Genomic DNA, 72,089 nt, shown 5'->3' with positions numbered 1-72,089 from the left:
TGAAATAAGGAAAATGTCTCTATGTCAGAATCCAGACAGGTCACATTTAATATAAAAAGCAGGGCAGAGTTAGATGATTATCAGTGTTATTAAAGGATGAGAAACATCTGGATCAGTTCATCTTAATGTATTTAGATTTAGATTGCATTTTCTTATACACTAATTCTTATTTTGGTAAAATATATTAATAATTGTACTGTTATTAAAATCTTTTCACACGGACAATAATTATTTTTAGAGAACTTAACATCCAACAGATTGCCGTGATACTTAAAGAATGTTCAAGGATATGCCATCAAAATATGGATAGATAGCAAAGTTATCGACACAGAAAATTTATTAAGCCCATGGTCTTTATGAGATCCTATAACATATAAGCTTTTCTTTTAATAGATTTGCATTTCTCATTATAATTTAGTTATTTTATTCTATCTCTATTATCTCTATTAAGAAAATGACACATTGTTTTAATTACTGGAGATTAATTTATTTCATTTTTAAAATGTGCTTTCTCACATGCATCAACTCTTCTTTAGTTTGATTGAGATTCAACTCATACATCATAAAATTTATCTATTGAAGTGTAAGATTCAATTTTTTTTTTAGTATATTCAGAAGATTTTTTAATCATTACCACTATCTGAGTGGTAAAACATATTAGAACAATTTTTTCACATTACAAAGAATCTTTCTACTCATTTATAGTCACTCTCCATGCTCCCTGACCAAAGAACCAGACAACAATTAATGTGCTTTCCTGTTATTGTAGATTTGCCAATTCTAGACATTCCATTCAGATGCAGTCATGCGATATGTAGTTTCTCACAACTGTCTTCTTTCACTCAGCATAATTTTGCAAGAGCCATTTATGCTATAGCATGTTTAAATACTTGATTAATTTTATTGCTGAATAATAATCTATCATGTATATATACTTAGGAGTGAAATTGATGGGTCATATTATAAATCTGTGTTTAACTCATTGAGAAAAATGACAAACTTTTTTCCCAAATAAGCTGTATCATTTTACATTCCCATCAACAATGTTTGAGGATTCCAATTTCTTCACTTCCTTTACAATACTTGTTTGTAATCTGGGTATTGTTATTTTGGCCAACTTAGTGGGTGTGAAGTAGTATTTCGTAATGGTTTTGATTTGCATTGCCCTAATGGATAAGGATGTTGAGGATTTTATTATATATCTATTGGGTATTTTTATATCTCCTTTGTACAAGTATCTATGCATAATTTTGTACATTGCTTGAGTTATGTGTTTTTATGTGTTTTTGCTATTTTAGGAATTCATTATATATTTTACATATAGTTCTATATCGGATTTATAATTTGCAAATATTTTCTCCAGTTCAGTGGTTGTTCTTTCACTTTATTGATACTATTATATGCAACATAAAAGTTTTTAATTGGATTGAAGTCAAATTTATCTTTTCCTCTTGAACACTTTTGCCTTTGCTGTGATTGCTAAAAAGCTATTGTCTCTATGTTCTTCTAAGGTATTGTAGATTTAGATCTTAAATTTTGATTTAAGATCTGTTTCACTTTCATTTCTGTGTAAGGTATGAGGTGGGGGAGTGCTTTTTTTTTTTTTTTTTTGCATGTGGATATACAGTTGTCCCAGTATCATTTGTTGGAAAGATTTTTAAATTTGTTTGGGTCCCTTTGTAGCGAAGCAACCACAAAAGGAATCATTTACTTCAGTGTTCTCAATCCTATTTCCATTGATCTATATATCTATCCTTATGCCAATAACACACTGTGTTGGTCCTAGACTGTTCTTTTTGAGTAGATTTTTGGATTAGCAATTCAATCTCCTTAATTAGGTCTATTTAGATTTCCTATTTCTTCCTGAGTTGGATTTTGTAGCTTGTGCTTTTCTAGGAACTGTCCATTTCATCTGATCATGTAATTTATTGTCATAAAATTGCTCATAGCATTCTCTTAATATCCTTATTATTTTAATTTCTTATGTTAATGGTTTGAATTTTTTTTCCCATTTTTGTCTTGATCAATTTAACTTGACTATGTTGGTGCTGTTACATTTTTGGTTTTGTTGAATTTCTGTTTATTAATTTTAATATTTTCCATTTCATAATTTTAGCATGAATCTTTTTTATTTTCTCCTTTGACATAAGTTCAGTTTGCTCTTCTTTTTCTAGTGTTTTAAGGTTGCAATGTAGGTTGAGATCATCTTTTTTTAACATAGTCATTTTCAGCTAAAAGTTACCTCTTAATGCATAATTCATGCAAGATGGCTCAGGGCCCTTTCTCATGCTTCAACCACAGTACTTCTGCTTTTATATGATTTATAAATTGATATAGAAGCAAGATTTTCTTTGAAAGTCAGGCTCTGTGTGTGTGTGTATGTGTGTGTGTGTGTGAGTGCGTGCATACGAATGTTTTAGAACCAAATACATAGAAAAATATCTAACAGAAGAAAATTTAGTTGGAGCAAAGACTGTAGAAAAATAATAAAGAATAAGCAAATCACAATTCAGCATAAGACGTGCAAAAAGTGCCAGGTACTACTTTATCTATTTTACAGTTTTGCCTCTGACACTTATAATGGTAAGTTTTTAATGCAACTTAAAATTTTTGGAAACCTGTAATTTCAAAACACACAGGAAAAACTATCAAGAACTGCTAAACTCATGTTTCAACAATATGTCAAGTACACACCTCCTATAGGGCATTACTTTATACATTTTTTCATTTGTAACTGTATTTTAATGTAATTGATATATAATAATATCCTAAACCAAGCTGTTTAGTGAAACATTCTACAGTGAGTTTTGTGGACATTTAGAGTGTGCTGGTAGAAAAAAAAAAGGAAATATGCAGATACACTATGATGACTATTTAGATGCCCGTCAATTATGAAACTCGATCAAAAGAAAATGCCAGAGAAAATCTATCTAGCTCATCTAAACATCATGCATTTTGTTCCTAGTTCTAGTGGAAAAACTTCCACCTGGAAATTTTGAAAAACCTCAAAAAATTATGAAAGTAAGAAAGACCATTTATAATGTTTTCAGTCAATAACAAAGGATAAATTTCTTAAATACCTCATTTTTAAATTGGTATCATACAACTCTAAGCTGCTTTTAAAATTTATGTATTCGTAGTACCATACATCATGAAGTAATCTGAGTTTTTCTAGTAATACAAAAACACTGAAGGAATTCATGATAGAGAAATTCCTCCTCATCCTATACAATTGTACTTGCCACAATAGAAATCAATATCCCTGGCACAGGGGGAGACTATTCTCTCTATACATCAGAGTATGTTTTCAAATGTATAAAACAGTAATCCTAATGATAGAAACAGGTCCTATAACATTAGAGTTAATGTGGACTAATGTGTACATATTTTGTTTTATTTAAGTGTCTTTATAGCAAGATTAATAGTTACTTGCATTTTATTTGGTACATATTATTCATTCTTGGCTTTGCTTTCAAGTTCTATATTGATAACATTTCCAAGCAAAGTTCTCAAACACCAATAAAATGGTTTTTGCTAATAATTTTTTGTTGGAATATTCATAGTACAAGCAAAAAAAAGTGCATGTAAATTAGGATGAATAATCCTATCTCCAGCATTACACACACACACACACACACACACACACACAGATTTAAGGGACCTGAGTTTAGAAGGCTTTTATGAAAAAGGCAGGATATAATCACCAATTATATTAGGAGGTATAATCCATGTAGGGAAGAAATCTGAAATATCCCTGAAGAATGATTTCTAGGGCTGTCATGTATGGGCTCATAGGTATCTATACAACCCTCAGACCAATTTTATAATTTAACCTTCTTTTCCTAGCTCATGGAGATTGAATTCCATTGCTATTCATTAATTTTTAATTCCATTGAAATAGTCATGCTTTTCATAGTTCAATTTTATTCCATTCTATATGATGGGGAAAGAATATTATTTTTGTCTTGGCATTTTATTTATGCCATCCAGAATCATAGTAGTGGGGTAATCTCATCATGTCACATGCTGATATTATTTGTCAGCTGTGCAAAGAGATGCAAGACTAATAATGTAAGAGCTTAAATAATGAAAAATTGATAGCACAATCATTAGATCAAATTTTAATGAAGCTATCACATAAATAACCCACAACTCACCCTTTTTTACAAAAGTAACCTAATCAATAAGTATTATGGGGCACCCGGAGAAAGAGACAAATATTCATCACTTATCTCAAAGTTAAAGGTTATTTATAAAAATAATCTTCTGTACCAACACTATACATGTAGCAATCCAAGTAGGAAAGTGTTTATTTATGTTTTGTATTATTTACATTTTCATAGGAATATTCTTAGATTTGGGGCTAATTATTGATGCCTAGGTCATGACCGATCTAGAGTTTTGTGCGGTGAGAACCTGTGTAATATTAACAGAAGAGTCTTGTGGGAAGAGAGAAATATTGGGAAACTACATTGCTTAATATTCTTCATTTCAACCTGGCAACATATCAGCTCTCTCCTTCCATTGGAACAATTTGATAGTAGTCAGGACTTTTTCTAGTCATTTAGACCCTGTAAGAAAGAGAAGTTCCTTGATGCCTTAGAGATATGCATCTAGCATATTCATATGCATAAAATCTGAATATGACTATTTTTTAGGCTACATATACTCTAGTTTGAATAAGATGTTTGGATGATAGTGTATAAATAAATGTAAGAGGATTTACTTAGAGGTCATGTCTAGAACAGGCTAAACTTAATTTTTTTTTTTTGTAGCAATACCAAATCAACACTAGAAAAATATCCTAAGCATCAAAGGCATTTTAACCCAATTATCTGTATGAATCTATCCAATATATTTTCAGACATCATAGCTGTTGTATTTGGCATTTCTATTCTTCAATGTCACTTCTCATTAATACACTGGTTCTGTTACTGTCATTTGATGACTTCTCCACTGTCATTTTACTTCATTAACTGATTATTTTCTAATTGCTATTTTATGCCACTCTTTGATTCATCAGCTTTTAATGTTCCACTTAATTGACTTCTTTGTCTAAATGATGTGAGAGAAAATGAGGCTGAATTAATCATTTAGCTTTTGAATTTTGATATAGTGAGACCTCATTTTGATTGTTCCATTTTCTAGATAGCAAAACTAAGTATACATATCCACAGTCTACTCAAACATCTTTCATTAAATGTATTTTTACTCCTAACATTTTGATTTTTAAAAAACTAAATAGCTTCAAAGACATCTAATATATACTACATTTTGTCCATTTTAAAAGTTATATTTTTATTTTATTCTATTAGATTTCACTTGGCAGGATTTTAAATCATAACTAAATTTATATTTTATGTAATTTAGTGAAATTTTTATATCTGAAAACTATGAATCAAAAAAAATTGGTAAATAGAGTTTTTCTGGGCCTTGTTGGGGCTGACTTAGGGTTACCAAATAGTGATTTTTAGGAAAATTGGAAAAATAAACATAAACATTCTAAAGTTCAATTTATATTCATGTTCAACATTTTTTTATTACAATTCTCACTAAGAAGGATCTGGGCCACAGAGTTTAACATGACCAATTTCATGCAGCAAATAAGAGTCAGAATTGACTCATGATATCAGGGTCAGGAGATCAAGACCTGCATCAAGTTTTGCACTAAACTTGGAGCCTGCTTAAGATGCTCTCTCACCAGCTCCCTCTGCTGCCCCTTCCCTCCCTGACCTCCACATTTGCACTCTCTCCCTCTCTATCTAAAACAAAACAAAACAAAACAAAAAACAAAAGTCAAAATTGAAATTCAAATCAAGCTAAGCCTTGCCAAACACAGAAGTCTGACTTCTATCTATACTGTTGGTAATGAATGGTGGGGAATCAAAGTCAGATGAGTCAGATGGTATATTTGTGCTGGGAAAAAGAAGAAAGGCTGTTACTCCTCAGTCCATTAGTCCATCATGCTCATCTCTTATAACCTCACAGTCAAATCCCTAAGAGATTCCAAAGCTTTCTACTCCTTTGCCAAGGCTGAGGCATGGAAATCTCAGTCAAAACTTGGAACTCGATGCCTAGGTTGCAAAGTCTTAGATATCAAGGGTATGTCTTGCATTGGATTCTCACCACTTTCTTGGAAGTTTACACAGCTCCCATTCTTACATGACTTACAAATGTCTCCCCAATTCAAAGCAGGAGAGTCTCCATACCTTACACCTTGATCTCCAAAGCTTCCTCATCCTCTTTTCCCCTTTCAGAGCATGTCTGTTATTAGATTAATCTTCTAAATGTGAGACCCAAAGCATCAGAAAAGGTAGATGATGGATGATTTGATTTTAACTCAGTTTGAACTGAAGAGAAGGAAAACTGTGAGAAATTCTAATTATTAAAAAATGATTATGTATTTAAGAAAACAGCTAATGGCCATATAGTGTTAAACATACTGTAGCGGGTAATTGAACAATAAGTACAAAAACCTTGAGATCTATTTCTTTAGGGAAGGGCATCATGACATTTAAGCTGACCTTTTTTTAAACTTTACTTTTTCTAGAGTAAAGTTCACAGAAAAGTTGAGGGAAGTTATAGAGATTATTTATATATCTTTATCCCCAAAGAAGCATAGCCTCTCCTAAGCTGGATTTTTGAAAGTGAGTGAGAATATGTCTAGGCAACAAAATGAGAGGTTGAGCTCTAGGATAAATGCTGTGAGGAACGTGGGAAACAGGTCCTGTGGCACATTGAAAAGGCTGGTTTTGTTAGCTATGGCAAAAGAAGTAATCTGAAGTGTAGGAGTGTAGCAGGCTGGGTGGGGGGTCAAGAGCAGCTACAGAAACTTTTCATATTGGCCTCGTTTTGTACTGAATATTTGGGTCTCCAAACCTCCAAATCATATGTTGAGACTATACTCACCAAATATGATGGTATTAGAAGGTGGGACCTTGAGAGGTAATTAGGATAAGATGAGGTCATGAGGATGGAGCCACTTACAAATGGGGTTAGTGTCCATAGAAAGTCAAGAGGGAGTTTCTTTGCCCTTTCTGCTCTCCACCATGTGAGGATAAAATGAGAAATCAGAAATCTGCAACCCAGGAGAAGGTCCTCACCAGAACTTAAGCATACTAGCACCCTGATCTCAGACTTTCATTCTCCAGAACTATCAGAAATAAATCTGTATGGTTTGTAGGCCACTCAGTTTATAGTACTTTGTTATAGCAGACCAAAGGGACTAGGAAAAGCATTAAGAGAGTTCAAAGTGTTTCAATTAGGGGAAATAATATGGTTGTAAAATGTAAGAGAAAAGAGATGTGGGGCATTAGGCAGGGGATCACTTAAAGAGTTCCAGCAAAGAGGAAAGGCTAATTCAGGTTAGAGATATGAATACTATCTGCCTTAGCTCATGAAAAGACTGTTTATCATAGAAGATTCACATGGATTGCACAGACCACAGATATGGTAAATACTCAAGTCACTATGGATTCTATGATTTCACATATGAAACTCATTGAATAAAAGTTGTTGTCTTTTTTTACCGTATTTTGGAATTTATCTACTTTTGATGTTTTGTCAGAACATACAAAGTACTATTACATGAGGAAAAGGACCATTGCTCAAAATCTCATTTTCTTGACCTTAATTTAAGTAGAAGGGGCTGAAGACCTTCATCCAAATTGTGCAATGACCACTGTAGGGTAAATCTTAGTCACCTCCTCTAATATAGAAAACTGCTTACCAGTTGAGTAGATGACAGATAACAGTATAATGGTAGCTGTCAAAATATACCCTTAGTTGCTCATGTGTTACAAAAGCCTTTAAGTCATTTTAAGTTTATCATGAGTCAATGCAAGAATTTGAAAGAATTTGCCAAACTAAGAAATATTACTTAATTTGATATATTATTTTAGTTTATCATCTTGTACTGTATCTGCTTTTTTCTAGTTGAGGTCAAATGTACACATTTAATAAAAAGAAAAAGAAAAGAAAAATTACTTTTTAGAGCTAACATACTGAATTTTTTTTTCCAAAGTTAGACATTTGTCGTTACTTCTTTTCTTAAATCCAATGAAGTTCTAACAGGTTTTTTAAAATGAATTTAAAATCCACTTATGGGATTTTAAACATTAAAGACAAATAAACATTTTGGAATCATATTTGAACATTATTTTTTTCAACATATCCAAATATATAGAATGATTTTGATAATCATGAATAATTTTTTTTCAATTTGAAAAATCTGAGATGGTTAATATTTAGGAAATATATGCTAGAAATGATACTATGCAAATTCAGGTATTCTGATATTGGATAACGTAGCTCTTAACCTAGGATACACAATCTAGTGGATAAGTAAATAAGAAGAGAAATCTCAATATAGTATAGATCAGAATATAATTTAATCATGATTCTCTGATTACTTTTTGGAAACAGGTGTTCTAGAATTTTTTTCCCCGAAGTTGATTATAGCCCTTAAGGCCTGAGATCTAAACAATTAGAGTATCAAGCAATTAGAACTTGATGCTAGATGGAGAGGATTTGGCTGAAGATAATAATTTTTTAGGCATTTCTCAGAGAACAGCTTAATACCTCTTCAAAAATATTTTACTGTTGCTTAGTTAGTGAAGGAAGTGCTTAAAGAGGCAAGTAGAAAATTGTCCTGAATATTCTCATATAGCAGAATGAAAATTTTGCATTATCCTTTTTTTTTTTTTCCCCAAGGAAATAAAGCTCATTCCCATCATAACAATAAGAAGTAGCAGCTTACTTAAGCATATGGTTTAATAACCTTCCTAATGAAGGCTATTGGTTATCTTCCCATTCTGGATTCTTTTCTGGACTGACTCAACAGGAAAACAGAACAATTTGTCCAGACAGTAAAGTTTTCATTAAAGAATTTCAAAACTGTGGTAGATGCCTTAGAAATACCTATTGAGTTCAAGCGGACTACTATCTGGCCCTCCACTGCCCAAAATATCTTGTCTTTTAAATTACTTCTGAACTAATATTCATTAAATATCCTACTGAATCTATACTCAGAAAACTATATGAAAGAAATTGAGGAAGACACAAAGAAATGGAAAAATGTTCCATGCTCCTGGATTGGAAGAATAAATATTGTGAAAATGTCTATGCTACCTAAAGCAATCTACACATTTAACGCAATTCCTATCAAAGTACCATCCATCTTTTTCAAAGAAATGGAACAAATAATGCTAAAATTTATATGGAACCAGAAAAGACCAAGAATAGCCAAAGGGATATTGAAAAAGAAAGCCAACGTTGGTGGCATCACAATTCCAGACTTCAAGCTCTATTACAAAGCTGTCATCATCAAGACAGCATGGTACTGGCACAAAAACAGACACATAGATCAATGGAACAGAATAGAGAGCCCAGAAATAGACCCTCAACTCTATGGTCAACTAATCTTCGACAAAGCAGGAAAGAATGTCCAATGGAAAAAAGACAGCCTCTTCAATAAATGGTGCTGGGAAATTGGACAGCCACATGCAGAAAAATGAAATTGGACCATTTCCTTACACCGCACACAAAAATAGACTCAAAATGGATGAAGGACCTCAATGTGCGAAAGGAATCCATCAAAATCCTTGAGGAGAACATGGGCAGCAACCTCTTCGACCTCTGCTGCAGTAACATCTTCCTAGGAACAACGCAAAAGGCAAGGGAAGCAAGGGCAAAAATGAACTATTGGGATTTCATCAAGATCAAAAGCTTTTGCACAGCAAAGGAAACAGTTAACAAAATCAAAAGACAACTGACAGAATGGGAGAAGATATTTGCAAACGATATATCAGATAAAGGACTAGTGTCCAGAATCTATAAAGAACTTAGCAAACTCAACACCCAAGGAACAAATAATCCAATCAAGAAATGGGCAGAAAACATGAACAGACATTTCTGCAAAGAAGACATCCAGATGGCCAACAGACACATGAAAAAGTGCTCCATATCACTCGGCATCAGGGAAATACAAATCAAAACCACAATGAGATATCACCTCACACCAGTCAGAATGGCTAAAATCAACAAGTCAGGAAATGACAGATGCTGGCGAGGATGCGGAGAAAGGGGAACCCTCCTACACTGTTGGTGGGAATGCAAGCTGGTGCAGCCACTCTGGAAAACAGCATGGAGGTTCCTCAAAATGTTGAAAATAGAACTGCCCTATGACCCAGCAATTGCACTATTGGGTATTTACCCTAAAGATACAAATGTAGTGATCCAAAGGGGCACATGCACCCGAATGTTTATAGCAGCAATGTCCACAATAGCCAAACTATGGAAAGAACCTAGATGTCCATCAACAGATGAATGGATCAAGAAGATGTGGTATATATACACAATGGAATACTAGGCAGCCATCAAAAGAAATGAAATCTTGCCATTTGCAACAACATGGATGGAACTAGAGCATATCATGCTTAGCGAAATAAGTCAAGCAGAGAAAGACAACTATCATATGATCTCCCTGATATGACGAAGTGGTGATGCAACATGGAGGCTTAAGTGGGTAGGAGAAGAATCAATGAAACAAGATGGGATTGGGAGGGAGACAAACCATAAGTGACTCTTAATCTCACAAAACAAACTGAGGGTTGCTGGGGGGAGGGGGTTTGGGAGAAGGGGGTGGGATTATGGACATTGGGGAGGGTATGTGCTTTGGTGAGTGCTGTGAAGTGTGTAAACCTGGTGATTCACAGACCTGTACCCCTGGGGATAAAAATATATGTTTATAAAAAATAAAAAATTTAAAAATTAAAAAAAAAATTAAAAAAAATATCCTACTGAAAATATCATTTCCTTATGTTTAAGAGTCAAACATATAAATATTGATTATTTAAAGGAAAATGTAGTGTCAAGTTTTAAAGACTTCCAAATTCAGTTTCTAGCCAAGTATGTTCTTTATTTTCCAAAGTAACTCCATGTTCATTTCATGTTTGCTATTGTTATATATAGAGAGAGTGAATGTTTGTATCCTTTCAAAATTCATATATTAAAATTCTGATCCTCCCTCAATATGATCGTAGTATGGGCCTTTGGGAGGTGACAGGGTCAAGAAGGCAGAGCTTTCATGAAGAGGATTAGTGCCCTATAAGAAGAGACCTAAGGGCTTGTTCTCTGCCTCTCTCTCTTCTTTCAGCCGTATGAAGATAAAGCATGAAGACGAACATCTGCAAACCAGGAAGTGGATCTCACCAGAAACTAGGTGGGCCAGTGCCCAGATGGTCTGGTTTCTCAACCTTAGACTTCCTAGTTTCCAGAACGGTAGGGCGTATTTTCTATTCTTAAGCCATCTAGTGTATAGTAATTTGTTATATCAGCCTACAATAAGAAACAATGCCATATGATTCATCTATTAAATGCATTTGCTTATAATCTTTCCTAGTAAAGAATGCCCATATTCTCCTATGACAGTATATCTACTTCTATGTCTGTAGTTTTATATTTTTTGAAAGATTTTATTTATTTATTTGATAGAGAAAGAGAGCACAAGCACGGAGAAGGCAAGGGAGAGGGAGAAGCAGATTCCCCTGAGCAAGGAGACTGATAGAGGGCTTGATCCCAGGACCCTGGGATCGTGACCTAAGCCAAAGGCAAACACTTAATCACTGAGCATCCAGATGCCCCGATTTGACATATATCTTATTTTGTTGGCACGTTTTATTACTTTAAAGGTACCATGTTCTTTTTTTTTTTTTTTAAAGATTTTATTTATTTATTTGACAGAGGGAGAGAGAGATCACAAGCAGGCAGAGAGGCAGGCAGAGGGAAGGAGATCTCTGCCGAGCAGAGAGCCTAATGTGGGGCTTGATCCCATGACCTTGAGATCATGACCTGAGCTGAAGGCAGAGGCTTAACCCACTGAGCCACCTAGGTGCCCCAAAGATACCATTTTTGACTTGGTGATAAGTTTTTGTCTGTTTATGAACCAACCTGTATTATAATTGATCCTTTTTTCTTCTTTTCAATTATGAGAACTAATAAGAATGCTCACAATAATCTCAGGTGTTTACTGGGAATTAATTAATTCATTGAGAAATAAATTTGAAATAAATAAATTAATTAATTATAATCCCAATACATGGTTTGCCCAATAAATATTGTGTATTTTAATTGTGTATTAGCATAGACCAACAAAAAGGTATATGTTCCCCTTTTTATCCATATGGAAGCACATTGATTTAAACCTTTGAGGCTTATTTGAAAATTAGACTCAATGAGTTTTGTTTTCCATAGCTAGAAGAAAAGGATAATGTTCATATGGACACTGAAAGAATTTAACTGGCACATTAAGCCTTTCACTTAATTCAGTGACACTATCCTTATATTTATATTCTATAAGAGAATATGTCCTATACTTATTTATGATAGAATATCATATAATATTTTCCATCTTAAAGCAACTTCCATCTGTTAAACCATTCAGCCTCTGGAAATCTTAAAGAATTGAATATCACATAAACATCATGAATGTGTATTTTTTATGCAGAAGTAAAATCATTTCTACTTGAAGCTAAAGAGATTGCTTTCAGGGCATTTGTTGCCAAAGACACAACTTTTTCTTTCCTCGTTGTTTTTTATTTTTTGTTTCTTTTAACATGGAAGTTTAATTGTATTAAATTTGTTTTTACTTAAGTCATGCTCTATCATAATATATGGCAACATAAGATTGACAAAAAACAAAATAATATTTTGCAGCCATTCCGAAAAAAAAAAGAATTTAATTTAATTTCTTTCAAAATAAAGCCATTCAAAGTGATAGTATGAATCATGATACCACTCTTTACAGAACAAAATAAAATACATATTCTAAAAATTATATGACAACTTTTTGTATCAAGTTCTGACCTGATAATTTCTTGCATCCTACATTGTTGAAAACCCCAACAGCCAACCAATTTAACCATATTGTGATTTAAAAATTAATATATTATTAAATATCATTATTTAATTTAATATTTAACATATGATTTTATGGCTAGAACATTTCCTAAAATTAAGTTTGCTAGGATATTAATAATATAATTTGAGAGATTAACTGCCCATTGAAGTTATTGAGAACTATGTGCTTAAGGAGTACATAGGAACATACGGACAATATGACTACCCTTTGAAACATTTTTAGACAACTTTTTAATGATATCAAACTCACTATTGTGGGTTGACTGATATCTTCCCAAGAAGATGTATTGAAGTTCTAAGTCCCAATACCTCAAAATATGACCTTATTTGGAAATAGCATTATTGCTGGTATAATTAGGGTGAAGGCCATACTGGAGAAGCGTGACACCCTAATCCATTGTGAATGTTGTGCTTATAAAGTGACCATGTGAAGACAAAGAGACACAGAGGTAATGTTATGTGAAGATAGAGGCAGATATTAAAGTAAGGCATCTACTAGGCAGGGAACACTGAGAAACGCTGACTGTCACCAGAAACTAAGAGAGAAGCATTGAAAACGGATTAGCCCTGAAAGCTCTCAGAAGGAACCAACTCTGCTAACACCTCATTGTTTTAAGTTACACAGCATGTAGTAGAAAAATTAATACACTAAATAAACTAGGCTAACAGCTGTATTTGTGTGCATGACATGCAAACACACACATATGTAAACACATATGCATATAATATATGTATATAGCGTGGTTGAGCCAGAGTTCTGTTGCTTTGTAGCCCTACTTTAAAGGTTGAAATTATTTTCTTAAGTAACAACTATATTATTGGGGTGTGTGAAAGCTGATCTAATCAAACTGAACATGCATAATTATTATTTTTTCTTTTTTTATGAACATGTAAAATCAACACTCATTGAAGTTAAGTGAGTCCTGTAGGTCTTCTCAGTCACAACCTCACTTCCACGCAGAAAAACAATGACCAGGAAACTTGTTCTGTTTGCTTAATATAATCTCACCTGTATCCCTTGTAGTCTCTGGTTACATTTTGAAAGAAAGTTTCACTCAAGGCAGTAAGATACATTATAGAGGTAAGACTACTTATCATTATAAGTTAACCAGAGGCAACCCAGAATTCTCCAAATCTGTAACTATACATTAGAGTATAATCTAATCAAGTTCCAAAGAGCTCTCTGAAAGAGTGAAAGATAAAGATCTTGCTAAGTGACTTATATCTTATTAATCCAATGTGTAGTGTATCTCTACAACATGATACACAATCCACATAGCGTGAACACTTTCACAATTAAAAATACAATAATTCTAACCATAATCTAATTAATCTGATCAATTTCAAAATGAAGATCCTTTCAAAATTCACTTACATAAATAATAAAACCTCTAAACCTTTCTCTGTAAGCCTTTATTAGTTAGAAGTAAAGATGACAGAAATGTTGACTAGCTATTTCTGGAGTGTGGTTTTTTATATAAATGATAGCGAATGAAACCTGGAGAGTGTTTTCCCAATTACAGACACTAACATAGAAATAAAACACACTTGACTTCTATTTCTAGCTATGATAGACTAGATCTCCACATCTCCCACTAAGAACAACAGGAAACACAACTATTTGAAGACATCAGAGTGCCAATAAAACAATGAGAATCGGAGGATATAAGATATTAGACAGGAGAAAAGTGCAAAGAAGAGGCGATAAGATTTAACTCTGCTGTTCCCCTGTGACATTTACCAGGGATTAAGAAGCAGTCTGGATTTTGATAAGATGAGAGAGCTTTCAACAGTCTCACTAGGCTAGGATCCTGCAGATGGAATTCAGGGTCCACTGAGGAGAAGGAGCCCTGGTAAACATATGTGTTTTTCTGTTTGGAACCATGAAACACTGGCTACTCCTTGGAACTAAGGTGAAATGTAAATGGATCAGCCTACACAAAGATTCAAATTCAAGCTATTCATTAGTGCAAACCCAGATTGGGTTAAATTGAAATGTCTATATTCTACATGTCCTAACAGCAAATTTTCTCTAGAGCGAGATAAAGTATTTTAGAGCCAAAAACTTTTCTAAAAATTTTCAAATACATTATTGGATTTCACTTTTTAAAAATATGGCAAAAAGAGAATATGAAATAGCTAAAAATGAAGAAATAAGTATAGATTGTCCTATCTATCATCTATCTGAGAAAAATAGATAAACAAAATAATTCAGATGTTTATGAATCAATGTTTCCAACTACATAGTGATGAATATCCATCTATCTTTCTATCTATAGATAGATATATGTATATATTATATATGCACACACACATATATATAAATTATATACACACACATGTATATATAAATATAAATAATTTCCAAGGAAACAGATGAGAATATAAATATATGTATATAAAAATATAAATATCAAGTGAAAAAATAAATCACTTTGAGGTATATATTCTATATAGTTTAAAATCATTGATCATGTAGTACATATGACTTAGATCATATTTTATCATGAGGTTGTATTGTCAACATGGCAGCCACATTTCACATTGAACATGTGAAATATGTCTAGTCTAATGCCATCCTGTAAGTATAATATACACACTGACTTGCAAAATTGATTATGAAGAAAATAATGTGAATTATCTTTTCAACATTTACTTTATCATTATAAATACAAGGAAAAAATGAGTGAGAATCTCTGTGGCCCCCTGCTTCCTTTTCAGTAAGAAATCTTAATTTAAAGCATTGTAGGGACAATACTTGGGGGTCATTCATCTGTACTTTTGCTCCACTAAAATAATAGTCCTTAGACATTTTTAATTAGTTTAATATAATAAATCTTCCCAACTCTCTATGGCATATTCATATTACTAAAAAAATTCAGTGTTTATTATTTACTTGCTTGTTTAATTTGTTAATGTCTATGATGATATGTATTGGCTAAATTAACTCAAAATTTAGAGACCTAGACTTCTAACTCAATATTCTTCACAGTAGCACAGATAATTTATGATTTACAACTGTGTGATGGAAGTTAATCTTAACACAGCACTGTTATCATCTCTAACATTATTACTCTCTAATTAGAGCACAACCTGCATTGTTACTGCTTTAACCAAAGATCAATTTCTCAATGATTGAATTATATAAAGTCCTGAAAGGGATAATACTTAATATCTCTGTCTTCAATTTGCTAGACTTTTCTGACCTGTCAGTACATCTAGATTTAGAATTAATATTAATGCAATAGCTTATCTTTAATCTGTAAAAATATCTGACAGCTGAGATTTTATAATGATAAGTATGGTTACTACCTCTGCCCATAAATCTTTGATAACACAGCATCATTCTGCAAATTCCCTTTTGTACATCCTCCCCAACTGCTAGGGTGAGAGATATTTCTGCATAGTTGTTAATGTTGCTCCATGCCTCTTACTTTCTTTAAATGTCATAAGCAAGGCATGATTTCTTTTTTCTATGTCTGTTATTTCAAAGTGTCTAGAATTCAATTAACTTGTATTTTGCCAATAGAAACAAACACATAAAGTCCCTACATCATCATCATAATGTCAGCTTATGAGCAGTTGAGTAAAAGGTCCAGTAAACTACCAATAAAAATGCTATGAACAAACCTTCTTCCCTATGAATATTATTAAAAAAATCTCATAAGATAACATTTTTAGGTGTTGGTTCATCTTATTAGACCTGTGGTTGCCATGAAGTTGTGTCCATGGATTTTCCTTCAGGAAATAATTTGCCATTTAGCTGAGAGTCAGATGCAACAAGTTATTCTTTGCCTTGTAGGGGATACCTCAACATGGACCCCTAGATGTTCTACTGTGGTATAAGTCCCCTGAATTCTTACCAAAATATTTCATACCCTTTGACATGTAATTGTCCATCCAATTAGTCTAAAAAAATTGCTACTTCTTTCTCACTAGCTCTAATCAGCATGATGTCGGTATGATATTTTATGGAAAGGTTTAAGATGGTCAAGATCCTTGGAAATTAAATTATGCCATATAACTGGAGAGTTGGCATATTCCTGAAGTAAGATGGTGAAGGTGGATTGCTAGCCTAATCAGCAGGAAGAAAACTGCATCTGCCAGTCTTAATTAGCAGAGTTTGAAAAGCTGTGTATAGGTACCAGGGGATGTTAGCTCCTCAAGCATGAAACCACATCTGGTGCAACAGCTAAAATTGGAGTCACTACCTGGTTAAGCTTAAGGTAATCCACTGTCATTTGCCAATATATGTCTGTCTTTTGCATAGGCCAAATAGGCAAGAAATGTGGATGCAGTGGGAATCACAGTCCCTGCATCTTTCAAGTCCTTAATGGTGGTACTGATCTGCCATCTCCCTAGAAATGCAATAATGTTTATAGCTTTATATTTTCTAGGTAAAGGCAGTTCTATTAGCTTCCATTTTAATAACATAATAGCCCTCACTGTACAGGTCGGGGAACTAATGTGAGGATTCTGACTATTGCTGAATATATCTATTCCAATTATGACTTCTAGAACTGGAGAAATAATCACAATATAGGTTTCGGGGTTCCTCTGGGTTCACTGTGAGATGGACCAGAGCTCAAACTCCGCTGGTCACCTGAGAGACGGGGAGGGATGGAGAAGGAGTAGGAGAGGGAGAGAGAAAAAAGGAGAGAGAGAGAGAGAGAGAGAGAGAGAGAAAGAGAGAGATTTTAAGGAAATTGCCCATGCAGTTGTGAGGTTTGGTGAATCCAAAATATGCAGGGTAGGCTGACAGGCTAGAGACCTTTGGGGAGGAGCTGCAGTTCCAGTCCAAAGGTAGCCAAATGGCAGAATTTCTTGCTTAAGACAGGTTTTGTCGTTTGTTTTGTTTTATTTTTAATTAAGATCCTCAACTGATTAAATGAGGACCACTCACATTATGGAGGATAGTCTTAACTCACAGTCTACAGATTTAATTGTTAATCTTTAAAAATACCTTCATAGAAATATCTTAAATCATATTTAACTGAATATCTATGCCTACCATGGCCCAGCCAAGCTGACACATAAAATTAATCATCACATCTGGTTTGTAGTTCATTCATGATCCTTTTTTCACTTATATCTTAAAAAAAAAAATATATATATATATATATATATATATATATATATATATATATTTGTCAAAGAGAAAGAGACCACAAACAGGGTAAGAAGCAGACAGAGGGAGAAGCAGACTCCCTGCTGAGCAAGGAGCCCGATGTGGGACTGAGTCTCAGGACCCTGAGATTGTGACCTTAGGTGAAGGCAGACACTTAACCAGTTGAGCTACCCAGATGTCCCTAGCCACTTCTCTTTTAATTGCAGTTTGGCTTTCACCCAAAATAGCATAGGGATTATTTTTCAAATGTCTACAGCAAGATCTAAATGACAAAGCAATGGCCATATTTGTTCTTCATCTGCATTTATTCCACTTAAAGAACTGTTACTGCTAACATTTTTCCATTTTTATTTAACCTTTTTTTCTTCTTTGCCTTCCATAACATGGCACTATCTCATTTTTCTCCACTTTCTCTGTATTAAACAGAAGAAGTTAGCTATTAGGTAGTAATAAGTAAACCTTGAAATATAAGAAATAATTTATTTCTTGCATAAAAAAATTTCCTTTCAGCATCCAAATTTATTTCATCTTTGTGATCTGTCATTTCAACACATGACCTCTATGGCTTACCCTCTAAGCAAAGAATGGAGTGAACACACTTCTCTGTAACAGACTTAGCCCATAAGTATCATATGACATTTCTGTTCACAATCTATTCACCAGGACTGGTCACATGAATGATTCTGCAAGGGTTGGTGGGAGACTGAGAAATATCAGGAAAACAATGAGAACATTCTGGTATCTACAATGTCACTTTGTTCATCTTCTTCAATATAAAAACAACATAGGTATATGAAATACAAATAAACCCAAAGAACTATGAATCAGTCATGTCCACTCATTGTATCAGTTGCAAGTTCAAGATCTTTGGGAATTAAATTCCTTCATCAAATCCACCTTAAAGAACCTTTTATTGATTTAGAGGTTTTTGTTCTAAATGAGTATCTCCCATCCCAATATTTTGTAGTGAAACAAGAATAAGGTGTTCACTATAAACATTACTATTCAAAGAAATAAAATGAAATATAGGAAGTAAACAATATTATTTGGTCTGTAGTATTTCAGAAATTCTGTGAGGCAGACATTGCCAAGCCTTTTTCCATAGAAGTGGGGTCGTTTCCTCAATGAGCATCTGATTCTCCTCCACTGGAGTACTCTTACCCAGTGGTCTCTAGAGCTCCCAGCTGCCCTCCAAAGAATCTTTCTTTATCTCATTGTTTTTGGCTACTTCTGAAATGAAAAATTAGGAAATAGGCCCCTCTTTTTGGTTGTCTATTGATGAATGATAAAAATCCTAAAATTTAGTGTATCCAAAAAAACCTCCACAATTTATTGGTACTATTTATAATAGGTAATAGGCCACATTCCAATTTAGCTTTTTGGCTAAGCCATTTTAATTAACTGAGAAATATTATAAGCATGTTTTTCCCAAAGCCTTTTGAGACCTCACCCCTTAGTATTTGGAGAATAGAATCAATTAATTTTGTCAACAAATAAAGGCCTTAATTCCTGATCTATCTCAGTTTCCTTTCAGTGCTCTTTGCGAAGAAGCATCATGGAGCCTGAATTTATAATCTCCTGATGATATTTTGCCACGTGAAGTTAAAATTATACAACAGAAAATACCAATAGCCAATTTTATACCCCCCCTCCTTGAGCTACAACCTTATTAGTCAGAGAGACTGCCTTTCTAGTTGTTTTAGATGATAGCCTATAAATAATTTACCACTATATAACATGGTTCTCCATCTGTCAGGCTTTTGGTATCAGTTTTTTTCTCTGTCCTCTGTCTATATATCTAACCATTGTCATATATTTTGGGTTTTGTTATATGAGCACATTCCCCCTGCTGACATTCAAAGATAAGAGTTAATGCTCAGCTGTAATTAATTACCTCAAACTGGAAGTGAGGTGCACATTTGTATTTCTGACAACTAAGTCTTAACCAAAAAAGACTTGGAAATATACTCTTTCTGCTTGACAATGACAAGAAATCAGTGTGGGAAATATACATGATTTTATAATTCTATTATATTCTTATTTCCCTTAGACAAACTATATTCAAACCTTAGGTTGTTTTTTTTTTTTTTTTCCTAAAAAATCTCTTATATTCACAATTTGTACTATTTAAATTCTCTTTATACTCTTTTCTTTCAAGTGAATTAAATATTTATTATATACATATTATAAACACATGCCATTTATTTTATACCTAATGTGATATTTAGTTGTCATAGCTCTTATTAGAAATGTATACTTAATTATATAAAATAAAAATGTTTATTTAAAAGAAGGTAGAAGAATTGCCCAAATTCACAAAAAGTATATGTAGTAAAGGATGGAATAAAAATTCATGTTTGTCTGACTCAAAATGAATGCTAATTTTAACATGTCACATCTTAAAAAATAAATAAAGATAAATAAACATATCACACCAAGTCTTCAAGTCTCACTTTGATAGAGTCTCAGTCTGCACAATGAGCTTCATACTTTTTCTGAGCTTTATAACAACAAGTCTAAATTTTTTCACTGGCCTGCCATAATTTTAAGTCTCCGAATTATCTCAGCATTGGTATGTCTCTAATCCAAAAGCACTGTTTGCATCTTTTGTCAAAGAACATCTCTTTCAAGATCCCCTGAGCTACACAAGACCAGAACTCTAGACCTATCTGGTGAGTTTACACAAGGCAAAGTGGATTATTAGAACTGGAGTTACAACAAACGTCATCCAGGACCCAACATGGAACGAGTTTCTGGGGGCACAATTCCATCAAGGGACGAACTGGAGATAACCAGAATAGAATAAGCAGAGCCTAAGGAAGGTACATTCTGCACTGGATTTTAGCAGCTACAGAAACCCCAGAAAAACCATTTGCACTAGGCTGCGAGGCAAGAGTCTACAGAGCTAACCGATATTCTGACTTTCATTTCAATTAAGGCTACTGACATAGTCTTCTCATTATTCATAATTATATTCTTGGAACAAACTCGGAGCCCTAAGTTTTCTTGTTTTCCTAAGCCAATCCTATAATTTTCATGTAAACTGTAAAGTTTTTATTATCTTGCTCATATTCAACCTACTCTACCATCCTATCTCAAACACTTAGCTATATTTACTTGGTTTATTATAATTCCCTTTTAGCTGGTCTTTAACTTATGTGTGTAATCATTGATTTTCTATTCAATAGCCTTACCTACTCCCATTATTTTCCTCAGTGGCAAGTACTTCTTGTAATCTTTCAAGCTGAAAATCCGAGAGACTTGCTTGCTCAAACTTGTAAATAAAGCAGGCACTCTTGCCCCAATCTTTCTTAATGAAAGATGGTGGAAGAAACTAGGAATTCCTAGGAAAGTTTCCCTTCCTTAAATACACACATTAATACACATGCACTAATACACACACAGGCAAACAATAAAACACAGTTTTCTTCTTTCTCGGTGGTAATTGCTAGTGTTTGCATGTGGTACTTGAGGCTGGTAAAAAACTGTGTCCCTGAGAAGAATCTGTTTACACAAAGAAGATGACAGCGTGAAAACAGGAAAACTCCTGTGTCTTTGATAATGCTGAAGCAATGAACCACCTTTGACAACTTTTGTTCTCCTACTGTTATAGAACAGATATATAATTAATGCCCTTTTGTTTAAGCCCATATTGGTTGGAGGTTCTGTTTGTTGCAATAGCTATGTTGTATCCAATGAACTCATGCTTCTTCGACATTTATTCTCCCTTTTACTATTGTTCAGACACACATCCTCACTTTGATCTTGTTCTTGGGCTACCTCGTCCTGAAACGTCAGGGTCAGAAATATATTTCCTAAACCAAAGTCATTTTCATGCTCCAAGGTTCAGATTAAACAAGAGACACTGGGAAGCTTCCCTTTATTGCTCTTACCAGTTAGAACTTTTCCATCGCTAAAGTTCACAGGCTTGTGAAACTTTGAACCTTGTGAAGCATCTGTCACTTTTGGCGAAAAGTAGTTTTGGTGTACCACAAACTTGGATGTGCAAAGTCACTCCTACTTAACAATTATGCGACTTTAAGAAATTTATTTAGCCTGTTTTTCTCTCAGATTATTCATTTTGAAAATGGGTATAATAACACTTTTTTGGTGAATTATTATGAAGATTAAATCCCAGTTCTTTCCTTACAAACAGAATGATTTTAAGGAAATCCTGATTAAGTTTCCAGATATGTAAAATGTGGATAATAAAGACACTTACCTTAAAGGTTTGTGTTGAGCATTAAATGGCTTAAGTAGACACTTAGAATAGTGCTTAGCACACAGAATGCTTGTCTGCAATTTTTCTGTTAATATTAATTCAGTGCATCACACTGAATATGTTCTTGATAAATGCTATTATTATTATCATAATCATGTTTTTATATTATTTATTTTCTTAATAGTACATTAATTTGCTTATCTAGAAAATACCTCTAATATCACTGTCAATAATTTGAGTTCAGAAGTTATCATATAAGTTGTGCTACATAGAAAGATCTTAGGAGATATTTTTAAATTATACTTATTCTTCAAAACAGTATCTAACCCAAAGTGTAATATAATTCTAAGAATAAGTCTTTAAGACTTATTGCCCCAGATATTAAGAAAAATGAAGGCCATCATTGACTTGCTGGTAAAAATAACCAAATTGAATCAATATAATTGTCCATTGATAAAAGATTGATGAAATAAATCATGGTATGTTCAGACAAAAATATCTCACAGTTACTAAACAAAAGAGTGTTTTAAAATGCAGAGGTTTATTATCATTCAGGCTCTGTTATAGTCACAGATGCCAAGGAGGGTGCATGAGGGAAGCCCAGGATCCACACAGGGAAGTGCCAGTCTGTCTAAGGCAGAGCAAATAAGGAAAAAGCATGGTCATAAGCTTTATTGTAGTTTCTGAGAAAAGGAATGGATAAGGCAAGGTAAGCAGGCTGGGAACTGGCTAGTTTGAATAATGTTCACGGGATCCAGGTCAAAGGTGCTATGTCTATTTGTCTAGTACCTGGCTCTAGGATGATAAGGTAAGAGTAACAGTGGTCCAGAGTGTGTGAGTTTCAAAAAGATGGTTGTTGGAGGTTTGACCTCTGAATTGCTTAGTTTGCATATGAAAGGCATTCTTGCAAGCTATTTGTTTGTTTTCCCAAAGAATTAGCTACCCCTGAAAAAAAGCAGTCTCTCCAGGGTCAGCAAGGCCCTATGGTGTCAAAGCATCAAATGCAGAAACTAGAAAATATGATGTTACAAGCATTGTAAATCAATGCACGAAGCAAGTCCATAGAAGGTTATAATGTGCTGTTGTTTAAGAATGGTAACCTGCAACTGATCTGTGGTTGATCATAATGTCTGCTAGATGCCAAGAAACATGGTACTGACTCTTGGAAGTAGAATGAAGGGTATTAGTTGGTGATTTATGATGTGATATTTAAAGTCTAAAACTCATTTTCTGTACCGGCTTGCTTATATTGTTACTAACTGTATATAGATGATGATATGTACCCAGTTGTAGCTGGGTGACCAGTAGGGTACACAAGACTCTAGTAAACTTGTATTTTGTCTCACTTGAAACTAAGGTGTCTGACATCTATCTTGGTGATTCACCATCAAAAGAGTATCTCCTGTGAGACTGAAAAATAATTTTGAGCTCTGTTTCTAAAAGACATAGATTTCTCTGGTCATTGCTTGACTTCTCCTGCTTACCATGTATCTTAATCAAAGGCTTTCATGAGTATACCCTGTAGAATCTCCTGACTTCTCTCAGTTGTCTGACCCTTTTTAATTTTTGTAATTGCTATACCTGTCTCTGTTATATAGATACATATTTCTCTTACTCATAAAATCAAAGTTATGTTTATGTTTATGTTTATAAATATATATCTGCATAGATATCCATGAACTAGGTATAAATAAAACAATATTTTTATTAGTTTAGTAAAATAAAAGTTAATATACTACCATGTATATATTGGTCTTCCTCAGATACTACTGGAAAATATAATAAAACCTAAAGTAAAATAGTATAATTGTTATGATTTTAATTAGAAATTTTTCTCTAGTGAGAGAGAGGGAAAACGTGAGCATGGGCGGTTGGATGGAGCGTCAGAGGGAGAGGGAGAGGTTTCAGCAGGTTTCACAGAGTACAGAGCCCAATGCCAGGCTCGATCTCACAACCCTGAGATCATGGCCTGAGGTAAGACTTAGGTATTTAATCAACTGAGCCACTCCGGAGCCCATAATTAACAGCTTTCATCAATATCTAGAGTATATAGAGCTTAGTAATATAATAAAGTTTAATGGTGAATGTAAAGGATAAAATTGGATGAGTTAAAACGTTGAAATGCTTAGTCCATACCTATACACTATATATGTGTTTTCTTACATTTAGACAGATATTCTTAAAATCTGGAATACATTTACTAATGCCACATAAATGGACAATTAAACACATCTTAAACAGAGTAATTTCAGAAAATGCCATACCTACCTGCGTAACCGTCCCTCAGAACAACATACTGCTTAAAACATAACCTATGAGAACTTATACTAGTAACCAAGCATGCTGACTTATAGCTTTAATAAAACCATGCACTGGCAATAGGCATCTGTTGGAGAAGAAGATGGACATTCTTGAAGCCAAGCAGCTGGGGATGCCCAGCTCCCTCAGAGCAGAGTGCCGCCTGCTTCATTTTTCCATTATTCTCCCTTCCCCAGAGCCATCAGCTTTAGTCAGAAATCCTTTAGTTTGGGCTTGCTCACTACAGGTCATGTACTACGTGACCAGACATATTTTGCCTTTCTTCTTACGTATCTACAAGACTCAAGGTCAATGTGTAATCTACTCTGGCTTCTTTGTTGGTTGTTACTCACTTTCTAATAAATATGAGACTGAGGAGTTGTTTGGGGTGACAGTCTTTTCTACTGCTCCCTGTTCCTGTTCTCTTGCAGCTGACTTGTTTGTTCCTCATTCTTCTCCCATGTGCCGTCAGGAGGTGGCCTACCTGGACTGGCTTTTCCCACTTGTCCTGTAGACCTCAGCTGAATAGCATTAGAGGAAAGTATATACCCTATTTCCCTAAAAACTGACAAAGTTATGCGGCTCAGAGGTATGAAGAACTCACTTGAGTTTGTTTCCCAGAGGTACTAATTAAACTTCACCAGTATTCACATCCATGTGTATCACATTTTTGTGTAATATGAAGCACTTTCTGGGCGCCTGGGTGGCTCAGTGGGTTAAAGCCTCTGCCTTCAGCTCAGGTCATGATCTCAGGGTCCTGGGATCGAGTCCCGAATTGGGCTTTCTGCTCAGCGGGGAGCCTGCTTCCTTCCTCTCTCTGACTGCCTCTCTGCCTACTTGTGATCTCTCTCTGCCAAATAAATAAATAAATAAAATTAAAAAAATATATATGAAGCACTTTCTTCCATTCATCACCTTACATGGCCTGTAAGATAGATTATAGAAACTATTAATTACCTTTTGCAAGTTATGCATGATACCATTCGAAATTTGTATTGTTTGCAATGTGGTCTACATTTTATCTTTGAAAGTCTACCAATTAACTGACTTCACCTTGACATGAAACGAAAATATGTTATATTGAACTATGTGTTATTCATATTTCTATCTGTAGCACTAATAATAAACATTTGTATAAAGAGTGAAAGAATATGGAAATTCACTTGAGCTTAATTATTGTGTTATCACTGTAATGGACTAAATGTATCCTCCCAAATGTCATATATTGAAGTTTTAAACCTTGTTGTGGTGGTTATAGGAGGTGGATCCTTTGAGAATTAACTAGGCCATGGTGATTGGGATAAGTGCCTTTATGAAATGAAGGCCAGAGATCTCTCTCATTTTGTCTCCGACTTCTGCAGATATGAGAAGCTGGCACTCTATAAGGTCTGTAACCTGGAAGAGTACTTTCATTGGAACCCAATCATGCTGACACCCTCACCTTGGACTTCCAAACTCCCGAATTGGGCAGTGGGGGAGGGGCGCGGAAATGTTTGTTGTTTAAGACACTCCATCTAAGGTAATTTGTTGTATCAGCTTGAACAGACCAAGACAATCACTAAATAGTCTACCCTTAACTTAGGGTACACATTAGAAAGTAGAATTAGAAGGAAAGCTAAAATGTACAAAGGAGATACTACATTGTAGTTGGTGGCTAAGTTTCTGCAAAATAGAAATTCTAATAGCTATAATGGAAAGAATAGGGGAATCTCTGAGTCTGCAAAACTAATAGTACTTTATGATAAAGGGAAAGTGTATAATTTATATGTCAGTCAGGTTTGACATTTATCACTAACGATCAAACGAGGACAATAAAAATCATACATGTCAGGGCGCCTGGGTGGCTTGGTGGTTTGGGCTGCTGCCTTCGGCTAGGGTCCTGGGATCGAGCCCCGCATAGGGCTCCCTGCTCCGCAGGAAGCCTGCTTCCCTCCCTCTCTCTCTCTCTGCCTGCCTCTCTGCCTACTTGTGATCTCTGTCTGTCAAATAAATAAATAAAATCTTAAAAAAAAAAATCATACATGTCAGGTGACTCAGTAGTCACATTGCCAATTAACAATGGAGTAAAATGTTACGACCGAGGACTATAGTATCAGATATTTTCTATTTCTCTGTTTTCTAAGTGTCTGCCAAATTCCCATTTAATCAAGCACCAAGTAGGAGGAAGGGTCTCAGAAGTCAATGTATGTGGGTTTGTGGAATATAAAATATACATAGGTCATTCACAGGGCATACCCTTGACTGCCTTCACTCTCTCACTCCCTGTTGTGAGCAGAAATTGTGTGGTATGGGTGGTTTATGGCTGTAGTCTCACTGCTTGGAGTAGGTGATGCATCTTCCATGTAAACATAAAAAAGATAGAAAGGCCCACGAAATGTATTCAGTCTCTCTTCACTGGCCAACAGTCTCTCTTCACTGGCCAATTTAGAATCAGCATAACCAGTAAGAATACAGATTTTTTTTAAAAAAGATTATTTATTTATTTATTTGACAGAGAGAGAGAGAGAAAAAAAAAATCACAAGTAGGCAGAGAGGCAGGCAGAGATAAAGGGGGAAGCAGGGTCCCTACTGAGCAGAGAGCCCCATGTGGGGCTTGATCCCAGGACCCTGAGATCATGACCTGAGCCAAAGGCAGAGGCTTAACCCACTGAGCCACCCAGGCGCCCCCAAAATATAGATTTTGATGAGAGCTCTGTGAACCAAGCATAGAGCACATAGCCTAAGTGTCACTAGAATCAATGCAACATGAGCTGAACAAATGAGATCCATGGAAAGGAAGAAATAATAGTCGAAATCTCTGCCACAGCAAAGTGATTTTTCGGACAGAATCTAAAGCCATTAAATTCAGTCTCCACCTGTGCCCCCAATCAACCAGGTCTATAACTGCTGAAAGGGCTCCCTATGGGTATGTTTTTTCAGTGGGGGATAGATAAAAGTTTCTATCCGATAGAGTCATTTACAGGCTGGCTATGGAAGTCATGGGTGTGCAATCTGATGAATAAGTAGGTGGGCAGAAAAACATTCCTTCAGTTAGAACTCCAACAAGAGGGATTTCTCTCTTTGGTTGGGAGGCATTATGATGCTGTGTTCCCACTTAATTACCTGTTAGAGCCCTTGTCTCTGCTGCCAGACTTCTTCAACCCCTTACTGGCTTCCATAGAAATGCTGCCAGGGCTGTTTCTCTTCCTTTTATTATGCCTTGGCTCATGGAAAACTCTCCTGGCAATAGCCCAAGGGCACACATATGCCCTGACACAGTGGTGCCAAGTTATTTCCCCAACATCTTTTGCTGGGTGTCTTCACCTTGTTACAGTGTGTGCAGTGGCGTTCTAGCATGCAGTTCCAAAAAGATCTAGTTCAGATCCAAAAGGGTGTTTCTTTTTACCAAATTAAGAATCTCCTCCTCTTGTTTTATTTTATTTTATTTTTTCCTTCCTAAACACCTCATTTGAGTTTAGTTTCTACCGCTATGGTCTCTGTATATAGACATAACATTCCCAGAGACTGATTCCAGGAATTTGGCAATGTTGATTAGACTACAGTTTGAGAAGCAATCTGATTCTACCTACAGCATTTATTTGTTTTTACCTAGCTACACATGGTTGCAGAAATTATATTTGACTTATATTTGACCCATTATACTTCCTTGCTTCAAAGAAAGAACACTTAATATGATTTAATCTCTAATTATTCAAAGATTGAGCTTTATGGCTAACCACTGAGGAGGAGCAAAATAAGCCAGAATGTGCCATTTTGGCATGTGAATTCTTTTTGATCTGAAGGTGTGAAGAAATTTAGAATATAAGTGAGGTTTGGTGGGGTAAGGTCTGGAACCAATGATCAAGAAAAATTCTTGAGACATCTTTGGTGCAAAATGGTGGTTGATTAAAGCATGGGACAGGACCCATGGCCAGAAAGAACTGTTGCATCAAGGTTGTGAAGAGACCCATTATATACTTCCAAGTTGGGAGGGGGTCAGGAATAGAGTACGTCTCTAAGGAATTTTGGAAGTAAGGTTTCCAGGACCTTGAGGGGCTAGCCATCATTGGGAAAAGGTCATTTATCACCGCCTAATAAGACCTTAGTCATGAGACCCTTCAGATATATATTGGTGAACCATATGCTTGGGGATGATTGCCAGCACATATCTTGGAGAGTTTAGAGATAGAGGAAGTTTCCAAAGAAATTTTTTATATATGAAAGTCGACATACTGGATCCTGGTTGAGGGTGGGGGGGGCAGTAAGGCTAGGATCGCCTTTTGCTCTTAGCAGAGTATTAAGGTGGAGGCAGTTGAGTCCCCAGAGGAATGTCACTCTGCCTGTTTTAAGGACTTATTGGTAGGCTCCAGATAGTAAGGAAATTTAATAATTTTTCTTCTGCCTCTGTTCCCCACATCAGACAGTTAAGACCCAGCACGCACAAAGGACTTTCAACCTCTCCCTTAACTGCCTAAAATAATTTCAATAGGGGGCCTGTACCAGGAAGAAAGTTATTACCAGAGACTACTTTGTATAATCCGAAAACTTATCTGAATGGCACAGCATTTGTTTTCCAAGCATTTGCGCTTCTCATCTTCCTGTGAATTTTTTCTTTCCCTTTGAAGCCCCTGGAGTAAGAGAAGATCCCTATTCTTCTGTCCTTGGCTCAGGGTAGTATATACACCTCCATTACCAGGCTGCCTGGGAGTCCTGTGTTTTCTATGGGGCTCCTATTTATATGGAATTAAAATTTTCTCCTCTTAATCTGTCTTATGTCATTTAACTATTAGATCTCCAAAGAATCTAGGAGGAAAGAAGGGAAAAGTGTTCTGTTCCCATACCACATAGAACCTTCAAGTTCCAAGTTATCTAATCATTACTTTGACTTTTATATATGAAAGTATAAACATATATATATAAGAAATATATATATTAAAATGTATATATATAAGAAATATATATATATATATATATATATATATATATATATATATATATATACGTTTATACTTTTAGGTATACTCATTTTCCATTTCTAGATTTTTATCATGCCTTTTGTTTTGATTTATCATTTCTATATGTGAATCATGAGGCTGGCATATAATGAATTATGAGGTGTATTCCAAGTACTTTGTCCCCAATGTCAATTTCTTCCAAAAATATACTTGTGACTGATCAGATTGTGTTTCTTGCTCATTGCAACAATAAATAGTGTACGTGATGAGGAATCAAGGGATAATATTTCTAAGACCATATTACAAAGGACTTTGAGTTGGAGCTGGACTATAGCCAGGTGATTTGGGGAAGTTTTCAGGAAGAATGGTTTTGCTATGTATCACATGCTGTCAGGAAATGGTGATTTTTCTATGACAGGTTATTTTAATTAATCTTATCTAAAAAGAGAGGGCTTGCGGTGCCTGGGTGGCTCAGTGGGTTAAGCCTGAGATCGAGCCCAGCATTGGGCTCTCTGCTTAGCGGGGAGCCTGCTTCCCTTCCTCTCTCTCTCTGCCTGCCTCTCTGCCTACTTGTGATCTCTGTCAAATAAATAAAATCTTAAAAAAAATAAATAAATAAATAAAAAATAAAAAGAGAGAGCTAGAGTAAAGCTAAAGTGGTAATTGGTAAGGAAGTAGCAGTCATTTATATTAGCCAGAGAGGGAAGTGCTTGGGACTTTTTGTTTGGGCAATGTTTTGATTTTTGTCTGTGTTCAGACAAGATTATGAAGTAGTCTTGCTTTTGTCTTGATCAATTATCATCAGAGCAGCCTTGTTTGATGTTGATGTTCTGTGAAATTGTTGATGTTCAACAGGAGAACACCAAGGACCAGCTGTCACTGCCAGGCCAGCTCCTAGCAACACTGAAGCCTCACTGATATTTTCAGACCAGCTCCCAGATGTTGGGAACTGCTTTGTTCTTTCTTAGAATAAACTGCTTATATTATTGAAAGCAGCGTTATTTGTGTATAATACATATGAAATGAACTGCTGTACTTAAAATGCGTAATTTGATAAGCTTTGACATCCATGCAACCATCACTGCAGATTAATGATCTAAGCAGTCAGCCTCCAAAATTGTCTCTTGTCCTTTTGTAATCTTTTGCTCATGCTCCTTCCCAATTCCCACTCAATCCCCAGGTAGCCAATGACCTGCTTTCTATCACTACATATTAGTTTACATTTTATAGAATGAAATATACTTGGAATCATAGAGTATGCTCTGTTTTCTGAGGCAATGGGCATCTGGCTTCTTTCACTCAGTTAATTATTTTGAGATTAATCTATATTTTTGTATACATCAATATTTTATTTCTTTCACTTTTTAAAGAGTTGACTTCAATGGATATAGTCCCCTAGGTTGTTTTTTTTGTTTGTTTGTTACTCAACACTTGGTATTTCACCTCACTTTTTTCTTGCTTACATGGTTTTTGATAAGACATCTACTATAATTTTTTTCCTTATGATGAGGCAACAGAAGTCAAGCTGAGAACAGAAGAAGCTGACACCCTGTAACCCACCCCCCCCCCCACACACACACCCCGCTGCTCCTGGGTGGGATAGATGTGACATTCTTCCCTGAATCTCCCAACTGTCTTAAAGCTAATATCTTGCTAGAGGGAAAAAACAACCTTAATCTGGCAATGGCAAGGCCTCTGGTATTTTGTAGGTCCTCTTCAGCATTTGAAACCTCCCTTTTCCTTTCCTCCTCCAACCCCGTAATATATAATCAGCTGCCCCTCACAACCCAGGGGGCCTGTTCTTGTGCTTTAATAAACCACCATTTTTCACCAAAGAAGTCTTGAGAATTCTTTCTTGGCCATAGACTCCGGACTCCACCTCACTGAACCTCACTTATATTCTAAAACTTCATTACTTATTCTTATAAAAATAAGATTTTACTTTCTCCCTCTAGCTTCTTGCTTCTTCAAGATTTTCTTTTTTACCTTTGTTTCTCTATAGTTTGATAATGATATGCTTGATTTTTTTTGTTTGTTTGTTTATTTTGTCTTTTTGTTGCTTTTAGCTTTCCAACTTTCTTGAATCTTTCTTTTGGTATCTGTTATTACTTGCACGAAGTTCATGGCCATTACAACTTCAAATATTTCTTCTGTTGTATTTTCCCTTTCTTTTCCTCTGGTCCTCCAATTATGAGTATATCATACATTTTTTTTTTTTTTAAGATTTTTATTTATTTGTCAGAGAGAGAGAGACAGAGAGAGAGAGAGGATAAGCAGGGGTCCAGCAGGCAGAGGGAGAAGCAGACTCCCCACTGAGAAAGGAGCAAATTCAGGACTCAATTTCAGGACTATGAGATCATGATCTGAACTAAAGGCAGTTGCCTAACCCACTGAGCCACCCAGACATCCTGAGTATATCACACATTTTGATTTTGTCTCAGAGCTCCTGAATATTCCCAGTTTTTTTTTTTTTTTTTTTTACTTCTTCTTCTTCTCATTTAAGTTTGTGATACTGTATTGACCTGCAAGCCACTTCTTTCCTTGGACATATTGAGTCTACCAACAGCCCATCTAAATAATCCTTCAATTTTGTTACTGTTTGATTTCTATAATATCCAATGATATTTTTCTTAGAGTTTTCATCTCTCTGGCTTTCCTTACCGGTCTATTTTTGCATGTTGTCCCCCTTTTTTTTTCCATTAGCATTAAAATATTGATCATAGTCATTTTAAATTTCCTGTTTGATAATACTACTATTATTTGTCTTAAAGCTGGGTATGGTTCTGATGTTTGCTTTGCCCCTTGGATTATGCTCTTTCTTGTCTCCAAGTAAATTGTTTTTATGTATGTGGTGATCATTTCTCAGACGAATCCTAGAGGGCAACCCACGGAAGATCTCTCAGTTTTCACTCTGAGCAACTCTAGCCTCTCCAATACCCTATGCTGCACAGGCTAGCTAGCTTGTCCTTTCCAGATTCTAAGAACCATCTCAACTCGAGAAATCTGTCACCATCTGCCTGGGTCCTTCTCTCTGGACCACATACAGGAAACTTGTAAAAAGTCAGCTGGGGCTTTTTTTTTTTTTTAAATTCTCTTGTCATTAACCCTCTTTCAGTTCACTATCTTTCTTGTTTAATGTCCAGTATCTGAAAAACCATAGTCAGTTTCTTTGGTTATTTTAAGTATGAGGGTGATTCTAGTTTCTACCCCCATCTTGATAAGACATAATTAAATTTAAACAGTTTCAGAATTTTCCCTATAAAGATATCTTTTTTTTCCACTTGAATTTTCTTATTCTTTCTTGATTGTGATAAAATAAGTTAGAAATGAAATTAAACTGCAGGCAAATTATATGTCTCCAAACTAAAATTTGTCTCTAGGTGACTCTTCATCCTACTAATCATTTAATTTAAAAGTCAATTTTGTTTGAATGGTTTACAAATTTAAATTACTATAGTTATTAATTAAACTCCTTGTCTTTCAGTTTTTGTCTTTTACTATATTTATTTGCATGTTGGGTATTTTTTACACTATGTTTCTTATTGATATTATATATTTTCCGTTAGCCTTCTGAACCGAAACAATTTTTCTATATATTTATCACAAAGTTGTGCAAACATTATTAAAATCGTCAATGAAAACAGATTAATTTTATTCAAATAATTCAAAATAAGTTGAATCTGATATTGACTTCACAAACCCTCCTATTAAATAAAACTTAGGAGATCTACAGTTCTTTATTTCTATGTTAAGATATCAGAACATGATGAAAAATAGAATAGGACATAATTAAGTAATCAGTAAATATATTGACCTTCTAGAAAGTTTTTTTCTCTTATTAACTAAATTTTACCTTTCCAATTTTGTCTTGGAATATATCATTAAATAATGATATACTGTATGATTTGAAGAAGGTTAAATAAAGATGTGATATCTGATATATGAGTTGAGCAAATTATAGTATTTTTACCTACCCATTCCAATTATTTAATTTCTTTTGAATGGAAAAAAATGAATAACTGAATAAATTTTTGTTTGTGTGCATGTGTGTGTGTGTTTGGATGCTGTAATACTTATGACTTTAATATTTCCCTGAAATCTTGTCTTTTTTTCTTTCTTTCTTTCTTTTTTTTTTTTTTTTAGAAAAAGTTCAATGAAATGTCGTAGGTCTATAAGAAGGTTATCCAAAAGACAGCTCTATTAGAACTGCCTAAAACTTCATTCTCCTGGAGACGGTGCAGGATGTAGCAATGGGAACATAATGGAAGCCCACCAGAATATGTAAAGATAGTGAGAGAGTGGGAGAACTTGGTTTTTGTATTCCTTGGAATCATGTAGACCATATGAATGGGTGCCATCTTGTCATCTTGAGAAAGACTGGCAAAGAAACCAAATTATTAAGAAGATCCAGAAAAGGGTGTGATTAATTGAAAAACAACCTTGAACCATTGAATCTGTCTGTGCCTAAAAGCAGTATTACTTTTTCAACTTTTAGCTGCATGAGGCAATAAAATATCTTTTTAAAAATTTAACCTAGTTTCCATTGGGTTTCAGTCATTGTGATGGCAACAACAACAAACAAGTTCTAATACAATTATTTAATGGTCTTTGTGAGAAAATGCAGACATTTTTATTGGGAACATTTTCTCCTTTAATTAAGATCTAACAGTTTGGGAGGGCTTCAGCCATTTTTTTTTTTTCCCCCAAATATAGACACAGGAGATTTTCAAGTAAATGTTCTTCAGAAGCTGACTATGTGAAAATAGTTCTGACACCCAAAGAGGCAGTGTTTAAGGATCCATCTCATGCACCTTGTAGAATGTATAGTGTTGTATATATTTTAATTAATTTTAGACTAATGAAATTTAATCATCAATAATTGAATAAAAACACATATAGGGAAACATTTTAGTAGGGATTTATTTATAGCATTATGGGTATTTATTTCTGATGACAGCTTTAACTTTCTGCATTTCTGAATGAATACTTTTATTTTCAATTCCATATTCGATTTGAATTCAATTCAAATTCCATTTGAAGGACTATTTTTAATATCTTTATCTGGAGAAAAAATTAAGTAATAATGTCAATGGCTTTCTGATATGATACACTGCAAACTTTTAAGTTGACTCAATAGTTATTTCAAAATTTCTTGTAAGTAAGCAAAGAAGAAAATTAGGACACAGTATGTAAAAGGTGTGGCAAGGCTTCTTAGTAGCCTCCTATCTACTTAGCCTTATCTAGGTGATCTAGATGAGCTCATCTCTTATGCTCCATTTACCAGCTTGTAATTAAATGGATTATGACTCCCAGTGGTCGTTGAATTTAATTACAAATGCCTAGCATTGATAATTGTTACCTGGAGAAATAAAGAGTAAATGATACCACAGGTCTTATCTCTAATATTACCATCTTTCTTCATCACCACACATAAAGGCTTCATGCAGAGTTTTAACAAACTGTTTCTCCACTCAATTTCAGGTTTCTCAATCTTAAAACATTTAAAACAATATGCTTATATTTAAAGGAGAAACCTGTATCAATCATGAAATGTCTTCCATTTTCCTTAGGTCTATACCAACATAAGAACTAAGTGTAAGGTATGTAGTAACATATCTTATTAGTATGTTTTTTAATATGTGGAGGCATATGGTGACATGCTTAAGTTTTATGGCTTCTATTTTAACCATGAATCTTACTTATTGCTTCTTACTAAGTTTCTACACAATCAAATACATTAAATAAGTTGATGAAGTTACTTTGAAATAAAATTGTGGAACTTCCTGACCTCTTCCATATGTGTAATACCCTACTGCTCTACAGATCTGCTCAGCTAAGAAACCCTTTGGTTATTGGATGGTATCATTTTTTTTTCCCTTTCCAGTTGTAGTACTCTGAAAAACATAGTAACACGTAATTTAAGAGTAAGAACTTTTAGTCCATATGATATTTTTATTATTTCAAGTAATTTTAGCTTTCAAAACAATAATGGAAAATAATTTAGTAGATACCACACACCCAGCACCATTTCTAATTCTAGCTTAATGAACTTTTTTTTTTTTAAAGATTTTATTTATTTATTTGACAGAAAGAGATCACAAGTAGGCAGAGAGGCAGGCAGAGAGAGAGAGAGAGAGAGAGAGAGAGAGAGGAGGAAGCAGGCTCCCTGCTGAGCAGAGAGCCCGATGCGGGACTCGATCCCAGGACCCTGAGATTATGACCTGAGCTGAAGGCAGCGGCTTAACCCACTGAGCCACCCAGGTGCCCCATAGCTTAATGAACTTTTTAAAAATTATTTTTGTTGTTGGTAAATGCAGTTCATGCCCACAGTCTTTTGATCATGCACTTGGCTCCATAAGGATGGGCTGGATAACTTCCTGAGGCAACTTCCTTAACAAGGTATAAAAAGCCCACTCATCCTGAGTGGGAATGCCTTTCCTTGTTTAAAGCTCAATGAGTATTCCTTTTTTTCTAAAGCGTGTGATCATGTGACACCTTGACACCTCCCCTGCTTTATCTGTTCTTCAATGGAAGGGGATACAGTCTTTTCACTCCAGCATTAGAGGGGGGTGCATAGGTGAACTGCCTTCCCAGGAAAGGTCTCCTGACCACTGGGACTAACACCCACTATTGAAGCTTCTCTATGTAGGCAAAACATTATTCCAGTGCTTGACTGTATTTTCTTGAAGATCCTGATACCAAAAGTGTTTGGATTTCTGTTTCCGGTGGTCAGCATAGTGATAAACTTTGCAATCCTCCATGTACCTGTGGAGTCCTCCCCTAGGATTGATAACCAGTATACAATGTTCTACTTGACAGGTTGTTTGTTGTTTTGTTTTGTTAGTGATTTGGTCTACAGATCTTCCTGAAAGCTTTTCAGTTAGTTGGAGTATAGCTACAATTACAACATGGGCCAGGTGTTATGGTAAAGTTAAGGATAACACATTACATAAGAAATATGACCTCTCAGGATATAAGAGGTTGCATTCTGATTGGAAGATAGATAGAAAGCAAATAGTAATAATATGGTTAAACAGAGTCTGTTGTGTTACAAGTTTGATAAAGTCGTCTCTTTGGTTTTCCATGAGTGTAAACCAAGTTTTGATAAACAGGTATGCCTAAATCCAGTTCCCTGAAACCTAAGATGTTTTAGAGCACAGGTCCCATGTTTGTGGTAGTTTTATTTATTTTTTTATTTGTTTATTTTTAAAGATTTTATTTGTTTATTTGACAGAGAAAGTGAGAAAGCATAAACAGGGGGAACCGCAGAGGGGAAAGGAGAAGCAGGTTCCCTCCTGAGCAGGGAATCCTATGTGGGCTCTGTCTCAGGACCCTGAGATCATGATCTGAGATGAAGGCTGAAATGACTGAACCACCCAGGCACCCCTGTAGTAATTTTATTTTTAAAACAGTAGACAAATCTGTGCTAACAGGGATCCTTTGTAAATTCTGTATATTTTTATATGCCATTAGTGTTGTCTGCACTTTTAGATCCAATTTACTGTTGTTAATATTATTGAATGCCAATTTTGTTGCACCTCTCAGAAGATTTAAACATTAGACTCGTTCCTATAAATGAGTGTTCAGGCCATTAACGAAGTACAATAAAAGTAAGTATTTACACAGGCAATGGCATCTCTCAATGATTAGTTCTGATTTGTGTGTGCAGTTAGACACTGGAAGAGAGGAAGGCTCATCTAATATGCTAGGACACCACTTGAGCTCCCATGTTTTCATGTAATTGCAGGCTTGTCTATATTCAAGGACTATTTTCCCATCTCTGAAAGCATATTCTTATGTTTATTTAGTGATATCTGGTCAAGCCATTTTTTGGCTGTCTCCCCTAAATACTAGGGCTTGAGTTTTTCCCACATATCCATTATGTACCAATTAGGGAAATACTCAGGACAGAGAACTTACATTCCAATCAAACCATGAGCAGATTGATCATGCCTTAACAAGGGAATGCTCATTATCAGTAGGAGGCTTATTGAATGAGTGGACCATTCTAAAGCAGTTTGGCTGGACAAGTCCAGGAAATCTGACCTGTCAGAGACTGAGATCCTACTTCATATAAACATTCTTCATTTTCAGGGGAGTTCCTATTTAAAAAAAAAAAAAGTCCTTTTTTTTTTTTTAACTATTTATTTGAGAGAGAAAGAGAGAGTACACGCATGAGTTGTGGGGAGGGACAGAGGAAGAGGGAGAGAATCCTCAGACTCCCTGCTGAACAAGGAGCACAATGTAAGGCTCAATCCCAGGGCTTTGAGATCATGACCCAAGCAGAAATCAAGAGTTGATGCTTAACAGACTGAACCACTCGGGTGCCCCACCCTTATCTTTCTCCAAGGAGTCAAGAGGTCATACTCCACAGTTTGTTAAGGGTTAAAGTTCCTATTCACTGATAAACTTTCTTTTAGTAGTAACTCCTTCTCACCTTTGCCTGAGGCTGGCCATGAAGAGGACCTAGCTGGATGTGTTCTCACCGCTGGTGGGTGGGGAATCCGCCTTATAGAGTCTAGGATGGAGATGTATTGCCAGTTTCTCACCCTCTTTGCAGCCATTAATCTAGTTCTTCTTAGCCTCTTCCCTTAATGGTCTTTCATTGTTATGTTGTCCCCTTCCTTCTGTGTGTGGAAGGTGCACTGAAGGAAGAATCTGAGGAGTCTGAGGTGCTTTTTCTGCAACTGTGTATTTCTCTGGCTTCAATTTTTGGTTTTGGCTTTTGTTTTTGCTAAAATGGCAGCTGCAAAAAAGAATAAAGTGCACTGTTTCTTTTTTGGTTTCAAGTGGTTTTTTTGTTTGTTTGTTTCTGTTTTTGTTTTTTTAAGATTTTATTTATTTATTTGACAGAGAGAGAATGAGGGAGAGTACAAGCAAGGGGAGTGGCAGGCAGAGGGAGAGGGAAAAGCAGGATTCCCGCTCAATGGGAAGCCTGATATGAGGGCTTAATCCCAGGGATTAAGGAATAAGGGATCCAGGACCCGGGGATCATGACCTAAGCCCAAGGCAGTCACTTAACTGATTGAGCCATCCAGCCATCCTAGCAATTTCAAGTTTTTATTTAAATTCCAGTTGGTTAACATACAGTGTAATATTTGTTTCTGGAGTAAAATTTGGTGATTCATCACTTACATAGAGCACAACAAGTACTCATCGTATGCCCTCCTTAATGACTATTTCCCATTTAACCCATCCCTCTGCCTAACCCCCTCCAGCAACCCTGTTTGTTCTTTGTAGTTGAGTCTGTTTTCTGGTCTGCCTTGCTCATTACCCAACCCCATGTTCATCTGTTTTGTTTCTTATATTCCACATATGAGTGAAGTCATATGGTATTTGTCTTTCTCTGACTGACTTATTTTGCTTAGCATAACGTAGAGTGCATGCTTTCTAAAAGAAGATAAAGCTTATCAATCTCTTATAAGCTGAATATTATTTACATTACATTCTAGTCCAAAAATTTAATAATCTGGAGGCTCTGGGAATAATCTACTTCCAAGGTGATTCAGATTATTCAAAGATTATCTTAATTATTATATAGATTAAATTATTATCAGTTACTTCTGGGTTGATTTCATTGCTGCCAGCCAGAAAAATTCTCAACCACAAGAGGCTACTGACATTCCTTCTTATGTGTCCCTCCCCATCTTCAAAGCAGGAAGGACACACAAGTTCTCCTCAGACGTTGAAGTTATCTTACTTCCATTTCTGCAACAGACCAGAGAAAGTGCTCATCTTTTAAGGGTTCATGTGATCATATTAAGTTGGCCCAGATGTCATACAACATAGCATAAGCACTGAAGTCATAGCTCATTATTTTAATACTTTCCAGGCATCAGGGTGGAGCTGTCTTTAGTGGGAGGCAACTTAGAGATTCTGCCTAACACTCTTGACAAAGGAAGTAACTTTGGATAGTATACTACAATGGTTAGAATGATGTACTTTTGAGTTAGCTAGCCTCAACCCAGTTTTAAATCCTGGTTCTCTTGTATTTATACTATTTGTTGTTTTTGGACATTTTAATCTTCTGAAAAGCAGTTTTGTCATTTACAAATATGGTGAACAGCACTATATACCTCACAAGGCACCTGTGAAAATGAAATGAAATGATTGGAAAGCATCTGGCACTAGTAAGCATTCTATCATTGCTCTCCTATTTTCCACTTGTAGTTTTTGTTACACTTATACTTTATGTTCAAATTTCATTTAAAAGTTCTAGTTTAGGAGAGGCTGGGTGTCTCAGTCAATTAGATGTCAGACTCTTCATTTGACTCATGTCAAGGTCTTCTAGGTCGTGGGATCAAACCCTACATGGGCCTTTCCCCACCCCAGCTCAGTGGGAAGTTGGCTTATGAGTCTCTACCTCTGCCCCTCCCTCAGCTCATGCACATATGTTCTGTCTCTCAAAAAAAAAAAAAAATAAATAATAAAAAAATAAAAGTTCCAGTTTATAGTAAGTCCAGGAAATGTTAACATGGTTCATTTTATCAATGTGTATCTCTTGGAATTTAATATTACTATGATTGGATTTTTCTTTATTCATCTTCAAATGATCAATATAACTTTTATCTAAATTATTTTATTTTCAACAATTTAAGATCTATATTTCTTAATTTAAAAAATACAGTTGCTTTCTTTTCCTTAATAATGAAAGACAGTATAGCCTACTAAGATCACAAGCTTGGTATCGAGTTCCCTGGATTCAGGTATGTTTTGCTTCTAGATAGATGTGGATACTTGAATAAATTCTGTTCCTTATTTTTCTTAGAAGAATAGTAGCCAATTGGGTTGTGAAAGAAATTAAAGAATTTAATGCATATGAATCACTATAAATATTGCCTGACATGAGTTAAACATGATGAAAACATTTTCCATTATTATTAATTCTGAAAAGCTATATATATTTTTTCTTTCACACAATTTAAACCACTGGGATCAAAGTTAATCTTTTAATGTATGTAACCTATTTAAGCAAACAATTAAAACCTACTTTTATTAAAAGCGTTATAACTAAAAGAAACAGAGATTCTTTTTCACTAACCTAGGTTTTCCTGAACTTTGTCATGTTAATATAGAGAAAGCATACAAAAATACACTCACACATGAAGTTAACACAGCAATTTCAAATGAGCTAGCTGGTGTCAAATGATGTGAGACTTTTTTGGAGTGCAAAGGTTAAATGCAAAATGCATCTTTTTGATTAATATACATTGTCATTTCCTTAGCCTCTGCCACGAAAGAATGGGAAGATCAGGGGACATAGGAGAGGCAGACTCAAGGACAGAGAAAAGGCATGTCAGCAATAAAAAGAGATCATATGGATACACAATGGTAAGTATAAGATGTGCTGAAACAAACACATGGATGACAGACATATGGATTATTCACAAATTTACTTTAATTATTCATGAATTGGTCTAAAACAACATCACATGGTAATGTGAAGAAAAATGATAGATATAGACTACATGGTATTCATAAGAAAGATGTTTTTATAATCATTAAGGAATGTGGAAACCATGTTATAGGCAAATAAAGTTATTTCAGGTGAAGAAAAAAACAGATTAGTTAGATAGTCATTAAATGTCCAGAAGAACCAACAAGAAGTAGAAGGAATGCATTTGCCAGCTGTGGAGTCTAATAGCTTGCCACTTCCTGTGCCTGGAAATCACGAGCACCCCACCTTCTTCAGGTCCTTAATCAAATATCACAGCTTTAGTGAGCCCTCCCGTGGCAACATTGTCAAAATTGTCAAAATTGCCTCTAATACATATGCATACTTCTGATCCCCAGTCTCTGTTTCATTTTCTACTTGTCACATAATACCAAATAACATACATTGAATTTATTTTATTACTATTGATGTTGTTGTGGACTTTCTATCTTTCACTAGTAAATATAAATTGTAGAAGACGATTTTCACTGTCTAATTTGCTGATGATCTTTGGTGCTCGAGACCATCTCTGACACTCAGTAAAAGAATGATAAATAAATGAATTTGCTCTGTATTTCCTACAGCTTTGGGCATAGATCTATGGGAGTAGAAGATATGGTTCATCATATGAAAGGACAGTGAAATATGCCTCTTTGTGAGCTATTAGGCTCAGATAATGAAATATCATTCTTTGGGGCGCCTGGGTGGCTCAGTGGGTTAAAGCCTCTGCCTTCAGCTCAAGTCATGATCCCAGGGTCCTGGGATCGAGCCTCACATCGGGCTCTCTGCTCAGCGAGGTGCCTGCTTCCCTTCCTCTCTCTCTGCCTGCCTCTCTGCCTACTTGTGATCTCTGTCAAATAAATAAATAAAATCTTTTAAAAAAATCATTCTTTAAGTGACTTTATGATCATTTGACAGGTTTTCTTAAGAAACCCAGAGGACTGGATGTGAGATTGAGTTTATGTCTCTTTAAAGCAAAGAATCTAGACATCAAAGAAGCAGAAAAATAAAAGTCCAAGTACTAAACAACAACAAAAACAAAAACAAATCAATTTTTTTTTTTTTTTTGGAAATGCTTTTCTCTTTTATTTTTGGGAATTTTTAAATTTAGTTTTTGCTACTTTCCACAAAACCCTAAAACACTCGTATTTCCAATATGAGAGTAAATATTTAAAGTAAAGATTGAAACAAGAGGAAAGGTCAGAGAACCGTCTGAAGGTCTAAGAACAATGTAGAAAGAAACAGTCCATAATAACTTATCTGCATTTTTGGCTAGTCAGAGGCAGTTCTGAACACCAGCATCTCTGTCTTGAAAGGGGAAAAAAAGAAAAAAATACACCTCTTTTGTATGAGATTTTATTTTTCTAGCCCTGTAGAACGTACTAAATCATCTTTATTTAGTTATTCATATTGACTTTATAATCTTACTGACTCAGTAAAAGAGTTCAAGAAAATGAAATAGGCTTAGCACAACAATGCAACTTGAATCAGCAAAGGAATGAATATGTTGTTCTGTCAAATCCCATTGCCACAATAGCTCCGTCAATTTATTTGAAAAATGTACAACCCTGGAGTTTCGGCACCACTTAACAGCCAAGGAGAACAAAGTGTATACAGTGAGATACAAATCTTCTATACCATTAGTTCAATATATTTCTGCATAGCAGCCTTTCAGAAATTGGAAGCATATTTTGGCATCATGCTGTTTCAAAACAAAAACAACAAAATCTGTGAGATAAATGCTGAAAGATGTCAGTGTTTAGAAACACTACTTTTAGTTTCATTTCCATAGAACTGTTTGTTTGGCTTAGTTGTTATCTACTATTTCATCAAGATTACATTAAAATGATATAAACAAGCAGACTTACAATTTATTGAGTAGGTATGTGATTCACAGAACTTTGAACAGGGTACATAAATGTATGCTTAATTAAAAATTTGTTGGCTGATTATGAGACGTCAGTCTCTATACCTTACAAGATTGTAGAAAATATGCTGGAAAACAATACTGCCTAGAACACTGCTTACCAATCACATGATTAATATTAACATAAATAAGAGTTTTAGGTAAAACATTCTCATAGCCATTCTTCTATTATACTGTTTGAAAACAATGCTATAATTATATTTTAACAAAATATACATGTATAGTAACAATGTGTCAATTAAACACTGTTTGTTTTCAGAAATTGTGCTATTTAAATACATTCTTTCTAATGTTCACATGGATCCCATCTGATAGTCTTCTTTTTTTAATCTTTGCCAAAGGGAAACAGACTCAAAGAGAGGTGAAAGTCATATAACTTTCAATTTGTTTGAAAGTCACATAATTAAAAAAAGCTAAATTTGTTATATATATATATATAATTACATATATATGCATAAAACATATATATGCTTATATATATACACACACATATATATACATAAAACATATATATGCATATATGTGTGTGTGTGTGTTTGTGTGTGTGTGTGTGTATATATATATATATATATATGGACAGCAGTAGCTACTGTTGGTACTAACACATTCTACTGGAATAGATGTGAAAGAAACTAAAGAAAATGAAGACATTGAAGAAGAGACAAACACACACTCACACACACATAGTAATGTAAGAACTAAAAAAAAAATTATGTGGAAATTGAGTATAAAACAAGTACTTACTTAGCATCTTGAGAGAAGATGAAGGTAGAAATATTTTCAAGAAAAGTACTTTCATGATGAGTTTCCAGTATAAAATTTTCATGTTTTGAAGTAATACTTAGCTGCCAAATATATGATTTTAAATATAAAATGAGGCTGCTAATTAAAATATTTTCTTAAAGTACACTATTTTTTAAATGTTGAAACTAAAAATAAATAAGCATACTCATTGGTAATATAATCAAATAGCCTAAAATCTTAACTAGTTAATTTTGAGATATACCTCTCTATTTGAAATATAAAATAAATTATGGAACAGCCTCATGAACATGAGCAAATCTTCTATCCACCCATCATATTTGAAAATGAAGGTGGGCTGCCTGCTAACTCAGTCAGTCAAGCATCTGACTCTCGATTTCAGCTCATGGGGTTAGCTGCCTGAGTTAGCTGAGTTAGCTGCCTGCTAACTCAGTCAGTCAAGCATCTGACTCTTGATTTCAGCTCTTGGGGTCCTGAGATCAAGCCCTCAGTTGGGTTTCATGCTCAGAGGGGAGATGGCCTGATATTCTCTCTGTCCCTGTCCCTCTGTTCTTTCCCCTGCTCACATGAGTTCTATAAACAAACAGACAAATAAAATCTTTTTTTTTTTTTTAAAGAAAGGAAATAAAAGAAAATCCAGTTTTATTTTTGCTGACTCAGCTGGAAACATGGTGGAACCACAGTGATGTAACAGTAGAAGAAATTCATCCAGGAATGAGGAAGAAGAGATTTAGAGAGAAGGTAATGCAAGTATAGAAAATGCTCCTCCATAGAGTAGAGGTTGCAAAGAGTGTGACAATTTTCTCCAATCCTTTCTAGTCTGGAAGAATGGTGGCTGGTCTCCACAGAGGTGAAGGCAAACATAATCTAAAAAAGGACATATTGTCATGATGCGAGATGATCTTTGGTTCATTAAGTGTGTGGGCACAAGAGAGAAAGTCTTAGAGAAAGAGCACTTATAAGGTCTAGCAGTTTACCACAGATCTAAGCAAAGGAGTTTGGGTCACAAGGGGAAAGAAAAAAAAAAGAAAAAGAGAGAGAGAGAGAGTTGTAGTTGGTAATTGAAATGCAAATCAGGTTCCCAAGGTAATGTTTGTCTTATAAGGTAAAAGAGGAAAAGTGTAAAAAGTTCAGTTATTGTACAGATTCCTAGGACCACTCATAAACATGGGATATTGTGTTTTCGGTACTTAGATAAATTCCAGAATCAGCTGAGGTGTCACAATCTGACAGTGATGATCTGGTAAGGAAATAGATAAATCCTTTGATAGTCTTCATTCTCATGTAGAGGACTGTCTGAAAAGTGACAAACCCTTTTATTGAAAAGCACAAAGAACAAATGTTATCCAAAAGATTCAAGAAATTCAAATATATGCCCTCGGAGAGATGGGAAAACACTTCCTTGAGGGAAAGGGCACTGTAGAAATATAATGCATAATCTGTATATGCTGAAAGGAGTTTCCATAGCTAGACCACAGTCTTTTGGGTGTCTTCTGTAATGCAAACCAAAAAGACTCATCTTCCAGAAGAGGGTGAAATTGAAGCAAAAATTACTTAGTCTTGATGAGTGTAAGCCACTGCTCCACTGTTAGTAAATGTATTTTATATCACTTTACTCATTCAATAAAGGCTTATTGAGCATCCAATATACACTAGACTCTACAAGTGTATGACAGAAAAAAATGAATAAAACCTAGTCAATGTTCTGATGAGTTTGAACCGTTCTACTATAAGTTTAATACATCAAATTTATCTTTTCTCAGATAATGAAACTGAACAGAAAATTTTGGTGACTTGGATACTGTAGCCACAATTTTATATTGCATTTTTTTCATAAAGATAAAAATTAGCAAAAGTAACTCTCCTACTTAACTTAAATGATATATAAACTCCAGGCAGCTTTGTTGAGGCTTAAGAGGCTATGACATTAATTTTCATAGCAATGGTATTTCTTATAGTAAAAAAGTCTAAATAATCCAAATATTTATCTACTGATGAATGGATATATATAGAATATATATGTATATATATATATATATATATGTATATATACATATAAAATGCAATGTATCTATACTATGGAATATTATTTATCAATAAAAAGAAGTGAAGTACTAACATTTTCCATCAGAGAGGAATCTTGATAACAGTATGCTAAGTAAAAGAAAACAGTAAAAATATCACATGTTGTATTATACTATTTTATATGAAATTCCAGACCAAGCAAAGCTATAGAAACAGAAATTAGATTTGTCCTTGCCTAAGGCCTAGGGATTTGGAAGAAAATGAGAAATGGCCACTAAAGGTAGTGGGCTATCTTTTTTGAGTCATGAAAGTATTCTACAACTGATTAGGGTACTATTTATACAACTCTGTAAATATACTAAAAAAAACCCCACTGAATTGTACAATTTAAATGAACAAATTATTTGGTATTTGAATTTCATTTCCATTAAACTGCACATGCACACACATATATACACACACACACCTCTATATGTCTATAGCTTCTTTAGCTACAATGTGTTTTTTTCGGTCCTTAATGTTCAACTTACTAGCAGTATGACCTTGATTAAGTTACTTAACCTCTCTGTGCCTCATAATTATCATCTGTACAATGGGTATGAAAATAATACCTACTTTATAGAATTATAGTGAACACTGAAGTTATTTGATATACATCTAAAGAATTTATAGGAGTGTCTGGTACACTGTCAGTGCTAAATACGGGTTTGCCCTTGCTGCTGCTGTTTCTATTTTTACCACTATCAGTAATAAAACAGTAACAGTATTTTCATAATGACTTTAATTACCATTATTATAAATCCAGCCTTATGGATTTAATCCATGGAAAAGGTAGTTGGCCTCCTTTTGTTACTTTAACTACTACGTATGCTAATTAAATTGTAGATAAATTTCTACCTAGACCTCGTCAATATTTTTTAAATCTGTTACACAGAAAGCTTTGTCCTGGGACTTAGACACATATTTCTTTGTGAAAAGATTAACATCATATTTAATATAAAGTAGGAACTTATATATTTTTTTCCTACTAAGGTAATGTAAATATTATGTTTGTGCACCCCCTGCTCAGTAAAAGCCAACCTATTAATCTGGATAATGGCACTGAGTGCACACCAGTTCACTAAATATTTCCAAGTAGGAATGCACAGTTATAATATCAGCTTTACGGCAAGGATATGGGATAATAACAGACCACTAAGAGATTGACTACATCTGCTTAATTTTTTTTTCTTTTTTCACATAAAATCCTCAGGAATGGTCCCTCCAAAGGGAAAAAGCAAAATCTTTAACTATTATAGCTCTACTCTCTTTTTTATCTTCACATTTCTCTGAGTCTTGATTTAAGCTAAATGCATCATTAATCTTTAACATATCCACCTAAGAACACAATTAAAGTCGAATAGAATAACGAATGGCATTACAAGGAATACAAAGTAGCACACTCAAGAATGGAATCAACTATTCCATATGCTGCATAATTACACACACCCACTAACTTGCAAAGTGCCAGAACTAGGAAAAAAAAAATTTAACTCTTTGATGAATAAGAATCAGAATATGTTAATTAGTCAGTTGATTTGGGAACAAAACCAAGAACAAGAGGTTAGCTTGTAATATTAAATCTTGTCAGGCATGAACCTTACCTTGCCATTTTGTAATTATAGTTTATTTCTTTAGGTCTCTTATTTTGATTTCAGAAAACATGGTTTTAGCCACAGATGTGCTATTTACTAGTTGGGTAGCACTGAGTGAAACTTGAATCAAACTATCATATATTGGAGATTGAATATCTCATCATTTCTCAATCTTCATTTTGTGTCAGAATCAACTGGAATAGAGCCTGAGATCCACACATAGCAATGTGCTTTCCAGTGCATGTCCCAAGGTGCAGCCACAGTAGGGAACCTGTCAGAGGCAATAACCTCCCCGGTTTCTCTTAGCCTGCATCTAAGGTTTTCTATCTGTCTAGATATCCTGACTCAGTTCTCAGTAACAACACAGTATTATTTCATAGAAGAGGAAGTTTAAATGATTAGTAGAATACTTTGAAAAGTTGTTTTAAAATAGTTATACTCTTTTGAGTTCACTTGTACAGTGAAGGCAAAGAAAATAAAGAAAAGAAAATATTTCACTTATGTTACCTTAGCAGAAAGAAAAGATTGCTACAGAGAAGAAAAACAAAACGAAACAAAGCATAGAAATCTACCATCCATATGCTACCCTTCCTACTAGATAAGTCAAGAAAAAACCCTGTAGAGGAAGAAACAATACTTTGAAAAGGTGTGCTTTCTTTGTCTTTCAAACTATTCATATAAATCCTTATGTAGTTGAACAATCATTTTTAAACAGTTTGATGTATTCAAAATAGTATATAAGGCTCAGGAAATAATTATTTTATCTGTCAACATTTGTTCCACTAAGCTAAAGCAGTTACAGAAAAACAAAAACAAAAACAAACAAACAAACACAAATCCAGGGCTTAATTTTAGAGGAATTTGGCTGAAGTTTTATAGTCTTTACTTCTCTCCTCTTAACCATATGACTGCAAATAAATACAGTACACAAATCCCCTGTCATCTCCACTGGGGCATCATATCGTTTCTTGACCAAAAGCCCATACTTCCTCACCACCACACCTTACCAATCTAAGGAGAGAACACTTTACTCTCAATTTGGTTTTCCCTACATAGCAGGACGTTTGGTACAGAGATCAACTACTCAGTTTCTTCAGCTAGTCCCTGGCAAAACAGTAACACACACTTGACTCTTCTGCCCCTAAGAGAGTACAATTCAACTTCTCTAGCTCTGGCAATATTCAAAGGCTCCAAACACCTTTATCTGTGGAAATTCTAGACTGGTGAATAATATGAAATCTCTATGTTCCTATAGATCAAGGTTTTCTCCCAACCTGAGACCTGTCAGTTAACCGTGGATGTCTACTTAGAGGACTACAAACTTTAGGTTTCAGAAGGTGGACCTTCATTTCAGTTAGAATAGCTCCTTTTGCTTGGAAACGTATTTCAAGTTCTTTATTGGCAAAGTCTGTTTTCTTTCCATGATACAAGCAAAGAAGTTAATGCCCCCACCTGAACACTGTATGCAACACTTTGTCCATACGGTTTACAGCCTCAGACACTGCAATATCAATTTGTCTATTTAATACTTGAAGAAACTGTGACTCAGAAAGAGTAAATATTCTCTCATAGGTCCCATAGCTTATCAGTGTGGCCAGACATGAAGTTTATGTCACACTAGTTATCTATCTGCACCACATCTTAGCTTCTGACTTAAAACAGTATGTATATGATTGTTTTTTATTCTGTGCTGATTTGTTCTAATTTGACTTTCATGTCTGTCAATGGGAGTCCGCTCATGTCTACTTTGTAACATATGGATCAGAATCTTCTGGGATTCGGAATGCTTTGGAGTCTTTTTACTTCTTTTGGGAGGTAGATTCCAAAAGCACATAGGGTCCATGATCATCTTCTTTAATACTAATTATCTTCAAGGGCGTTAAGCACATTAAACTTCTATAATGATACCTGCTATCTATAACAGGGCAATAGATGACTGTTTTCTGGTTCATGATCAAAGCTGCAGTTCCCTTTTTTAAATTATCCTCATGGATTTCATGAGTGTCAAGGATTGTTGTCAAAATAGATTTTATTGGCTAAGTGCTTTTCTTTCATATGTAAAATTAACTAGGTGCAGGTAAGAAACCATGACAGTTTGTTTAAATAAAAATGATGTTCTCAGATGACAAGGTGATTTAATTTCAGCCCAAAGCAAAGCAAATATAAAATTCCTTATTTTAATGCATACATTCTTTATTTTTGAAAAAAAATTAAAATTATATTGAAAATTGATCATGAGTTCTGAAGTTCCAAATATTCTGAAATGGACCTACTGTTGTAATATTTCCGTGACTAGAACTTCTTACAAAATGTCTTGTTATTATAAAGATAATCTTTGTTGCTTGATCTCCATGTCTTTTATTTCGTATGTAAGATTTCTCCCTTTGAAAGATTCCTCTCCATTAGCAGCATTGTTTTCCTAGTATGAGTTTCATAGGTGGTATTTTAAATACTAATGACAGTGGCTGACTTCAATTGAACTATTACTGTTTTGGAAGCACTGTGCTAAGAACTATTACATAATGCTGTTCTTGAATTCTCTCAACAACACTGCGATACAAATATTATTAAATGCACTTTACACATAAATAAATACAGCCAATAATAAGGCAAAATCTGCATTATAACAGATATTTTTGACTTTAGAGTTTTTATAGAAAGAGCTATGCTAGTCTCCCGTCCATTTCATCAACTCTTTTTTTCTTTTTTTTTAAGATTTTATTTATTTATTTGACACACAGAGAGAGATCACGAACAGGCAGAGAGGCAGGCAGAGGGAGAAGCAGGCTCCCACCTAAGCAGAGAGCCCAATGTACAGCTCAATCCCAGGACCCTGAGATCATGACCTGAGCCAAATGCAGAGGCTTAACCTGCTGAGCCACCCAGGTGCCCTCCCTTAGGCTTCTATAGTGATTTTTACATAGCATTGATATTACTATATCTCTCTTTTACTGAAATAACTCAGAAGCAGTTTTTCATACCCCTACAAAAAAATTTGTTGCAAACAGTCATTTCTGCTTATTTGTTTTTAACATGTAAGACATTTTGCATGCAAAAGAAAAAATCTGTAATATGTTTCAAAACTACCATGGCTTACTGATTTGTTTGCCTTTGTCACTTTTAAGATTTTTCCCTTCCTCTGAAGGTTGATTGAAAATGTGTTTTCATTAACATTTTTTGTTATGGAAATGTTCTGATTAAAATTAAATGGCAAAGTGTAAGGAATTTATCACTCAAAACTTGAGTCTAATTACTCCAATTGATTGTGAATAGATTTTACTTGTAATTGTCACCAAAAAAAAAGTTCTAACTAATTGTGAGAAAAGGCACCATTTTACAAAAATTCCTTCCTTGGAGAACTGAGGTTTTGCATATGCCTTGTAGTCTCACAAATCAAGGTACTTTAAATATTATCTCATTTATTCAAACTACTTAAGTAAATTAGTGTGTGAAAAATCTGTATGTCATTCCTTATTAATAAAACTCAACTGATTTTGCAGTAATTTTCCATAGCATTAAAACAGAGTAAAAACTACTTGAAAAACGTGATAAAATTTCCTCATTTAGAAACACAAAAGTGACTTCACAGTCTAAGATAGATATTAAATCCAAAATTAGAGACTATTGCCACCATTAGGTTTTCTATCCACTGGATGGCATTTTATAATTTGGTTCTATTTCCCCCTCCCCCCCCATCTCTCTTAAAGACAAGTGGTAAAGTAGATGAAATTTGTTTATGTCCCAGTTTCCACTTCCCACTTGTCTACAAATCACACCTCCTCTCCAACCCCAGCCACTCATGTTTCTCCTGGCAACCCTAACTGCTTTGGACTCTGTTACGGAATGCTTCTGGATGGGATTATGCAAACTGTCTCTACCAGTTAACTGAATTGAGCACTCAGGAACTTGAGTAAGGACAATAACCAGAAGAAGAATCCTATTTTAGGAATTTCTGGGAAAGAGAGGAAAGATCCTGACATAGAATCATCTACCCATCCTTCTATTTTTCACCTCTGTTCCCAAGAAATTCACCCTCTAGAATCAGCCATTATCCCTAAGGATGTAACTGTCTGCAAATTAGACTATAAAGTGCATTTCTTTTAGTTGTTCCACTTGTTCCAAGGATGGAAACTTTCCGTTTATTATTTAGTTCTTTACCTTCAGTTCCTGGGAGAATACCTAACGCATAAAGCATATTCCTATCAAAATGAGTTTAAAATAAAGATCTGCTTGAGTCAGAAGAACTGTTTTATAAATGGAATACAGACCATTTGCATGTTCTTACCAAGTGATTACTTTTCTATCCAACATATTGTTACTTTTGGTAGTGGTAATTTTTTATAATATAACATGAAAAAACTAACCATGATTACACAATGACCATCTAATAACTCATGTATAAGTCATCTTTTCTCTAAATGCCATCCTTTGAAAAACTTCTGTTTGGAACTTAACATATCACATTTTTTCCATGGGAAGTTTTTATAGGAATATATATTTGCTAAACACACAGAAATGAAAACTATCAAAATTGAACTGATTTTAAACAATGAGAATCAGTAATATGTAACAGTTTTATTGGTCCATTAAGGTGAATTGAGCGCTACACACGGAATCAGTTGCATTCTAATACACTAAGAATGTCCTATCTGGAAAAAAAATTAAGAAAATAATGTCATTTATAATAGTACCAAAAATATTGAAATACTTACTAATAAACTTGACTAAGAAGATGAAAGATTTGTATACTAAGTCAACAAAACTTTGATGAAAAAATTTAAATGACATGAAAGAATGTAAAGATATTTCAAGTTCACAGATTGTGGTACTTACATCGTTAACATATTCATACTACCTACATTGACCTACAAATTCAATAAAATCCCTATAAAAAATCCAATGGTATTTTTCACTGGAATAGAAGAAAAATATTATAAAATTTACATGGAAACGCAAAAGACCCTAAATAGCCAGAACAATCTCTGGACAGAACAAAGCTAGAGACATCATTGTTGCATTTCAAAATAAACTACACAGTAATAAAATATTATGTTATTAATATTTTTTGGTATTTTTAAACAAATCAATGGTGTACTTGGCCAAAAAGAAAATGTAAACAAAATATTTAAAGATATTATTTTCTGTTATCATAACCCAATACATTAGAAAAAGTTAAGTGGACAATAGGACTCTTAACTACTTAGACATTAAAAAAAACACTTCAAAAAAAAAAAAAGGCCAGTTCTCAAATCAAAGAAATAATCAAAAGAGAAAACAAATGAAATCTAGAGAACAATAAAAGAGATAATACTTCACATAACTTCCTGAATTCATTTTGAAAATATTTATTTTAATAAGAATTAGTACAATTTGTCCTAGTAATTTATTATTTTGCCATCTGCTTGCATGAAATAGTCTAATTTAGTCAAAGTGAAATAACTATAACACCATCTTCTTTCTCATTCTTAATATTGTGTATTTTTTCCTTATAAATATGATCCAATTCAGGAAATCTAGGAACATAATCTGTTATACAAATTGGAAACACATAATAGAATATCAAAACACATCAAAAGACCATTCATTAAAATTGTTCAGCCGTTTACTAATGAAAATTTCTGAATAAAAATGAAAATTATAAAACTATTTAAAGCCACAAGAATATTTTCCAAAAATTAAGCAGGGAATAATAAATTTTCATTGATAATGAAAATCATGGTATAGACATAGAAACAAAAAGCCATTTGTTTCTCCTAGATTAAAGGAATTTGTTTTGGGGCAATCTGATAATGGTGGTATGTGGATTATGTGACTAAGGATCATTGTTTGGGATAAACATGACTCCAAATTTTCAAATTACATCTGGCTTAGGAAGAGTCATATATAATCTATAACAAGACATAACTGGGGCTTCCTTCAATTTGGTGAGACTTGTGATTGATATTTTCCTGGTGTAGATGTTAGAAGCTACTCTTCTGAAGTTTCTACCAGAGATATGGCCTCTAAGAGATATAAGCATCTAGGTTTAAACCTTCCTGTACCTGTTCTGTGTGAGGTTTCCTTCCCTACACATGAGCTTATTCCTGCAGAACCAAAATAATACCCTTTCCACAGTATTGTAGATTACTTCTATGAAGAGAAAAGCCTCATATTTCCTTACTGACACAATGTGATTCTGTCTTAAGTTATTCTGAGCATTTTGGTGTGAAGTGTGCCTGTGATAGTCTTCTGAGTGTAAATGGTGTTGGGGAATCCCATTTGTAGTTACTTTCCTGGTTTATTTAGTAAATAGAGTAAAAAACAAAAACATTTCGTATGCATTCTAGAAAAGAAAACTATTTCTTTTGCCAATGAAATCCTTATAAAGTTAAAGGAAATTCAAGTAGTTTTAGTAAAAAATAAATTAAATCAAATTAATAAGGTAATTACATAAATGTGCTGGCTATGATGTATAATAATATAAATATATTAAGAAACAATACCACATCCATATTCCAGTAGTAGGAAAAGGATGTGGAAAAAATATTCCTTTTCCATTAACAACAAAACTTTCAAGGTACTTAGTGGTAAAGTTTTTAAAGATATATGATATGATTTATGAATATAACTTGAAAATCAAATTTTAGGGAATAAAACTATTCACTCATTCATTAAATATTATTGAGCATATGGTAAGGCATGCATGCTATTATCACAGTTTATGGCATCCAACATTTAAAAAATAAAAGGAAAAGAAGAAATACTCTTGCCTTTGAAAATCTTGTATGTGGGGCTGGGCCAAAAAGTTCAAGAATTAAAATTTAAATAAGAACGAGAAGTGGTAAGTGTTACGGAGTAAAAGAAATTAGTGTCAATTAAAGAGAATTGGGAGTGAGACTATAGCACAGGTAACACAGAACGAATTAACATAAACTTAGTGGCTTAAAACAATAATGCATATTCTGGGATTGAGCATGTTTTAATCTGGTCCTTTGATCCGTGTCTCACAAAGCTACTTCCAAGATATCCGTTGTGCTGCAATGTCATTGAATCTTGGGATTCTCTTCCATGTTCATTGGTTGTTAGCTGAATTCAGGTCTTTGCATTTGTAAGATTGTGGCATTGAGGTCTAAGAAGTCCCTTGCTATTCTCTGCGGAACAGCATCCTCTGCACTGGGAAGGTTTTCATTGCTAACGTCAGCAGATCATCTCTGGTTTGGAATCTCTCATTTCAAAGAAAGGTTAGAACCTGTCATAAAGAATTCACATGATTAGGTTGGGGTAGGCCAAGCATGAGCATGACAGAATCATGGAGCATGCGTGGTATGTTGTATTTGAAGAACAGCAGGGAGGTCTACTTTTCTGGAGCTCAATGTGGAGGGAGGAAGCGTGTTAGCTGTTCAGAAAGGAAACGGTCTTAGAGGCTATGATAAGGACTCTGGGTTCATTTACTCTGAATAAACCAGGGAGACATTTTATTTAGGATTGCAAGGACTGAGTCAGGAGAATAAAGAACAATATATTGTATAATTGCCTGAGAATATCAGAAGCCTTCTAGCCTTGATGACCTCTTAGAAAATAATGAAATTTGCACAGAGAACCATCAACATAAGTGTCCTTTTTCCTCCAGTCCCAGTCTACGTGATAGTACAGTGTCAAGTAGATATAAAAGTAGATGTAATTAGGCTAGAGGTAATGCCAAGGGGAATAATGAAATGAGATATTGGCAGAGTAGATAGCAGCACAACTAAAATAAAATGCACTAGAGTGATTAGAATAAGTAGGCATGGATTTGAATGGGTAAAAGATGAACAAACTGCAAAAAGTGAGGCAAAAAAAAAAAAAAGTGGTAGAAATTGAATGATCTGCCGTGGGAAAATGCAATAAAACAAGTTATCCTAAATAAAACATGACATATATTTGGAGGTAAGGATTTAAATATGATAAAAATATTGATTCTAGGAAACTAATTATAGGAAAAGAGATACCTGCATGTCTAAAAGACTACTGATAAGATAACTTTCTTACTGAGAACCACTCTAAAGACACTACAAAAGGGGTGTCTGGGTGGCTCAGTTGGTTAAGTATGTACCTTCAGTTCAGGTCATGATCCCAGGGTCCTGGGATCTAGCTCCACATATGTCTCCCTATTCAGTGGGGAGTCTTCTTCACCCTCTCTCTCTGCCCCTGCGTGTGTGCTCTCTCTTTCTCTCAAAGAAATCAATAAAAACCTAAAAAAAGGACACTAAAATCAAGTCAATGTTTTATTGGTATAGATACAAATAACTATATCAGTGATAAAGAAGATATTACTTAGAAACAGAGGACATTTATATGATTAAATCATGCACTTACAAGAGATTTCATATAATGGTGAGAAATTAGTAAGCAGTACAATAGAAAAATGGGCAGAGAGTATGAAGACTATTCACATATGAGCAAATTTACATGTCTAAAAATGTATAAAAAGATGTTCCATCTTCTTAGTACTCATGGAAATACAACACAAGTAGTTACCACTATCCCCTCGGCAGGTAAAATAAAAACAAAATTGGAATGAGAACAGCTCTTGCTAGCATTTATTGCTAGTACAGATGCACATTCTAAAATTATTTTAAAAAATCTATGCAACACCTTTATATTTATTAAAATAAAATACGTTTATCATATAGAACCACTCCTAGAAAATTATTCCTCAGAAATAAAAATTTGAGTACTTAAAGCTATACATATACAGATTATTATAGCTCTACCATGAGCAAGCAAAGTAAATACCTAGCAATAAGTGAATGGAAAGATAAAATTATGAGAGAGTTAGACCATGGAATATTATATAGTCTCTTATTTAAAAAAAAAAAAAAGGATTTATTTATGAGAGCGAGAGAGAGAGGAAATGGAGGAAGAGGCAGAAGGAGAGGGAGAGAATACTCAAGCAGACTCTCCTCTGAGAGCAGAGCCCCCTATGTGGGGCTCAGTGTCAGGACTCAGATCATGACCCGAGTCAAAATCAAGAGCAGTACAGTAAACGTAACTGACTGAGCCACCCAAGCGCCCCCAAAATCTTTTAAAATGCATACAGAAGCTGCACCCTACACATTCTGCTCAGAACAGTAGCCTTTTCTGCTGGTCTTCAAATACAACACACCAGGCATGCTCCATGATTCTGTTATTCTTGATGGATATGCACCAAGACATGTGCTTGGTTAACTTCCTCAGCTACGTTAATGTTTTCCACATGTTTCAGCCGCATCATGCTACTGAAGTTGTTGTTGTTGTTTTATCTGTTTTTGTTGTTGTTTTGTTTTGTTTTAATTAACACATAATGTATTATTTGTGTCAGGGGTACAGGCCTGTGATTCATCAGTCTTACTCAATTCACAACACTCACCATAGCACATACCCTCCCCAATGTCCATCACCCAACCACCCTATCCCTCCTACCCCCTCTACTTCAGCAACCTTCAGGTTTTTGTTTGTTTGTTTGTTTGTTTGTTTTTTCCCCTGAGATTAAGAGTCTCTTCTGGTTTGTTTACCTCTTTGTTTTCATCTGGTTTCATTTTTTCCTGCTCTTCCCTTGTAATCCTCTGCCTTGTTTCTCAAATTCCACATAACAGGGAGATCGTATAATAATTGTCTTTCTTTGATTTACTTATTTCGCTTAGCATAATACTCTCTAGTTCCATCCACATCATTGCAAATAGCAATATTCCATTTTTGACAAATATATATATAGATACATATCTATCTATCTCTATCTATCTATCTATCTATCTATCTATCTATCTATCTATCTATATTAGATAGTGGCCCTTTTTCTGATATGTTAATTGCAAATATCTTCTCCCATTATGTCAGAGGCCTTTTAGTTTTGTTGACTGTTTCCTTTGCTGTGCAAAAGCTTGATCTTAATGAAGTGTCAATAGTTCATTTTTGCCCTTGCATCCCTTGCCTTTGGCCATATGTCAAGGAAGAAGTTGCTGCAACTGAGGTCAAACAGGTTGCTGCCTCTGGTCTCCTCAAGGATTTTAATGGATTCATGTCTTACATTCAGGTATTTTATCCATTTTGAGTCTATTTTTGTGTGTGGTGTAAGGAGATTGTCCAGTTTCATTCCTCTGCATGTGACTGTCCAATTTTCCCAACACCATTTATTGAAAAGACTGTTTTTCCCATTGGACATTCTTTTCTGCTTTGTCAAAGATTAGTAGACCATAGAGTTGAGGGTCAATTTCTGGGCTTTCTATTCTGTTCCACTGATCTATGTCTCTATTTTTGTGCCAATACCATACTGTCTTGATGATGACAGCTTTTTTGAAGTCTGGAATTGTAATGACAGCTTTGCTTTTCTTTTTCAACTTTCCTCTGACTGTTCAGAGTCTTTTCTGGTTCCACACAAATTTTAGGATTATTGTTTCATTTCTTTGAAAAAAGTTGATGGCATTTTGATGAGGATTGCATTAAATGTGTAGATTACTCTAGGTAGCAAAGACATTTTCACAATATTTGTTCTTCCAGTTCATGAGCGTGGAATGTTTTTCCATTTCTTTGTGTCTTCCTCAATTTCTTTCATAAGTGTTGTATAGTTACCTGAGTACAGATTCTTTTGCCTCTTTGGTTAGATTTATTCCTAGGTATCTTATGGTTTGGGGTGCAACTGAGTTTTGAAAAGCACTCTTTCCATGTGGTAGGCAAAATTCTTGAATTCCTGTCTCCTGGTGGTGTACAGTGCCTCTACTATCTCCCTGATATATGGGCCCCAGCTTTTTAACATGATCTGATTTCTCTCCTGCAAGTAGGTTATATCCAATAGCAATGGTGAAGGGATTTTGAAAATATATTTATTTTTTTTAATCCAGTTAACACTGAAACATATTTTTTTGACAGCTGTAAACTACAAAGACAAAAAGTTTAGTTCTGTTACTAATAAAAAATTTCCCAGAAATTATAGGCATTGTGACTTCACTGATACATGGATTGTATTTATTTTTCATACAGCTGTGAATAAATTTTGATTTTCATTTCATTCAATGTAGAAATTGTAAGCATGGTATATTTCAGTGAAAGATCATTCATAATTCATGATTTTTAATATTTAGTAGACTTTTACACTATATGGTGTAACAAGGTAAAGATACAAACTAGAAAGGCATGAGGCAAAAAGGTGTTTATTTCCAATGGAACAAACAAACAAACCTGTGATGTCACCTATTTCTGCTCAAGAAATATCAGATGTAATAAAGTCTTATTAAAAGGAACAGAGAAAATCTGAGATGTCTAATTCAAACGACCATCTCTGTGGGGGTCATACCTTGGCTAACTTATTCTGAAAGCGGTATTTTTCTTTTTTATTGAAGATACTACAGAAGTAAGAATAGCTCCTTCTTGTAGCTAATCCAAATTCTTACTTTCTAAATCTTATTTTCTCTGGAGGGTAATCATCTTTCATCTAAGTATAAGACTTACTTCTAGTACTGGGTATAGAGTGGTACCTTGATTCAGAGAAATACTCCCTCTCAGAAAAATAATAAATCTGGATACCATACAAAATATCAGCTTTTGAGAGGATCAAAGTGCAACCATCAAGGCAGCTCTGTTGGGCATGGTGAGTGGGGATGGGTCATATGCTGAAAAGGAGTAGAATTACCCACTGATTTATTATACATGCCTGACATTTTCTGCCAATTTTCTGCTTCGATCACCTGCCAATCTGTAAGCTCTCTGAGATGTAGAAGTTCAGTAGATAATGGTGGCTCAGAGCCTTGGCATTCTCCCCAGCATAGGAAGACAAACACTTTTCAGAGCTATTCATGCCAGCCAGGAGTTAAAGGAACAGGATTAAAAAAAAAAAAAAAGGCGGTGGGGGGGCAGCAGAGAACCGAATGCCAAATTTGCACCCCTTTTTGCCTATAAGCAGATGTTTACTGGCAATATCTGAAAAACTAAGAATAAACAATAGATAAAAGGCTAAAAATCTCAAAAGAGCTTTCAGGTAAGGTGTTGAGAAAACAAACAAATAAATAAAAAATGAAATTTAAATTCAGTTAGAAAGGGAAAGAGACTGTCTGACAATGCATATTTCAGGTGAGACCTTCCAAATACTATTTCCAAAAGATTGAAGCAGATAAGAATAGTCCTTACAAAAACTGTAATGTAGTAATTACAGTAAAAAACTGTAATGTAGCCTGGAAACATGCCAGGTCCTGATGAATTAATATGATTTCCCTCTTACACTTTTTATAATATATGTATCTTTATTTCTTCTTCTCCTTCTCTACCTATTTATCTATCTACCTACCTACCTGCCTACATATTTATCTGTGTACATATCTACCTTTCCTTCTCCTTTCTACTATAAATGATACATTCACCATTGAAGTTTTAAAAATATTTTATTATGAAATGAGAACAATATATCTGAAAAGACAAAAAATACTATGTTATTGTTATTAATTTTGTTAGTCCTATTATTATTATTACATAGTGATTCAGAACTTGAAAGTCATTTTGGGGTATTGTGGTACCTGGGAACACCCTTATGAATAATGAGTATGCTATATATTCATTTGACCAGTTTTTATTTCTGATTATTTTAATATTAAAAGTTCCAGAAAAATAATATTGCTTTTGGTATATCCAGAGAAGAACTATTCTTTGGCAATAGTCATGTTTAATAATTTTGACACCGGGCTAGTTTTATGCTGCTACATGTTTACTTGGTTTTTAGTGTATACACTAACTCTTTATAAGTTTTAAAATTATAGATTGATTTCTTAGTAGTCCTTTTTAACTGAATGGAAAAGAATAATTTACATAAATTGTTTTGATGGGTCTCTGCTGGAGACATAGAATTAAGAGCTTTGGACAAATGTGTATCCATTTGTTTAAATAAGTATTTATTAACTAGTTAACACATTGAACTTTATGTTACTTTTACACTCTAAAAGACAATCTTCTAGCTTTGCAAATTAAGGGCTTGTCAGCTATCATTCAAACGTCAATTTTCAATGGCCTAAAGGAATCTAAGTAGAAAGAAGGGGAGAAAACAGAACAAATTTTAACAACATATGAGAACACTCTCTTCTTACTCGTTCAACTGTATAAATCATCGAATCTGAATGAAAAGAATACTAAGTTTGGTAAATAATAAATTCCTTTTTTTTTTTCAATGAGTTCAAAAACACAGTAGATTGACATGGAGAAGAAAGTTAGTAAGTCCCATTAATCTTTTATCATGAATTTACTTCATTCCTGTTCCATGATTGCTAAACAGATACTTAATGCTAGGCCCAATTAGAAAGGAAAAAAAAAAATTACAGTATTTGAATTCTGACAGCTGAGCTACTAACAAATAAAACTTTATAATTTTTTGTTTTATGCAGATTTCCTTTTTAATTAAAATACAGTGTTTATATCATCACTGAATCCAGTTTTATGCAACTACTCAGACTTTTCTGGAGAGATTTATGGTTAAGTATATATATATGACTTTTACATTAAAATTTGGTTTTATTAGGACTCATTAGTGATTTGTGTTATTTTATAACATTATACCTGAAATTATACCACCACATATATTATTTCTTGAAGAATCCCAAATCAATGTATATTTAGAGATAAAATGAACAAATCTAAGTATATTTCCAATAAGAAAAATATATATGAATATATACCACAACCAGGGGTGCCTGGGTGGCTCAGTCTATTAAATGTCTGCCTTCAGCTCAAGTCATCATCCCAGGGTCCTGGGAATGAGCCCATATCAGGCTCCCTGCTCAGTGAGAAGTCTGCTTTCCCTCTCTCTCTCTCCCTATCCCCCACACTCATGCTTTCTCTCTTGTTCTCTCTCTCTCTTTCTCCCTTAAATAAATTAATATAATAAAATATTTTTTAAAAAAAGAATACACACCAAACAGATGAAAATAAGCTTTTGTAATGCCATGAATCTCAAGGATTTTGGGGGATAGACTTTCTAAAATGATACATCAGAATCTAAGTTGAAAGAAGCTTATAAAACTTTGAAAATAATATGGGTCTTTGAGCTATTGAATCAATTGGCTTGTAGACATATGACTTTAAATACAAATTAACTTTTTTCAATTAAAGATGAATATGGGTCAAAAGAGATACTGAGATTAACTACTTTAAAAAATATTGTTTCACTGATTTTGTTACAACTTACCAAAAATTTTTTGAATGCAATGATCCAAAAGGTCTTGTCCAGTATAATAAATATGCATAAAAATTTCTAGAAGAATGTTCTAAAGTAAAAATCAGACATATAGTGAAAATAATTTGTTGAGAATGACAAAAATCTAAAATGAAAACTATATTCTTTGTAGTATTTTTAATATGGGCATAGATAGACATAACATACATTAAGAGATGTTCAATAAGATTCAATATTAACTTATTTGTCTTCTTTCCAGAGGATAGGTAAGAACCTTCTGGCAAATGATTGAAAAAATATCAGGTAGGCACTTTTATTAGGAACTTCCTTCCTCTTATTTCTCAGCTTCTCCAGTTCCTGTGGATCTTCCAAAGTATGGACCTAATGGATTTTTTATTCTTTATATATATACCAATCTGTGTTTATTCTTTATATACACCAATCTGTGTAGGAAATTGTATGTATACACACACACACACACACTCACACACACACATACAAGTTACTTGTCATTATTTAACATTAAAAATATGGTTAATTTTATTTTGTTATGTTGACCTTACAGAAAAATAATAATTAACATTTCTTGACTTCCATTTGCCAAATCTTCAAAAGCACTTAACATGGATGATTTGTTTTAATGCTCAGAACAATTCTGTGAGGAAAGCACTATTACTGAAATTCCCATTCTTTATCAAAGGGAGCACAATCAGTAAAGGAAACTTCTCAGACTCACTCTAACCAGAGATCAGGAAGGGGATCTCACACATAAGCCATCTGACCCCTTCCTATTACGTCTGTCATTAACCAGCATTTGTTGACTTATAGTACTGATTTGTTTGGGTTCACTTTTTTGTATTTATTTTATACTTTTCATAGAGCCTGACTGCCTTCCAATGTGATCTACAAATTCCTAGCTCTCTGTTTGACTTATTGAACTGGTTATCCTTCTCTTTATCTCATCAGTTCCTTATCTCTGACCTCAGCAACCTCTGCCCATGTCCATGTACTTGGTCACACTATGGTTCTTCTGCTGACATTTTACACATGAACGCTTTACAAAAAAATAATAAAGTCATGCCTGTGTTGGAGACTGAACAAAAGAATCACAACCAATGTCATAGTGGAGTAAAACTTCTTTTTGCACGTAGTCAAAATATTCTTATGGCTCTAGATCTCTTGTTGTTTTTTAGTGTTTTACTCCAGGGGCCTGTGGGAATACAGCTGATTATTTTGATTTTAGGCAGTTGGCTATTCAGATATAATAGTATCTACAGAGCTACTATTACTTTTGTCATCATTCTATTGATGCAGTTGTGATAAACACATTTTTTATTTATTTCATTATTTTTAAAGATTTCATTCATTCATTCATTCATTCATTCATTTTTAGAGAGAGAGTGTGTCCATGAACAATGGTGGCAGCTGACATATACATGACACTTGATCTCAGGATCTCAGTGGAGATTTTGATCTGAGCTAAAACCAAGAGCCAAATGCTCAACTGACTGAGTCACCCAGGCTGATTTAAAATAGGTAATTATTTTTCCATGGTGTAAGAATTTCAGGTTTTTCTTAATATTCCTTAGCCAGTATTTTGTCTATGAAATATTATCACCAAAAAAGTCTCTAAAAAATGAAAATTTTCCTTAAAGTCAATATCCTGTCCTTTTTTTTTTTTTTTAAGTTAGAGAATTTAAGAGAGAAATGAGGGGGTTATAAAAGAAAAAAAGAATCATTCAACTTAAAAATGGAAGTAGATTACCTCTAAGATTTGAAGAACCTGACCTTTCAAATGCTTTATTTGCGTCAACATTATGCCATCTAGTAATTGTGTGATACATGTCATATAAAAGGAGTGTGATCCAAATTCAATACACCTTAAATAATTTTTCCTCCAAAAGGGAGGAATATTAGAAGTCATAGGAACAGCTTACTAAGGTGGCAATTGAAGCTGTTATCTATAAACATTGAATACTTTTTAAAATATTTCTGAAAAATCAGGGAATAAGTGCTTTGTATTATAAATATAATAATGACTATATAACGATATGTATATCTTTTTTTTCTCAATACTTACAGCCCAATTTTTTTTTTCTGGAAATGAACTAGTCAGATGTTCATTATTAGAACACATGAACACTTGTAACATTACTAATTTATAATTATATTCAAATACCTTTATTCTTATTTATTCCTTAATCATATAAATTGTATATATCGGTTTGAGAAAAAGAGAGATTGAGAAAGAATCAATTTTATCTCATAGCTTTTGTGGTTCAGGACGTCACTGGTGAGTTAGCTAAGTGGACCCTGTTGGGGTTTTTTTTGATGTCAAGTTGAGATACTGGCTAACACTGGAATATCTACTTCCAAGATGGCTTGCTTGTGGTCTTTGATGACACGAGGTTCCAAATATTTTCTACATGGGACTGTTCATGAATATTTGAGAAACCACAGGTTGTAGTGGCTGATTTCCTGCAGATTAAGAAATCCAATATAGGGAAACCTATTTGCAACACTTCCATTGCCTTGCCTTAATAACACAAACGTATTCCAATAACCTATTGATAGCACAGGTCAGCATTATTCAATATGGGAGAGAACTTCAATGAAGAATGGATACCAGCAGGTTATGATCATTTGGGGCCATCTTGGACATTGGTTTTTACACATATAAAGATCTTTCGAGTTGCGAGGTAGCAACTTTCCTAGCAATGAAAATGTACATAGAATAGTTATGAAACAGGAAAGAATTTGGCATTTTCAAAGTAGATAGAAAAATCAAAAACAAAAAACAAGCAAACAAACAAACAAAAAAACCAGGCCACTGAGCACTGAAGAGCAAAGTGTAGGTAAGCGAGGCAGAAGCCAGATCACTTAGGACCTTGTACACATGTATAAAAATCTGGTGCTTATCCTAAGTGAAATGGAGATTGACTGAGGTGGTTTCATTATAAGAAGGATAGTATGAGTTAATTTCTTCAAAGATTACTTTGGTGGCTGAGTAGATATTCGATCATAGGGAATGAGAGAGAAGGCAGAAAGACCAAATACAGGCACTAATACTACTTGCTATAAGAAATCTGAAATAAGCTGTTCTGGAAAACAGTATGGAGGTTCCTCAAAAAGTTGATAATAGAGCTGCCCTACAACCCAGCAATCACACTACTGGGTATTTACCCAAAAGATACAAATGTAGTGATCCGACAGGGCATGTGCACCCAAATGTTTATAGCAGCAGTGTCCACAATAGCCAAACTATGGAAAGAACCTAGATGTCCATCAACAGATGAATGGATAAAGGAGATGTGGTATATACAATGGAATACCATGCAGCCATCAAAATAAATGAAATCTTGCCATTTCCAATGACATGGATGGAACTAGGGGATATTATGCTGACTGAAACAAGTCAATCAGAGAAAGATAATTATCATATGATCTCCCTGATATGAAGAATTTGAGAGGCAAAGTGGGGAGTTTGGGGAGTAGGGAAGGAAAAAATGAAACAAGATGGGATCAGGAAGGAAACAAACCATAAGAGACTTCTAATCTCACAAAACAAACTGAGGGTTTCTGGGGTGAGGAGGGTATGAAGAGGGTGGTGGGGTTATGGACATTGGGGAGGGTATATGCTATGGTAAGTCTGTGAAGTGTGTAAGCCTGACGATTCACAGACCTGTCCCCCTGGGGCTAATAATACATTATATGTTAATTAAAAAAAAAAAGGAAAAGAAAAAAAGAAAAGAAATCTGAAATAAAATTTGTCTTTCCCTGAAGTAGTAAAATTTGAGCAGTTCATTAAAGACACTTAATTTTAAGGGTTGATATATCCTATACTTTTAGAATTCTCACTGTCTTTCATCCTTGAATACAATACCAAGAAATTATTTATGTTTAACTCTCTTTTTCAGGAGACATACTAATTTATATCTTTAGATTTCAATAAAAAGCAGTGACAATGCTTTCTAGCTCTAAAACAAACAGACAAACAAAAAACCTAAATAATTTTGCATTTATTATCTCTTATTTGTATACGATTCCATTAACATATTTTTTCTAACTTTTCCAATTCTTAAATATGCTGATTACATTTATTTTCCATGGTCGCATGGCTCTTCTCTGTACTAATATTAAACATATTCAAAATCGGTACCTGCTTCTAAAGTACTTTTTTTTTTTCTTTTTGGTAATTTGTATTCTTTTTTTTAAATTTAAATTCAATTAGCCAACACATAGTACATTAGTCTCAGATGTAGTGTTCAACAATTTATCAGTTGCACATAACACCCAGGGCTCATCACATTAATTGCCCTCCCTAATGCCCATCACCCAGTTGCCCCATACCCTATACCACTAACCTCCCCTTCAGCAACCCCTCGGTTTTTTATCCTCTCCCCCTCCCCGGTATAGTTAGGAATCTCTCATGGTTTTTCTGCTTCTGACGACTTCCCATCCAGTTTTCCTTCCTTCTTTTGTACTGTTTCCTATATTATACATATGAATGAAACCATATCATAATTATATTTCACTGATTGACTTATTTCACTTAGCGTAAAACCCTCCAAAGGGACACCTGCTTCTAAAGTTTTGTCAAGTTCTTCTTGAATTGTTTCTATACTCAGGGTTTCCACTAAGTTATGCCTAAATCCTATGACAACATTTTCCATAAAACCAAGTCACTAAACTTATATAAATCTAGTCTTCAAAAATCAAGAGGTAGTAATGAAAAATAAATGTAGTGTTAGAGGAATATTAGAACAATTAGACATTAAGAAGGGAAACAAAATATGATATTCTTTTTAAAATATTTGTAAAAGCTTTAAAAATTTAAAAAACAGCTTGCCTTGTATCATTATATTTATGAGATTTTGATTAGAATATTACAGAGACTTTTATTGAATACAATGTATGGTAAAAATACAGCAATTGAATAGCTAGGAAGAAACATTGTCTTTCCTGTTAAATGATGGTATAACACCATATAAACTACAAAAAAAAATGTTTTCAAGGTGGGTATTATCAAACCTCTGTAGTTTCTTTCTGATTGTGGTCTATATATTAAAAAAGGTTTCATGTTCATCTATCAATTCATAGTCCACATCAAAATGCATACCTCTATTTCCAGAATACCAGAGTCACAATATCAAAGCTTAGCAAGGTAATTTTTTTTTTTTCCTTAGGGTTTTATTTATTTATCTGAGAGAGAGGGAAGAAGCAGAAGAAGAAGCAGAAGCAGAGGGAAGAGGAAGAGGGACAAGCAGACTCCCCAGTGAGCAAAGAGTCCCATGTGGGGCTTGATCCCAGGACCTTAGGATCATGATCTAAGCTGAAGGCAGGTACTTAACAGACTGAACCACCTATGTACCTATTAGCAAGGCAATTCTAAGTTCTTTCAGGCAATGAAGTGAATTTAGATAAGTATTTTTCTTTTCAAAGTTGAAGTGATTTTTTATTAGGCTTTAAATTTTGATTCCAATGGAGTTAACACACATTATTACATTAGTTTCAGGTATATTACATTAGTTTCAGGTATACAATGTAGTAATTCAATAATTCTGTACATTACTCAATGTTCATCATAAGTGTACTTTTTAATTCCCATCACCGGTTTCCCCTACCCTCCACCCACCTCCCCTCTGGTAACCATCAGTTTGTTCTCTACAGTTAAGGGTCTGTTTCTTGGTTTCAATCTCTCTCTATTTTCCTTTGCATACTTGTTTTCTTTCTTAAATTCCACAAGTGAGTGAAATCATATGGTATTTGTCCTTCTCTAACTGACTTATTTTGCTTAGCATTATACTGTCTAGTTCCCACCATGTTGTTGCAAATGGAAAGATTTCATTATTATTATTTTGTTTTTTTATGGCTGAATGATGTTTTATTTCATATACCATATCCTCTTTGTCCACAGGTCTATTGATAGACACTTGGGTTGCTTCTGTAATTTGGTCATTATAAATAATGTTGCAATAAACATAGGGGTGCATGTATCCCTTTGAATTAGTGTTTGATATTTTTTGCATAAATACCCAGTAGTGTAATTACTAGATCACAGGGTAGTTCTATTTTTAAACTTTTGTGGAGCAGCCATACTGCTTTCCATAGTAGCTGAACAAATTTACATTTCCGCCAACAGTTCAAGATTGTTTCTTTTTCTCCATATCCTTTCTCCAACCCTTGCAGTTTCTTTGTTTTTAATTTTAGCCATTCTGATACAGGTGTGATGTTATCTCATTATAGTTTCAATTTGCATTTCCCTGAGGATGAGTGATATTGAGCTTATTTTCATGTTTGTTAGCCATCTAGATGTTTTTGGGGAAATGTCTGTTTATGTCATCTGGGCATTTTTTAACTGGGTTATTTATTTTTGCAGTGCTGAGAGTTATTTATATACTTTAGATATTAACCCTGTGAATATGTCATTTGCAAATATCTTTTTTTTTTTAAGTAGGTTACCTTTAAGTTTTGTTGATTGTTTCCTTCACTGTGCAGAATCTTAATTTTGTTGTAGTCTCCAAGAGGTTTTTTTTGCTTTTATTTCTCTTGCCACAGGAAACAAACCAACAGAAAATTGTTGGTATGGGCAATATCAGAGAAATTACTGCTTATACTGTCTTCTAGGATTTTTAGGGTTTCATATCTTACAGTTAGGTCTATAATCCATTTGAGCTCTTGTGTGTGTGTATCTTTCCTGCTTTGTTGAAGATTAATTGGCCATATAATTGTGGGTTTATTTCTGGGTTTTCTATTTGTTCTCTTGATCTATATGTCTATTTTCTGCCAGGACCATACTGTTTTGATCACTACAGTTTTATGATATAATTTGAAGTCTGGAATTATGATTCCTCCAGCTTTACTTTCCTTTTACAAGGTTGCTTTCACTATCCAGGACCTTCTATGTTTCCACACAACTTTTAGGATTGTTTGTTTAAGTTTGAAAAAATACTGTTAGTATCTACTAGTATTTTAATAGAGATTACATTAAATATCTAGATTGCTCTGGGTAGTATAGATATTTAATGGTATTTTTTCTTCCAAACTGCAAGCATGGGATGTCTTTCCATTTCTTTGTGTCATCCTGAATTTCTTTCCTCAATGTTTTATAATTTTCAGAGTACACGTCTTTCACTTCTTTGGTTAAGTTTCCCTCTAAAGTGAGGGATAAGACAAGTATGTCCACTCTCACCACTTTTATTCAACATAGTACTGGAAGTCCTAGCCACAGCAATTAGACAACCAAAAGGAATAAAAATGTCCAAACTGATAAGAAATAAAGTGTTTTCCTAACAAATGTTAAAATATGGAAAATATTAAACTTGTGGATATGTCGTCTTATTAACCAATCTAGATTTTCATTTGTCAGTGAAAAATATAAATAACTTAAAAGCACCTACTGATTTGTTCTGCAGCAGAATTAAAACGCCATGCCTTGGCAAAGGAAAAAGAAGCACAAAAGCACAAAAATTCAAAGTATTTTAGTAGTCATATTTCAAGCATATGTGTGTATGTGTATGTATGTGCATGTCATACATACAAGGATATATATGTATGTATAAACATGAATGTACATATATGACTACATACTTTTATGTACATATTTATATCTATCATTCATTTATTCATATGCACAGCCCAAATTATTCATTCTACTTAAATAACATTTTTTGTTACTTTACTAGTGTTTTCTAATAGAATTATAATGTAAATAATAAGGACAAATCACATCAACAGATTTTAAATTTTCTGATGGTCATATTAAAATATAAAAAAAGGTGAAATTAAGAATTAAACATAATCATATTTTATTTAATACACAATAACAAAATATTATTTTAATATCTAATCACCATAAAAATTATGATATATTTAACATCATTTTTTCATACTAAGTCTTGCAAATCAGTGTGTATTTTATACCTATAGTATGTGTCAACTAGAATTAGCGATATTTCAAATATTCACTATTGATATGTGGCCCTTGCTACTATTATTAGACCACAGGTCTGGAATGATTTAAGGAAAAATTTGAGACTCCTCACTCTAAATTGTTCCTTTAACAGAATTATCTTCAATGAATGCCATATCTTCTAAGAAAGTCTAAAAGAAATTCCCTGTATGACTTCTCAGCTACCTTTATCAAACAAATGTTTTGACTTCAATTTAAAGAAATAAAAAGATGACATAACATATTCCATAAAGACATAGATATATCAGAGCTGGTGTTCAGCAAATGAAAGCAGTCTTTTATGAGGAATTTATAAATCATTCATATATTCTAAAACTAGATTGAAAATATTTTGCTCAAAAGATTGACACAGACCAGGTTTAAATGGATACAGTTAAGGAGAAAAGAAAACAGGGGAAAAGGAAACAGGAAACCCAAGAGACTTGAGAGCCCTGAATGGCTGAATCCAGAAGCCTCAAGTGTTTAAACAAGGGAGACTTTAAAGAGAGGTTTGAGCTTGAGGGTGTGTGAATGCTAGGAGCTATTAAAGCTACAAAGATCGCATTCTAAAGTTGTTTATTCCTGAAAGTGAGTGGGGAAATCTCCTGGCCAAAGGAAAATAGAATTGAATGAGCTTCTGGTGTGTCTTGGGATTAGTGGTATGCATTTTACATTATTTTTTCATAGTAGAAGATGAAAATATGAGAGGGAAAAATACAGCAGTTTGGCTCAGAGATCCAAAAGGGAGCAGCAGGTTCAGAAAGTCAAGTCTAGCAGAGGGAGTTTGTTTTGAGGCAACTTGGGTTTGAATTGTTGTTGTGACTAATGAACAATCTTTAACGTACAAAATTGGGAGCCAATTGGAGGAAAAGTTGATTTCACAAAACTGCCTCCTTTGCCTAATTTCTGGAAAAGTTTAAAATACTGTCGAAGCATACTCAGGGTTTTGATGTTTCTGTTTATATTAATACTTTATAACTGGTTAACGGTAGTATTTTAAAAAAATGTATTATTTTATTTGGTTCAGCAGTAGTGGCTAAAAAAAATCAAAGTGAGAAGGCCAACATTTCTTCTTCTTTCGCTTATCTCTCCAGAAATTCTTGCCCAGAGTATCTCTTCTTAGAGGCATCCTCTTCCAGGGTCCATTTTTGTATCTAAATTTGTTTTGTGGGTCACCTCCTTAAAAGTGGTGCATTTTAAAATAACAAAGGAAGAAAATCTAAACGATTATTTTTTTTTTTAATTAAAATTTGAGACTTCTTGAAAGCTGAGTATGAGGACATTATTTTGAACACTGGGGTTTCTCCCATTATTCCTCAGATTATGTCAAATATGCAAATTACCCCCTCAAAATGCAAGTGGAGGATTGACTCTCCGAACTTTGCTAAATTAGTAGATGGTAGAAGGAAAATAGAGTAGCAGCGCTAATGCCAGTGGAGGGAAGAGGAAAGCTCAAACATGCTTTGTACATGGACATAATAGATTATAATGCATTACAACTATAGATTCTGTTGTTCTAAATGGTTGAAGTCAACATGCATTGACAGAGTAGTTTCTTCCAGTGAATTCAGGCATCATCTTTCCTGTCTTCCTTTCCCAAGTATTGCAAGATGAAAATGTGATGCAAATAAGTCAGGCCCTAAGGCAACTGGATCACATTCTCTATCATTAAAATAACTTCCAATTCTGTAATCAAAATGCTCATTTCGAATTCTTCTCCATCTATGAGATAGCATGATCTTTTGAAAGCTACCATTTTTTTTTTTTTTCTGGCTGTAGTCATATAGATATTCAATTCTTCTTTCTCCATAGCATCCTGAATGAGGAGACCCCATCTTCTTCATTGATCCAAAAGTTTTTAGATCTACTCTAACTTAAAAATTATTTAAATTACTTTATATTCAAAGTTCAAAGTACAACTTAATTTGGTTTTTGTATCAAGATTAAACTTTAGGGGCACCTGGGTGGTTCAGGTGCTTAACAGACTGCCTTTGGCTCTGGTCACGATCCCAGAGTCCTGGGATCCAGCCCTGCGTTGGATTCCCTGCTCCACAGGAAGCCTGCTTCTTCCTCTCCCTCTGCCTGCCGCTCCCCCTCCTTGTGCTCTCTCGCTATCTCTCTATCAACTAAATGAGTAAAATCTTAAAAAAAAATAAATAAACTTTAAATATTTGAAGAAAAACAACAGTAAAACACATTCATGTTTGGTTGCTTCTTCAAAGAAAGTTTTAAGTTGTATGCCTCATCAAAGGTTATATTCTGTATTTGTTATCAACCCCACAAATATTTAAATAATTTTGCAAAAAACAAACATAATTCATGAATTTACCTGACTATTAGTGGGTGCTTTTTTTTTAATGCTCTTGGTTTGTATGTCTGTATAACATGGAAATAAATATGGGAAAGTACCTATCATGTAAATTTGTTAATATAGAAATGCATTTATTGTTTGAAGTTAAAAAAATGAATGTTATATATATATATGAATGCTTTATATATATAAACATATATATGAACTATATATATGTTTAAATATGTTTATATATGTGTGTGGGTGGGTGTATATTATATATATACACCCCCCCACCAACCCCACACACACACACATACATGCATACATATATACATACTTAAACTTTGGTGGAAAGATTTATAATAAAAAGTTTATACATTATATAATATATATTATACATTATACAATAGAGTGTAT

This window comes from Mustela nivalis (genome assembly GCF_964662115.1).
Source record: "Mustela nivalis genome assembly, chromosome: 1".
NCBI classification, from domain to species: Eukaryota; Metazoa; Chordata; class Mammalia; order Carnivora; family Mustelidae; genus Mustela; species Mustela nivalis.
The sequence above is the reverse complement of the archived record's forward strand: the minus strand, read 5'-3'. Positions refer to the sequence as shown.